This window comes from Ptychodera flava, chromosome 17 (genome assembly GCF_041260155.1).
Source record: "Ptychodera flava strain L36383 chromosome 17, AS_Pfla_20210202, whole genome shotgun sequence".
Classification (NCBI taxonomy): Eukaryota; Metazoa; Hemichordata; class Enteropneusta; family Ptychoderidae; genus Ptychodera; species Ptychodera flava.
Genome location: NC_091944.1, coordinates 8,848,263 through 8,920,351, shown reverse-complemented (window position 1 = coordinate 8,920,351; position 72,089 = coordinate 8,848,263). Strand labels below are relative to the sequence as shown.

Below are 72,089 nucleotides of genomic sequence, written 5' to 3'. Positions count from 1 at the left end.
CAGCCGAAGTCGGCTTTAATATTTGTAATGTTAGGGAAATTTTTTCCTCTTTGGGTCAAAAAATCTTCTCTGAAACTGCTTTTCTATTTCCTCTACAATTGATTTTTAAGTCTTTGATATCCTAGATAGAATTATGTGGGTTTAAATGTTCAACAAAATATGTTTTGTAACTTCAACGAACTTTTTGATATCTTTCTCAACTTTGAGAAAAGAAAATATTATTCAGAAGTATCTCACTGTATAATTATTATCATTATTCTGTATTGTCCAAAAAGGATAATCACCTTAAAGCTCAGAGGATAGAAATAACAAACACACAGACATAAAAACACAGACTATGTCAGCAAACACACGAAAAATACACTTCAGAGATTTAGTCTCTTGGTTGCTAATTGAACAAAGCTTTTGCTGTACCTTAATTTGTAACACTTCAAGCAGCGAAATCTCCTTCCTGAGGGCAATAATTCAAAAGAGGAATAAAAAAAAAAAAAGGATGCTTTACGTCAGCAGTGATTGCTCGTGCTTTGCGCAGTCCTGCATTATCAGTGAGCACTGAAAGAGACAGAGTGGGTCTACCAATTTTTTAGCAGCTGTTTGCAAGATTTTTAACAACTTATTGAGATTTACGGTAGAGAGCAACGAAAAGTAGCAGACATTGCAGTAATTCAGAAGTGGCTCAATAATACTCCGATATAGTAAGAGTAACAGATGTGAATCCACATCAAAGGAACGCAGCCTCTTAAGCACGTGAACCTCTGCTGACATTTCTTTCGAAGAGCTGTTGTATGATGATAAAGTCAAAGTTTATTGTGGAGAATTACGCCAAGATACTCGAAGAAGGTCACCTGTTCAACAGGTTTATATTATTGAAATTTGATTTGCAATTCCTACCGATGTCATGACACATGAAAAGTCAGGATGAGATGCACAATTGTAATTATGTGGATTTTTCCGGTAAAAAAATTCTTTAAAAGAACTCTGCTAATGCAGTTTTTTTAAAATTTCGCATGAAGGGTCCTTTGAGTGGTAAGACTATAGTTTATTCACACAATGTTGAAATGAATAAATAATGAATAAATTTTGGCGATTTTACACCTTACATGAGTACATAATATGGTGACTTAATGAGCATTTGATATAGCAAAGGGTATTTTGTGTCAAACAGTAGTAAAAAGATCACCACAAAGCAAAGATAAAGGTGGTCTCAACCATGCTCGGCTGGCGCACTGTGGTGTATGTAATCTTGAGCATGTTGAGTGTAATCGGCTATGGTGGTAGAGATTGGAATGCTAGCGCCGCCAGTGGCAGAAATGGGACCAGTGAGAATCATACGCATGAGACAAAAAGTAGGCGCTTATGTGCTTTTGACCGTAGACAACAACACCCGAACAGTAAGCTATGGCAAGCCAAGTGTTGCAAAATTCGTGAAAACTATTTTTATGTTCATAAAAACATTTTTGTGTTCATGAATTCCATGTTTATGTTCATGAAATCCATTTTTGTGTTCATGAATTTTATGTTTATGTTCATCAAAACCATTTTTATGTTCATGAAAACTATTTTTGTGTTCATAAAAAATCATTTTTGTGTTTCATGAATTCCATGTCTTTCTTCATCAAAACCATTTTTGTGTTCATGAATTATATGTTTATGTTCATCAAATCCATTTTTATGTTCATGAAAACTATTTTTGTTCATGAATTTTATGTTTATGTTCATCAAAACCATTTTTGTGTTCATGAATTTTATGTTTATATTCATCAAAATCATTTTTGTGTTCATAAAAGCTATTTTTGTGTTCATGAATTCCATGTTTATGTTCATTAAAACCAATGTCGTGTTCATGAATTTTATGTTTATGTTCATCAAAACCATTTTTGTGTTCATAAAAACTATTTTTGTGTCCATGAAATCCAGTTTATGTTCACAAAAAACTAAAATTTGCTCCACTGCCACCTGAAAATATGTCCCCTGCCCAAGTAAAATTAAAATATCCCCGGCCCTGAAAAATGCTTCCGGAATAGCTTTTTCGATGAATAGCTCCGTAGGCAGCACCTGTAATCTCCGCGGTCTGTTGGTGATACGAGACTACCACAGCAAAACGGGACGAACAAACCTGGCAGCCGGGCAATCAGCGACCTGTGCTCGCAGATATATAAAACTATACACCGTGCAAATCGTTTGAAATCACGTGACGGAGTAATTACCAGTCCATAACTAACACGCGGAATAAACGTCGCGTTAGATCTGATGACATAGCTCTGCATGGCAGGGCTGTGTATTACAGGCGTGTTGTGGGAGGTCGTATAACGCCAGTAACACACAGGCCTGCCATGTAGTGTGGTGGGAGGCCGTATTTAAAGGCTGGTAACACACAGCCCTGCCATGCAGTGCTACTGATGACACAGAAACGCACTGTCAGTTGCGAATTTCAGTCCCTGTCGAAAATGCCACCAGAAATAGCAAAGTGCAACAAAGGGAGTTTTTGTTTAATAAGGATAAGGTAGATGATAAATTCCATGGGCAGCTTCAGCTTATTACACTTCCCTTGTATTCATCCAGGAAACCTATGTATTAAGGTAAAGGGCGACGAATTCGGACGCGCACACGCTTTAGAACGTTTCTGCGCAGATTTAACTCTAGCCTGCCGCAAATTGGTTATTTTGTAGCGCATGTATTTAACATCACCTGTCATTGTTGAAATTGCGCTTTAACCTAATTTTTTGACCCAGTGTCTTAGAAATACACGTGACCTATAACCTTGTCATATTTTGACCCCCTAGGAAGCTGGTTTTTATTTAATATGAGCGAAAAATTAACATTTCTCTCCCATTTATATGGCGCAAATTACCCATTCACCTGGAGATATTGTAAAAGTAGCGTGGTGACACCCTTTTATTCAAAGTGTAAACTAAATGGTATTATGTCAGGAGTTATTCGCCAAGTTTGGTCAAATGACCACCAATCAAAGCGACAGGAGAAAGTTCGAAATTTATGTAGTGATATAATTTCGATATCGTCATTTTGTAATCGATACTTATGTTAAAATTTCTTCACAAACATCATGAAAACTATACATTCGATAGATATGGATCTTAAGTCTTGGTATTTATTAAAATTAACTCATTTGCTAAGCGTTTTATAATTGCTTTCTTTAGTTTAAGTGAATTATATCATTTTTATTTATTTCTAACGACGCCATTTTAACGTCCGTTTCCATGGAAACGAGCGTGGTGACTCCCATTTTTTATTTCATTTTTGCACTTGCACAACTCCCAAGAATAGTTGTGCAAATTTTCAAGAAAATGACACCACAACTTAATTTGACGTAATTCGTAGTACTTCACCTTAAAACTGTAAGCCTGGTTCCTACCTGATTTAATGCAATCTCTAATATTATTCATGGCCAGTAGTCAAGAATTTTCACATTTAACATAATTGCAGTTACTCATGTACGAAATACGTCTTTTACATTTAACAATTTTTTTTCATTAATGTCAACACGAAATCTTTACTAGCGCGACTTCGTTGGGAGGGCCGATCGAATATCATCCGGAGTTGGGGAGGGCCTTGCATGAAATACATTCTTTACATTTAATAAACTTTTACTTGACAATTTGGACTTCGACGGAGGGCTGATCAGACATCCTCGGGATTTATCGGTAGTTTGGGCAGACTTTGAATGTATTAAATGTAAAGAAATTTGCAATAAATCTGTAATAAATAAAATACATATATAGTATGTATTATATGTCAACAATGTGATTCGCGCAAGCCCATCTAGACGTAGCCTCGTTCTTTTAATTCTGATTTGCAGATTTTTAATGTAATAAATGTGATACATGTAAAATGTATTAAATATAAAGAACCTATTTCGTTCAAGAATATCTAAACCCAGCCCCGATCTCATAATGCAATTGGTGCAGACCTTTAATGTACATGTAAAAATGTTTTAAATGTAAAAGGATGTATTTCGTGTCAGCCTATCTATATCTATCCCCGGTCTTATAGTGTAGTTCGTGCAAGCTCACCTAGACCCAGTCCAGATATCATGATGCAATTTGTGCAGCCCTTTCATAAAAAGTGCATTAAATGTAAAGAATATATTTCTTGCAAGTCCACCTAGACCCATCCCCGATCTTATAACGTAATTCGTGCAGATCCTTACTGTAATAAAAGCAACGTATGTAAACACAGTAGTAAATGAAAGGAATGTGTTTAGTTGAAGACCATGTACACCCAGCCCCAATCTTATGATGCAATTCGTGCAGACCTTTGAAGGGATAAAGGCGATCAACTTCATAAATTTCGTTTGATACGAAATACTACTTGTATTGTTTGACATGTTGAAAGATACTGAATGAATGGGTGACCATGCATATATTCAACCCCGATTTTAGACACGATAAACTGGATGAAGCCATCGCGAAAATGTTGGTCATGACCATCAATTCATTTTTGCGATGAGTTCATGTAATTCTTATAAAACCCGGGGTCGATATATGCATGGTCACCCGTTCATTCGGTATCTTTCAACATGTCGAACAATATAAGTAGTGTCTTGTATCAAACCAAAATTCATGAAAAATGGTCGACTTCGTCCCTTTAAAGTAGAACGCGCCTCGAGGGCAGAAATTCGGGTTTTCTCAAATCTTTTATCTACCACTTGTGTAGGTTCATTTTAAAGCTTTTGGTAAGAGACAAGTTTATACCGTCTTAATTTTTCGAAATCGAAAATTTTATTTTTCTCCATAGATAACACAGAGATAGCGGCCATTTTGAATTTCATTTATCGGGAAATCTTATGCAATTTGTCTCCTTAGTTCTAAATTTTGCACGGTTACCCAGATTTTTATTCTTGCTTTTGTAAGAGAATGATCGAAATTTTCATTGAGGAAAGTTTGAGCAAACATTTAAGTCTTTCACTTTCGAGGCGCATATTACCTTAATGTAATACACGTAATACACAGAAAAATGTACTGAATGTGTAAAGAATGTTTTCATACAACCCCATCTAGACCCGGCTCCGATATTATAATGCAATTCGTGCAGACCTAAAATGTAAAGAATGTATTCATGAAGCCCACTTAGACCAAGCCCCCGGTCTTATAATGAGCTTCATGCAGAACTTCCATGTGATAAATGTAATACATGTAAAATGTTTATTGAATCTGAGAAAGTATTTCGTGCAAGCACATCTATACGTAGCCCCGATCTTATAATGTAATTCGTGCAGACATTTAGTGTCATAAATTTAAATACATGTAAAATGTATTGAATGTACAGAATGTATTTCCTGCAAACCCATCTAGACCTTACCTCGATCTCATAATGTAATTCGTTCAGACCTTTACTGTTGACAAATTTAACACATGTACATAATGTCAAAGTTATAAGAAATGTATTTTCTGCATGCCTATTTAGACCTAGCCCCAATCTTATACTCGCAGACTTTTAATATACGGAATGGAATACATCTAAAAATGTAATGAATGTTAACAATGTATATTTAAGTACTATTATTGAAGTCAATGGCTATTGTGTCCTTGTAAATTGAGGTTCAATTATTGAAGTCCACGTTGGTTGTTACACCTACATTGTGCATATAGTAGTCCTTATCCAGTGACCTTCAGAAATATTGCTTAATTCTAAAATTACTCAAATTTTGGGGAAAAGACACAGCAATAAAGAAAATTTTAAAGAAAATAATGAGATCTGTCATTTTGAAGTTTTAAACTCTTTTAGTTGTACAAATTTACTAAAGTGTTAGGTGACCAATAGCTGAAAGTTGCAATTATAATATTACAAATTCCCTAAGTCTCCGCCGAGACTCATTTCATTTCTATTTCCAACATTGCCCCTATATATTTTCTGCTTTTACCCCCAATCATTTTTATTTCGTCTATTTCTATGTTAAATAAATATTTTACTTGTAACGAGAAGCATATCTAGCGTCATGTTCCTCATTGTCCCACAATTCCTTCTACAACATTCTCGACGGCCCGCCATGTTTTCTATCTCGTCCGATCCCTGTCTTGTCTAGTGGTAAATATTTATTTGTTTGTGACTGTTTTCTGTAATTTGCCTCGTTTCATTTCCATTCTCGACATAAATAAAATACTTGTTTTAAACTTCGTTTGATTTCTGTTCTCATGTTAAATAAATAGGTTCCTTGTTGCTTTACACTTATAGTACAAAGCAGGCAGTTTTTTAGACGGGACAACGTCGCGTCGGGAATTTGACCAGAAAGACAAGACACACGAGAAACAGGCATACTGCATCACTTTTATACAGCCACACACTCATTCTCGATGTATCCAGAAGTTAACACCGATTTTAGATGTCCTGAATAAAAAAAAGCAATTTTTATTTTAATGCTACACATTATAGAAAAAAGTGACAGCAAAGGACATACGAGTAGCATAGTACAGGGTTGGATGTCTAGATGAAACACTCATTAAAAAGCGTTAACGGACCTTGTCATAAGTGCTATCTTTCCACCTTCCCTTGTCAGATATTTGTCTCGAACAGTTAACATCTATTTGGTAGTCCTTTTATGAATAAACCGTCTCGAGAAAAGGCGGGTGAAAAGTGTTTGCATATAAAATACGGTCGTTGAAAGTCTGGGTCGTGGATACAGCGTAACGAAAGGAAATGTTTTAATCTGGTCGTCAATCAGCAGTTGAAAATTACCGCCCAATCTCCTTGTTGCCTCTTTTTGCTAAGATCTTCGAGGCAGTTATTGTTCCTCATATCTATCAACATATTAAACCAAATAGTTCCATCGACCAGCACGGATTTGTTAAAAACAGATCCACTACAACTAACTTAGTGGATTATACAGATTTCATCTCTGTTTCACTGAACAATAAACAACGTGTAGATTCAATTTACACGGACTTTAGCAAGGCTTTTGACAGTGTCTGTCACACACTTCTCCTGTACAAAGCCGCCAAATTTGGTATATGAGGTATCCTGCATATAGTTGGCTGGCTTCTTATCTTCATCTTAGACGACAGAGGGTAGTGTTTGGTAGTTGCTCGTCAAAATGGTACACTGCTTCGTCAGGTGTGCCCCAGGGTTCACTCTTGGGGCCACTACTTTTTGTTATGTTTATTAAAGATATTTCTCTGTTAGACATTTCTGCAAAGCTCAGCTTGTATGCCGACGATGCCAAGATCTATCGCACCATCACATCCCTCGCTGACTGTGTCATGTTACAGCAAGATCTTGACAAATTTGCTCAATGGTGTAACAACTGGAAGCTGTCACCTAATATCAGTAAATGTAAATTTATCAGTTTTACACTTAAGAAAAGAGTCATTTCCTCTCTTGATTACTCCATCAATGGTACTCCTCTTCAACGGGTCTCTGTTGTCAAGGATTTGGGCATTTACCTTACTTCCAATCTTAATTATTCTTTTCACATCAATAACATTGTTTCTAGAGCCTTCAAATCTCTTGGTTTTATTAAGCGTCTCTGCCAGCCATTCAATGACATTTCAGCAATTATTTCTCTGTATTTTGTTTATGTAAGATCTATTCTAGAGTATGGCTCTGTTGTGTGGTCACCCCACCAGCAGGGCCTGTCAGAAAAAATTGAGCGAGTACAAATTAAGTTTGTGAAATACATTTGTCGCAAACTCAATGTTCACTGCAGTAAATCCAGCTACCCATTGTATTGCAGAATTCTGAACATTCGTAAGTTATACAACAGAAGACTAACCCTTGACATGTGCTTTTTATACAAAATAATCCAGTCACATTATGATTCACCAAATATTTTAAATCAAATCTGCTTTCATGCCCCCAGTAGAAATTTACGCAAGAAACCCCTTTTTAAACCAGACTTGTTTTCTGTTAATTGAAGAAAATTCTCGACAGTGTCCAGATGCAAGTCTGTTTTTAACGATATCTCTTTCAAATGTAATATAGATATTTTTTCCACGCTGTGTAGTTTTAAAACTATTTTATCAAGTCATTTTAACAGTTCTCTTTTTTTATTCGTGTATGTTTTTTTCAATTTAATGTAACGTGTTACCTTTGTGGTTGTCTTGTACGTTTGTCTTGTGATGGTGTGACTTTTTGTTTCGCAGATCTGCGGTTAGTGGGTTTGCCAGTTGATCTGTGTATCAAATAAAATATAAAAAAATAAAAATAAAATGAAAAGGCAAAATAGTTACAACCGACTATTAGTGTAGTCCTTTGATTAAACCATAGTTACTGTAGCTGTAAATGTAAATGTAAATTGAGAAGGGACTGATGCAAGTCGATGAGACGAATGAATAGGCATTAGAACATAATTAGATTATTAGTCATTGTGTGCCTTTGAGTGAATAGAGGGCGCTGTACATAGGCAAAACAAGGATGATTGTTTTTCACCCTACGTCTCTTACTAAAATGACGGTGACGTTTTTTTCTTATTTGGTTAGTCGTTATTTAGCTCAGATATTCAACCACGTACATTCAGCAAAAAACTGAAATGTTTACATTCTATGGTAACTCTGACAAACAACAAGACGATAGCAATAAGTTCACTGTTCAGAACTGTATACAGTGTCCACGTGTATGAATATTGACCATCACGGGTAGGGCACTTCCATCTCATTTGTGCATTTTTAAAACAAGCGTGAAAAACGGGCTGACTCCGTTAGTCTTTATCGTAGCATGACGATTTGAAGGAAAAAACTTCTTTTTTTGCCTTTTTCCAACCATATATCCGAGTTCTTACTCGAGAGAAAAAGCCCAATTCGGTATACCGCGTACGAGCATTGTCAGGGAAAGAATATGAGTGTACAAAAAGTAATTTTGTATGACTTCTTTGTCTATTATTGTGTACAATTTACACGATAATTACTAACTACAACGTGATTCGGATACCAGAACAATGCTAATTTGTTATACCTTTTTGCGTAAATTAGTAAACTTATTTCGAAATCGAGCATCAGATGTACTAAATTGTGTTTAATTTTTTTCGTGTCGCATCACATCGTTGTAGTTAACAGCTCGGCCTTCCCTTGCCAAGGTAAAAACACGTGTCAACGCTGCATCCTTTTCTCACTGACAGACTCATGTAAAGCAGACGCCATGGTCAAATTGCAGACATTTATCAAATTTAATAATAAGAAGAATACTTTTTTCGATGGAAATCGTAAGAAGGGTGCATTTACGAGTTATAATAATAATAATAATATTTAATAATAATAATAATAATAATAATAATAATAATATTTATTTCTTACACGCACTACACATACGTCTCAGTGCGATTTACATATTTTAAAAGAAACAAACAAATACTAAAAACCAGCAATGGCAATAAAAGAAAAACGAAAATAAACAATGTCAAAATCTGTCAGCACCTGTACCATTCTCGTACAATAAACAAAAGACGGTGATAAAAATTTAAAAAGTTAATTAATTATAAAAAATGAAATAAAACAAAAGACGGTGATAAAAAAAATTATGAAAGCGGTAGAATAAATTAAAAAGTCCCAGTTAAAAAGTCCCAGTTAAAAACATACAGAAGATGATCCTAAAAACTCAATCACCAATAGAACTGATTAAAAAGATGAGTTTTTAAAAGACGTTTAAAACAGTCCACAGATCTGGCGTTGCGAATCACTGGCGGCAGCGAATTCCACAGAGCAGGTGCACAAACAGAGAATGCTCTCTGCCAATATGCCTTCAAGTTATTAAAGTTTCCATGAGGTGGCACCAACCGCAAAGAGTCAGCTGATCTGAGATCTCTGACTGGGGTGTAAATTTCAAGTAAATCAATTAAATAAAGTGGTGCGAAGCGATGAATGGTTTTATAGGTGGTTAACAAAATTTTGAATTTGATGCGAGCATCGACCGGCAGCCAGTGCAGATCAATGAGAACAGGTGTGATGTGATCGAATTTCCGAGTCCGGGAGACGAGACGAGCCGCAGCATTTTGAAGTGATTGTAGGCGATCCAGCTGCGTCTTATTGACACCATACAGGAGACTATTACAATAATCAAGCTGAGACGTAATGAATGCATGAACCATCTTTTCCGTTGTAGGTTTGTCCAATAATGGGCGGATCTTGCCAATTCTAGATAGTGCATAGAAACCTTTCCTGCAGACATGGCTAATATGATCAGAAGCAGAACCGTCGTTGTTGAGCTTAACACCTAGTGAGGGGTGAGGGGAGCTGGAGGAATTACAATTGAAATCTCATTTTTTTAAGATACCTGTAAATATCCTAAAAAATTCAAATCCCCAATCTGTAAGTTTATGATCAAACTTTGAAGATTACTTTCAGCTCCCCCTAAATCCTGTTCAAACTGTAAAATCTCCACACCCCTCCTGAATTCCTGCAGCAGTACCCTCAAGTGCTCGTAACGTTGCTTGTATAGTCGGTCGAAGGCCGAAGGCCGGGAGTGTGAGGCCGGACCAAAGACCGAATCTCCGGGTAGTACGGAGGTTTTGCCTTCGGCCTGAGACCGGAATATCCAAGCAACGCTGCGATCACCTGTTCCCCTACATAGTACATACACACTATATACAACTCTTGTTTTGAACTCAAAACAACTTCACAAACTTTCTTAAACCTAAAACTAATTGTACTCAAAAAATCGACTTGTTCTGTTTACAAACTTCTTAACATTTTTTCTATGAAGAATTATAAAACAGCTAATTTCTTGGAATAATAGGTATCCGAAAATCGAAGTTCAACTTCAAGCAATCAGAAACTTATATTTTTTTAATATTCCGAAAAGCTAAGCTATTCTAAAATCAACACAGCTAATTTTGTCATAACTTATCAGTTGAAATATCTGAATGCGAACATCTGTAGGAACCAGCAAAGTGAATTTCAAAAGAACTACATAAGCTGTTTCTAAAAATACAGACAAAATGGGAATTACAGATAGGTAGAGTTGAAAGTTTTCCTGATTTGTATATATTGAAAAAGCAAGAAGTATCACTGATACTATCAGGATCTGTTTTTGGAAGTTCTCATGACGTCCACATAACAGACACTGATCCTAATCATTTCCAAATTTCGTTTGCCAAGTAGGTATTTTGTCTTTTGTTTAAAAAAAATTGCTTTGACTTAGATCTACCGGACCATAAAAAATCTTGCAAGGTAACCTTTGAAAAAATGGGCTAATTAATGTGTTGCCATACCCATTTCCTCCAGTTCCCGAGAAATGGCAATTGGTCCATCCCGTACTGGATTTTTTTTATTTGTGTGTTGGTTTACTTGTTTGTTGCTTTTTGTCTCTATTATTTATTCTATTGTTATTTGTCTGGTTTTTTATTGACTTATTTGATTGTTCAGCCCGTGAAGCCTTGTGCTCTCCCCATTTGAAAAGCCATCCAACCTCGCTTCACCCAAAGACAGACTTCTGTTTCTTCCGCCTGGGGGCCGGTGGATTCATGGGGGGGGGGGTCACCCTGTTTTTGAAATGCCCAATAGGGGGGTCAGTGTGTTTTTGAATTTTGACACAGGCTCATCATTGCCTAAAATGCATCGTGTCAGCCACAAATTTCATCATTCAGTTGAATTTTTCGGCGCGCCCTTCGGGCGCGTAACTTTAATAATCAGACATATTTTTCAGCACACCCGACTTTAACATATCAGGCATACATATATCAGAGATATCTGTATGTTTAATATTTTTCAGCGTGCTCTTTGAGCACATTACTTTAATATATCAGACATTTTTCAGCACGTCCTTCCGGTGCATGACTTTAATATGCAAGACATATATATCAGAGATATCAGGATATTTCATATTTTTCGGTGCGCCCTTTGGGCGCCATACTTTGATAAATCAGAGATATATGTCAGAGATATCTTGATGTTTGCTAAGTGAAAGTGTACCATTATGAAACCTGCAGTTCATATGAAAATCATGACAAATTCCTGATACTTTTCTGTTTTCTCTATGAGAATTCAGTATGAGAAAGCAACATGCACAAATATTTCACAATATATATTTGATACAGTGACTTATTTTAGAGATAGAAAAATGACAAGGTATCTTTCCTTCTCATTAATGCAACTATTTTCCTTTGTGTCTCAGGTTTTCTGTAGAAAGATGCTTTTTTATGACCAAAATAAGAGTTAAAAAAGGCAGTTTTCTCATAATAGCTGTGCTTTTATGGTTTCAATGTTAAAAGAAAAGGTCCTCTTAGACACTGCATACATCAGATTTGGCTAAAATACCTCTCTATGGCTCCTCAGGAGATTTAATTGGATGGCTGGCAAGTCTTAACACCCATCAAAGTTTTTGATTTACTGCTTTTTCCTCTTTGATATTAAATGATTGACATCCATTTCCGTACAACAGTTCAGGACATCTGGTTAAGCATAGAAAGTGTGAAACACATTTACAGCTCATTCAAAATGTACTGTATTTAAACTTTAAGATTGACACTTTGAAATTCCCATCTTTAAAATTGACATGTCAACAGTTTCATTAAAACACAGAATGACTGTTTAAAATATATGTAATATATATATATATATATATATATATATATATATATATATATATATATGTGTGTGTGTGTGTGTGTGTGTGTGTGTGTGTGTGGTGTGTGTGTGTGTGTGTGTGTGTGTGTGTGTGTACACCTTTTTTTTACCGTTGTCGCAGGGGGTCACCCTGTTTTCAAAATTTGGAATAGGGGGGTCAGCCACTTTTTGACGTCGGCAAAAAATAATCCACCGCCCCCCCCCAAGCCGAAGAAACTGACCAGTCCCTTACCCCGGGTTTCATCCTAGCCTCCCTCTTGGCACCCAATTGGATATCTACCTTGCCTTGCGTTCCGTGCTGTGTGTTCCCGGCGTTATACGACGTTATACATTGTTGTTTTTGCAAAACCTTTATTGTACTTTATGATCAAGATCCCGACTGGGATACGATTTCAATAAAGGCTTACTTTACTTTACTTTACGACCTCCCACCACAGGCCGTAAGCTTATACCGCCCGGAGCAGAGCACGGTAGATATCTACCCGCCCTGATGGATTATGTTTTTTCTATGTTGACCGTGATGAAAAAGGGTAAAATTTACCGCGAACTGTGAGTTTTTTGCTGAAAGAATAACTTTAGGGATCGTGTGTATGAAGCCGAGCAAGCACACACGTGATGCTATCTTATCTGAAAGGTCATCTGAGCGGAAGCAAAAGTAGGTCATGAAAGGAGCCCACTTTCAGTGACGTCATCAATATCTGTTCGTTCAAGATGGCGGTCCATCATAGGCAGCCGAGCGTCGCCAGGAAAAAGGTCCAGGTAAATTGTTTTAGTTGCAATTACCGCACAACTCTTGTCATTCATTTGAAATATGAGAAGTTCGCAAACCGACATGGGTAGAACCTTCCATTGACTTGTTCTCATAACCCGTCAGGGGTCAAAAGGCCCAGGAAGGGCGTACGTACGCATCAAAACACACCCAACGTTTTATCGGCTATTGTTGATCGTACATATGCAGAAGCCGTATTCGGCTCTGATTACCCGATCAGCTGTTCCAATTCAAGGTGAAATACTGTATAGATAGTGCTCTTTCTTACCCTAGACAGTCGTTTCTAATTTATTTCTGAGCGGAAAGTTCCCCGGTGGGGATTTATCCGACAGGAACTTTTCCATGTTTTGATTACACGCACCCCGTCACACACACGGTCGTCGATTGCGGGCCTCGATCGTCACTGATACGTGATAGACCTTTACCGCAGACTCTGCAGTAGGCTATGAGTGCATGTACACAAGGCTATCTATTTGAAATACTCGTTCATCAACTATTTCAGATTTGCTTGTTGGCCCCAGGTATTTTTTCATAGAAGTACTCGAGCATTTGTGCTTGTACAAGGTCAAGTTCAACTTGACACTGACAGCAATGCAGCGGTAGTTGAATATGGGCTTGTGCTCAACTACGGTCCTACTAAAAACTGCCCGGCAATGCCCGGCACTGCCCGGCGACAAACAGGGCACTGCCCGGCACGAAATAAGCGCGTCAGCTATCACAAGAAGTCGATATCTACATACCACAGACCACTAACTCTTATTAAAAACCTAAAAAACCATAGTTCAAGCCTCGAAAACGTCGATTTACTGGTTTATAGTTACGGCGTTCGTAACCCTACGCTGGGCCGGCCCTACGCAATCTTGTTTACAGAACCAACTATTTACTGAGAGAAGGGGTAGTAGCCTATCGAAATTTAAACGAAACTTCGCCTTGTACTTTGAAGTCTTGCTGGATGGGGTGTCCGAAAGCAAGTGCTTGCATATTGCATTTGACAGTTCCAGATTCCCGGTTCTTTTTTTCCACTTTTGATGTTATCGATGTACAATTCATTATTCTGAGGGCTAGCTGGCCCAGCGTAAGGTTACAAACGCCGTAACTAAAGACCAGTAAATCGACGTTTTTGAGGCTTGAACTATCGTTTTTTAGGTTTTTATAAGAGTTAGTGGTCTGTGGTATGTAGATATAAACTTCTTGTGATAACTGACGCGCTTATTTCGTGCCGGGCAGTGCCCTGTTTGTCGCCGGGCAGTGCCGGGCAGTGCCGGGCATTGCCGGGCAGTTTTTAGTAGGACCCCTCAACTATGATAATACAGAAACAAAACAAAGTCGGTTAAGTTTCCCTAGCAGCTAGCAGTTACCTCCATATTGATACTGTTAACTGAGACGTAATACTGTTTCCATTTTACCTGTGTGTTCTCCATGTGCATGTGTCTGACCATGGCGTAATTGACAAGTCACATCATGCATATGTGTCTTTCAGTGCTCAAATTGACTGAAAGACAGAGAGAAAGCCAACAGTATGCAATATAATGCACAGAAGTCAAGTTTGAGATACTGATCTATAAACTCCACCTCAAAAACAAACACACCAAAGAAAACCTTGTCACAAGTGAACGTCATCCTCTGACTCACATTCTATCGCTTCTCAGGTGTCTTTTGTAATACGAGATGAAGTTGAAAGATGTCACAGGTCAGGGGTCAATGGAATACAACTAGATCCTTCAACCAGTAGATTATACTCTGCAGGTAGAGACTCTATCATTAGGATATGGAATCTGAACAACGTAAAGGTAAGTTTTAGTCATAGGTAACAGTGCGCCCTCTAACTTTGAAGATTTCAAAACTTTTTCAGTCAGTTTGGGAAATTTCCGATAGTCAACCCTGTACAGATACATGTGATGTCTGAAATTTTCTTGAGTCAGAGAGAAAACTCCTGAGTCTGTGCAGGGATTAGCAAATCATTTTCCTCTTCCACCACCCCAATGGCTAGTAGCTCCAAAAAAGTACTAGCTTGCCATCAGAATTAACTAGCCCCATGGCCAACACAGTTGTACACACTTCAAATTATACTAACTAATGGAAATATTTCACTAATATACCTTGGATTATGTAGCATTGACAATGCATTTTGTGGAAGTACATGCTATAGAAGTTCTTTGCACTCATTGATTTTCAAACTATACTAGTCTACTGAGCTAGTTATAAAAAAAGTGCTAACTTGGACAAAAAAAAATTGCTAGCCCATGAGGTCAGGCTAGTACATTTGTTTACCCCCCCACTGTGTCATATCAAATTGACTTAGTTTGAGGGAGCATAGTTACTGCTCAGACCAGTGGAGTTCCTCTGCTGTAAAGTACATGTACATGTAGACATTGGCATCAGCACATCTGACCACAACTTTCACATCTATCAGTAAACTTTTCAGCTAAAAACACTGACAGAGGAGACCAAAAAGTTTTACATTTGTTACTTCAAAGTCACGTAGCTTGCACAAGTGTTTGTCGGTTGTGTTGTGTAAAACTTTTCTCCTTCTTCTGACAGGACCCATATGTGCAATCTATGGAACATCACACAGACTGGGTCAACGACATCATATTATGTTGCGGAGGGAGGACATGTAAGTTCAATCTCCAGAGCTTTCAGGGAAGTTAAAAGAGAAGGCTATTTATCAGCACTGCCTCGTAACAAATCAACTGAAAACAACTTTCAAAGGAGAGCAATGCATAAAAATCACATGAACTGTCAACTGCTAATTAATGGTGGAACTAGAGATTGAAGATTGCTGCTTTAATTACGGTAGACATGAAACCTACCTGTGCATACAGAAATCAGACACCTCATCCGGTATTTCATCCCGTAAAGATCAACCCGGTTTTCTTTAGAAGGAACCATCCATTGTCAATGAATAAACATATTCAAAGCGTGGTGCTTTGTTTTTTTGTAGGCTGTAGAGTCCCACTGTTTGGTTGACAAATTTTTCTTTGCTCTTTCAGTAATTTCTGCATCTTCAGATACAACAGTCAAGGTATGGAACGCACACAAAGGTTTTTGTATGTCAACATTACGAACGCACAAGGTGAGTGCTCATTTGGACTCATATTCGGTTTCAGATTTATCTTGTGTGATAAAGTACATCTTTAAGAATGAATCCACATGCTTCTTTCAAAGGTCTTTTACACTACACTAAAATTCAACATAATCAGACAATTAGGATTAAAGAGAGCATACAGATGATACACGTTTAAACTGTCCTTTGTATTAATTATAGAACTCAAATTTTGTATGCTTCAACATAGTAACTTATATTCAATTTTTGTTCTTTGTCATTCCTTGAAGGACTATGTCAAAGCTTTGGCGTACGCCAAGGACAGAGAACACGTTGCATCAGCTGGACTTGACAAACAGATCTTCCTCTGGGACGTCAACACACTGACAGCACTCACAGCATCAAATAACACAGTTACAAGTAAGTGTATCTGTTCAACCCTATTTCCTTTAGACAGGTCCACAATCAACATTGATAACAATGGGTTAGGGCTAAACCATGGCTTTGAAAGGGTTAATATGTGCCCAGTTGACAACAATACATGTATAATAGTTTTCAGTGGCAAATCTTTAAAAAGTGCCATATTTAATGGCTACCCCATAAGACATCTATACAGGTAGGTTTACCCACTGTCAGTAGGGCAACTTTAAATGTAACAAATTTTGCATTCAGAACTATTATTTAGTTACAGGGCCTGGGTTATTTTTTGTGAAAACAGTTGTTTTATGTTTTTTGTGAAAACAGTTGAGTAGTTCAGTACAATACACTAATGTGTGAAATCTAAGGCAGGGTCAGATGAGTAAGGTTTTCCACAATGCCATACTTTACCCATATTTGGAGAAATACTACTATAAAGTTCCATGATGTGTCTGACAAAAGGTTGTAGCAATTCAGCCCTGCAGAATGTAGTTTCATTTGTAACCGAGCAAAATCAACATTAGAAAGATTTCCAAACAAAAGTGTAATGAAATATCACCAAAACAGACATCCCTCCCTTTCATTCTGTCAAACCCAATATATCTATCTGTGGTCCATCTTTCCCCGATGTCATCCTTAATGATGCTTATTACATGCCTCGAGGTGACTACAAATCAGTGCATTGATTTGAATAGGAACATCCGGGATGTTAGCGGGCCTGTGAACGATGTACTGACCGGTTTCCATGGTTACCCGGGCCAGTGAAGCCTTTCAATGTTTTCGACGGCAAAGTAGACACTTAACGCTAGATGTAAAATATCCATGCGCGCACTGCTATTGGGACTTTCGTTAGATCTGTTTGATGCTGGTCGATAATGGTAAAATTGTTTGAAAATGACCTGCATGTAACTAATGTTATGTAGCATTGTGAAGAGGCATGTAATAAAATAGTATTGCCTAAATACATGGCTTTATGTGCCCTTGCAGCGGGAGACAATTGACCCCCTGGCGTCGGGCATATTTGCACCTTCCCTCGGACATAATAGCATGTATTCAGGCAATAATATATAATACTATACCATTTGGAAATGGGGTTCATGACTGTCCAAAGGTTGGTGACAATGGCTGAAGGTCAGCATCATTGATTTCTCATTTTCTCTAATTTCCCAGCGTCATCACTAAGTGGACAAAAAGACAGTATATATAGTTTAGCAATGAACCAAGCTGGAACGACGATTGTTTCCGGTTCAACAGAAAAGGTAAGCACACACAGTACTTGTTTGTCACATTATTGCCCTTTGATGGGGCTGTTTGTAATTGAAGAGTTTATGGCGCTTATCAGTCATAAGATAGGTGACGCCACAGGATGTTGTAGGGAAGTTCCCTTCCTGTAAAAATACTACTTAGAGAGCAAAAATACCCCATTTCAGGTAGAACTACCATTACAGTACCCTTCTGGCCCTTAAAATTATCCATCATTCATCAAAAACATTACTTCCTATTTCTCATTGCCTATCATTGTCGCATCAAACGTTTGTATTATTGTCATTGTTTTTGGCATCATAGGTCCTCAGAGTGTGGGATCCACGCACATGTGCAAAACTAATGAAGTTGAAAGGTCACACAGACAATGTAAAAGCATTGCTACTTAACAGAGACGGAACACAGGTGAGAGACAATTTCATGTCACAATCCTTCATGATTTCATTGACATACTCAAGCAGGGTTGTCCACAAGGGGAGTTTTACTTTTAGGGGTGGGCCACCCCTCTTGTTTTGGAGCAATCTATTCCTATGTTAATGACTATTCAGAAGAATATATTTTTACAACTATAGAATATGCAAATTATGCATTGTAATGTAAATTGGTTGCCCCTCTGTTTTTCCAAGCGGTGGAAAACACCGCCTATTATATGGTGTAGAACATCTTCCTTGCTTTGAAGGATAAAGACAATAAAAGACAAGGGAAACACACACATGGCTTAGTACACTCATTGCATTTGTTGACCTCAAATCCCTCCTTTCAATGAATGTTTTGAAGTTTGAAAATCCAATGGCGAAATTATTATTTGAATATACTATACTCCAAATATAATAAATTGCTGAAATAGGTTATCGGGAGTTTAAACCACTGACAGGTCAGTGAACAACAAATGTTTCAAAATAAAATTTAAGCAGTGAATGAGTATCATGTACATACACTGTTTCCATGGTGCAGTAACCATGGCGTATACTGTGAATTTGCATACAGCAATCAAAATGTTATGGACATGTGTAACTATCCCTGACCTTTATACAATAACTTCTGACTTGATACGTTGGCTAGATTTCTAGATTATCACTGCCTTTGACGTTGCTTCACTGCTCACATTTCTCTGTCCATCCACAGTGTTTATCAGGGAGTTCTGATGGCACAATCAGACTCTGGTCAATCGGTCAGCAGCGGTGCATTGCAACATATCGCATACACGACGAGGGAGTCTGGTCACTGCAGGCCAACGATGTGTTCTCTACGTTTTGGTCGGGAGGCAGGGACAGAAGAATCTTTCAAACAGACATGCGTATTCCTGACAGCAGTGTTCTAGTATGTGAGGAGAGTGCGCCGGTATTACAGATGCACTTGGCTGATGACAGCTCTGTGGGTGGCAACTACCAAGTCAAATATAAATAAATGGGTAGGTTGGACATTCTGTCAGGTCACTTTCTATTCTTTAGGACAGACAGACAGATCACTTCAAAATACATTTAACTGTTCATACCCATTTACTGTAAATAGGTCCACAATCACTATTGATAACAATGGGTTTGGGCAAAACCATGCTGATTAAAGGGTTAATGCTTTCACCACTAAATTTTGGTGTATCCCCATAGTTTCCAATGGCATGGCTGGATCTTTATACTCAAAAATGGGGATGGGTTACATATGATATCTCTGTGCACTTTTGTCTGTTAGCACAAACATGAATGAAATTTATCATCTAAACTCTTACTCCAGTGGTAATTCTAAAGCTGTCACATGCAACGAATTGAATAAAATCAGATAGAACATTCTCAAAGCTAGAGGACAGTTAAAATTTAAAAGTCAAACGTGGTTAAAGATTATCCGAAGTATGTACAAGCCAGGTGTGCCACTTTTGTATTTTGGGCAACAGCAAATAAAAAGCAATAGAAATTTGATGAAACCCTATCAACTGCACACACTCTCAGTCAGGCAAATGTCATCAAGTTAGCATGTATATTGAAATCTGATACACTATTATTTTGGAACGTGATGTAAAATGACTATGTCTTGTTCTGATACATTTCAGTCACTGAAGTCAAAAAGTGCCAGGGGGTCTGGTGACTATGACAACGATCGTCCCAAGCCTATCTATGCCCAGCCAGAATTTACAATCAAAGGTAAGAAAGCAACTTGAACTGGTTGTGTCTATGCTTGCTCTTTGAGAATTTTTCTTTTCAATTAGAAAATAGACAAAGGTATCTCTTTTTGCCTCTGGAGTAATGATAAAATGAAGATGTTAATAATTGTTTCCTTATAAAAGAAATAGTTAAGAGGACAGGGAGCTCTGAGCTTTTGTAGGCTATGTTTTTGTTTTTAACAGACATGTCCATTTTAAGGTAATAAATGCCTCAAAATGTAAAGCTTTGCTCTTTCACTCTAACCTTCTTCAAGGAAACTAAGTTGTATACTTTCTAACCAAAGTAAAATTGGGCAAATTTCTGTTATGAGTGAAACAATTCATGTAAAATGTATTGATACTTGAAATTCAAAATGGCCACTCTACTGTGACTACCTCTATATGGGGGAAAATCGAAGTTTTGTATTTAGTGAAAGAAGGCTGTGAAAAAGTTCATTTACTTCACTGGCTTAAATTAATTAGTCAACATAAGCACACTATGCCAAGAAGACTGGTAGCAGAGGAAAATTTTGGTGCCTGAATATGCAAACAAAATACCTGACATCACAAGTAATTCCCTAACAATTGCTATTAAAACACAAAAATGACAGCCCATCATGAAAAGCTTGAATATACAGGCTACTACAGTGTGCTAAACTTTTTACGGGCTTTACAGTAGTAAATTAAAGAGATTGTTGAATTCTGTTAATTTTTTCAACACTAGGTGGCGCCAGTATAGTCCAATATCATGTACTCAATGACAAAAGACATATTTTAACAAAAGACACAGATGACATTGTGGCTCTATGGGATGTGTTGAAGGTAAGTTAGTGACACAAAAGTTCATTGAGTTCAGAAGTTGATGAGGACTTGAAGAAAGGGAGTGCAAGCAAAGACTCTTAAGTGATGGGTCTTTCAAGTTTCAGTGGAGTGTACAAGTTGCACAGCTGGCACAAGTGTCACCAATGCTGAAGACGTCACTGGTTGCATGTCACAAATTTGAGCCAAAACCCAGCTTAAAAGCACAGTCATTGCCCCAGCATAAAGGGACAAAATCCCTATCTATATAAATTATTTTGGTTATTTTATTTCACGTAAGAAGTTATTTATGTAGTTTGTGTGCTTACTGAAAGATGTTGAATTTCAATCATCAGAGCTCTACTCACTCCTTGCTTATACACATAACATGTAAATTTGCTGATGACATAATTTCTGTTATATATCATAAATGATGTCATCAAAGCATTCATTGTTATCATTACAAGCAGGGACAGAGTAGATATCTGGTGACCGACATGAATGAAATTCCTTCAATGAAATTCATTGTCAATTGTTTTACACAAAAGAAGAAGCAGATGAAACAATAAATGTTCAAGCTTCATTATGTCTTTTTCTTTTCTCTTGTAAAGTTAGTAATATCAGTTTTTTTGGACTGTCCAAAATTGACTGAATATTTTTACAAGTCTTTCACTGAAAAATCTAGTAATCACGTATCACATTGCAAAGTTTTAGATTAAAGAAATAAATTAACCACAATGCACTGATGAGTGAAATTAAAATATGGCCAATATATCCTATCCTACCGGTATGTCCTATGGCAATATATCCTATGTTTATGCCAACAAGAAAAAGTAAAGTTTTGATTTTCACACAAAAACCCAGTAAGACTTTATTTACTCTTCATGATGTAAAAAAGTCCACATAACCAGTGGACTGGATAAGTTTTATACAAATATTAGTATCAAAAAAACTTGATGAGCGTATTCTGCCTCAACCAGTTCTCTTTCTTTTGATCAAGAATGTTTAAAATGGCTGTTTATTGTTTTCTTTCCTTTCAGGCTTGCAAAATCAAAGATTTGGGTAAAGTTGACCTTGAAGTTGAAATAAAAAACAGATTCAAGAGAGTTTATGCGCCGAATTGGTTCAGTGTGGATCTGAAAATAGGGGTGAGTTCAACTCATATACAACTGTCTTCCTATAAGAACCATTGATGTATTAAACAGTAAAGTGACAAGCAAAACATTGCATTTAGGGAAAGAAGGAGGGGTCCGTCTTGTGCAAATGAAAACCAACTGTACACCATGGTTACAACATGAAAATCATTTATTTGTGTAACACTCAGTCACTGTTCAGATTTTGTAGAAAATGTGTCTAACTCAGAAACCTGTCAGAAGTTTGAGCCTTCCAAAACCTATTTCACCCATGAGCTCCACTTGTTTTTGGGAGTAGAACAAGAAACTGTAGTTGACATTAAAAAATGTAAATAGTGGAAAAATCATCAAATTTACAGCTACTGGCCCCACAATTATCCTATGGTCCCATCTAGATTATCTTCACATTTGAAGCAGGAGAATTACAAAGATGCAACTTGACAAAACTGTAGTTTGTGAAATGCATAACACAGCAGATGTAATGTGTGATCCAAGGTACATAAATACGCATCGTTGATGATGGGTCATTATGATAAGAATTTCATATTGAAGAAATAGTCATGAATATACCGTGCATATGTTAATACTACCTTGATACATGTATGCTGCAGGGCTGATTCAACCCACTTTTCTACTAGGAAGGTCAAGTGGCTGAAAGTATCCTGTTGATGAACTTTTACAGGCTTGACCTTGAAAACGAACACAAACAGGTTAGCTGCTCAAATATATGGTTAGACTCAATGAACTTGACCTGATATCACATTGTCACTGTACATTAAAGATTTATTTCTACCCTGTGTTTATAGATGTTATGCATACACCTTGAAGAGAGTGACTGCTTTGCTGCGTGGGTCTCCGCCAAAGATGTTGGACTTCAACCCAATGAAGGAACTGATGCTAAAGGTGAGATGGATGTGAAGTTTTTATGTCAGCGAGGAATTGTACAGTTAGTGTAACACGTTGCCAATCGGCCAGATGTGACTGTACACAGGGACTTTGTGATGAAACTTTCAAGACCAGCTCGAACAGTGGCTTATCACATGTCATCCAATCAGAATAACACTTCTGCAGTGTTCTCCATGGCTTGGGAAAACAGAGGGGTGCAAATTTACATAACAATATATAATTTGCATACTCTTTTGTTGTGAAAACATATTCTTTCGTACAGTTATTAACATATGAATAGACTGCTCCAAAAACAGAGGGGTGGTCCACCTCTAAAATCCCCTTGTGGAGAACCCAGCATCTGTCAACGGACAGGGCAAATTAGTTGTTGAATTGATTTGCAACACAAATGTTCAGTATTTGTTTCAGCAAACAAAAATCCAGTACCAGAAAAACCAACAGGAGAGCTAAGTGTAGTACAGGTGCCCTGGTCCTGAAATGAAAATGGTATGCCTCAAAGCACTACAACATACAATACAATATGATTGAGGAAAATCATGTATTTTTGACATTAAGGCTGATCTTTGCTGTGTTTTCTTGATTTCAGTCAACTTTGGTGGTCTGTTGCTTCAGGCGTTGTTGGAACACTGGCCTAGAACACACACACCGATACATCCTGATGAAATGAGCAACCACAGTAAGTTGTATTCCAGGATGAAATCCACTGAAATGTACACTCACTTATTCTGCAAATCTTCATACGAAAACCTAATATTTCAACTGTTCTTGTGTATTTTTCTGTGCTATTGTGAAATGTATGGTGACACTATGTGTACTTTCTTGATTCGGATTTGAAGTGTGAAAATTAAAAAAACCTGCTTTGTCTGTAGTTGTACTGTAAATGAGAAAAAATTTGAAAGTTGAATAGTTTAGAATGAAAAAGATATCTGCAAGTTAGACAATTGAAATTCAAAGATGTTACTTTTTGTCACCTAAGAAACATTATTTCTGTGTAAGGAGCTGTATAAAGAATCATATGATTTTCCTGATCATTCATTTACAGTGAATGGAGACGAAATGAGTCCCAACGACATCAACCTCAGTATGGAGCCTGGCACGCTGAAGACTGGAAATGGCTACTTCAGTGTTCCCGGTCACACACCGGTGATCTTCTGTGAAGTCGGCGGGCGTACGTTGTTCAGGTTGCTTTGTCGTGATGCGGGAGGCGACACCGAGGGCATGCTGCTCAATGAAAATGTGCCACTTTGGGTCGTTGATATCACGGTAGAGGTGAGAGGTCATTGAGATATTATAATGCCATTATCACCCAATCAGAAACTAGAATGACTTTTGTGAGATATTTTCATTGGTTGAGACACAACATATGACACACCATATGGCGTGCATATGTCGTACCTATAACAGTTGAGCTTTATACATCAAATTATTTATGAATGCAATAGTATACACTATGTAATATTTTTCACATTTATAAAATACACGTTGTAACGCCAAAAAGAACAAGAAATTAGAAGTTGATTTGCCTTGTAATTTTGAGAATATGCCATTCTGTGGATTTTCATGAAGTCCAATATGGCCACCAAGGTCATGTGATCTATTGAAGTCCAAGTGTACCATACACGAGTACTCCCTGAGTACATCTGTGTGTGTACGGTACTTCTGCATCTGTGAATCTAAGCATAAAATTTGCTACTGTGTCTTTTCAGAGGAACACGCCTAAGTTCAACAAGATTCCGTTCTTTGTACAACCCCATTCATCGTCTGGAATCAAATCCTTGAAAAAGTGAGTACTTAAGACCTCTGCTCTTCTTTGCCAAGAGACTTTAGTATCTGTAATGTGACAAGGGTACACGAAGATTATGTATGTTGGGATTGTTCTATTATGTTGAAAGGGAGTCAACTTGCTGTTGAGAATGGTTGTCCCTGCGTTTTTATAATGAACAGTCATTACTCACAGCTGCAGTTATGAACTCGCATACATACTGGTATATTCAGCCATATTATTAACTTGCATATATGTATATTCAGCCATATAGATGCTGCACCTTCATATGTCATGCAAAGTAAACTGCCCGTTTGAACACAAGTGTTCTTTAGGATGAAATAACAAGGTAGTTTGTGCACATTTATTTTCACATGGTTGTCACTTCACCATAGTTCTGATCAATGCAATACACATTTGACTGTCATTCATAATGCCATCCTTTTACAAGTAATGAGGTCTTTGCTTTCTACGTGTGAAAACAAACGTTTCATCAAATTTAAGCAAACTCACCTCCCTCATACATTTTTCCTGATTCGCTGTTTGTCTCCATCCTTAGGGACAGGCTATCGGCCAGTGACATGTTGCAAGTCCGTAAAGTACTAGAACACGTGTACGAGAAAGTGATGGGGGCGGACAACGTCTCCCAGACGACGGCATCGTCAACTGATAAAGGAGAGCCGGAGAAAGACGAAGACACAGCGTCAATGGCAGAGGACAAAGTTGAATTGCTATGTCAAGATCAGGTAAGATGATAAAAGGAATGAATGAAAAATCCGACTATATTACGTTGTTTTGTTTTGTAGATGAGTTATGATCGTGAAATATGAATTTGTTTCAGTTACATCATAGAATTATCAATGTACCACATACCATGACTGGGGAACGTGATAAGGACTTACTATTAAGTTTGATATCTGTGTCTGTTTGTGTGTATGTCTGTCTGTCTGTCCACATCAACAATTCAAAAGCAAAAGGCATGTTCAGCCTCATTTGCTCTGTACAGCTGTGTACAAGTACAAATGTCTTGTGTTAAAGATGTGAATGTGATAAAATAATTGAGGATGGTTGTGCCAGTGTCGGTACATTTAATAGCAAATAGAATGGATAGATATTGTTATTGAGAGTTGTAAACCAGTTCTTTTGATGGGTGCAAGTCCTTCCTCACATGTATATCAATGTAATTATATCTGGGGACATGAAAAATGTCAAGCTAAGTGTATTTTTCCAAACTGATTGTCCCTGTTCCCAAATTCATGACAAGACTACTGAAAAGCATTTGAATTTTAGCTTGAATTGTTTGATGTTGAATTCTACACATTTGATACACTGTAAAGTTCTGATACAATTTCGCCAAAGTCTTTAGATCGTTATGGTCATTTAGCATCCACTTTACTGGAAGACGATATCCATGAAACTGTGATTGTGAAAAGGTCGAATATATAAATACAATTTTCTATGCAAAGAATTTTTTGTTTCTAGTAGTTTCGTCTTGACAAAGGTGAATGTTAGACATCCAATGACAACAGACTGGAAAAAACATTGAAAGTAAAACATTCCAACATACAATGTACATACAATGTACATACAATGTACATACTGTAAGTCAAAACTACACAGTAAAATCAATCATGATTATTCAATCATCTTTCCTTGCAGGTTTTGGATCCTAACATGGATTTGAGAACTGTGAAGCATTTTATATGGAAGAGTGGAGGAGATCTTACGCTGCACTACCGACCAAAGCCATCTTAAAGTTTATTTTGTTACTATAAAATTGTTTTAACACAAGGAAGAACTGTCTCAGAAACTTCTATAATCAATGGTTGTGAAGAACTTACATTGGTGTTTTTGCTGAAGTTCTTTTTTATTTTCATGAAGCCAATTGCTGATTGGCTGAATGATTGTTGTTCTGGTAAAAACCAACCAATCAGATCTTCTCTTCTGCAAATGACAGGTGTCAAGTGCTGATAGATATATCATAATGAAGACATGAAATCAAGTAGATTAACACCCACATATCAGTGGAAGAAATGAGTGCTGGTACAGTGGTCTCAGAGGGTTGTCTGTGATTGGTCAGTTACTCCATGTGTCTTTGTTTATCGGCCAATCTGTGGATTTTGACAACAGGTGTGATGACATCATGTCTTCTAAGTTGCTGTGAGCCAGCCACAAAAAGTGAACTTGTTAAATGGTCAGATTTTATCGTTTCTTTTTCAAATACTTTAATGTGATGCTGTGGCAGTTCTCTTCAGCTCTGTCTGGGCATGTGCAGAATATGCTAATTGCCATGGAGGGTAAATTTTTAGTTTTTTATAAACATCGTTTAACACATTCTCAAAGATAGATGCCTTTGACTAGACTCAGTAATGACGACTGGAAAAATCAACAAATGCGTATTACTGCTTTGTGATTTGAAAGGCCAAAATACTCAGTCATGTGTCCTGTTCAGTAACTTCTTTCTGCTTATGAAGACGATTATTTAATCAGTTAAACCCTTCAAGTAATGTTTCCAACAAATTCATTTTCAGTATTTGATTTAAACTCTTTTGTATGATTATTTACAGTTCGAAAGATGGCTACACTGTTTTAATGTTTTGGCCAGTTTGTCAAGCTGCAATCCTTTCTCTTTCTTTCCTTAGACAAAAACAACTAGAATCATTGTTTATCATTGTTAAGTTTTTGAGTCTTGTCCAGTTTTCTCCCTCTGTCTCTTTGTAATAACAAAGGACACTGCCCACGATGACAATAGAGGGCGCAGTCTCAGAAGGTGCTCTTCACTACAAAGTTGCCCACCATTTCACAATGAGTGGTACAGTTTTTGTTGACAGGACAATTGTTGTCAGTGTTGATCAGTTCTTTTTGTTCATTTTGACAAATGGCAGTTAGTTCTTACTCCCTGCAATGAGATCATTTGTTGAAATTCTCGTCACAGCCTCTAGTCATAGCCTCAATTCTGATTTGTGACAAGTACATGGAAATCTTGACTTGAATTCTTTGTAAACAGTAGCTAAAAGAAATTGAGGCCTACAAAAATGAAAATTGAGGGAAAATATTAATATTGAAATAGATCGTGTTGGCAGGGTGATGGCCTTTCCTACTCAGACAATGATTCGTGTGCTAGCATTTATATAAATTATGCTAGCAATCTAAAACATTAAGCCTTGTAGTTTTGTTTACAGAACCTGTAGACTGAATTATGTGAATTGTGTATTTAAGTCGTGTTGATATTACCGGGCACAGTCTCACATCATTAATCAGTGACCAGTAGAGTGCTGACTGGAAAGCAAAATATATTTTGAGAGGAAATGGTGTTTTGTTACATTTGTTAAAATATTGCTGTTCCCTTTTATTGTGAAATCATATCCTTTTTTCGTGTCTTTGTACAGTTTTTTAAGAAAAGATGAAACAGTTAATTTAAAAATATTGTAAGTTGGTTGCAAGATACGCATGCGACCTTCCAATCAATAGGGGATAAAATAAGGTTGCAGTTGAAAATGTTCATGAGTTCATAATGGCCGATTGTATTTATTGTTATGTAAATAGGGTCAAAGGTCATATGCAGAATTAAGTCTCTCCTTTTGTTCTTCTGTTAGTTATCACCACACACCATTATGTGCACATCACATTTCTTTCCTGTCAGCCAAATGACAAGTGATAAAAAGCTTGTATGCTTCATATGTACAACTTAGCCAGTTCTGTTGTGTACAAACGTTTGGCTGTCTTTTCTCAGATAGTCCCTTCACTTCAAATACAGACTTGGCAGGCTTTCTTTCCATAACCAATTATTGATATGTGTAGGTCTGATCAAATAGTTTTGGTTTCTTGACAGGGTCATAAGGATGTAAACAATGTTTGCTGGCTTCAGATTTTGCTTCTCATTTTGATGCGGCTCATAATTGTACAATGCTGTAACGTATCGCAACACTGCCCTCTCACAATGAACACTCTGTTAGGGCCTGTCACACCTTGACCATTTAGCCAGCGTATGCCAACATATCAAACATATCTCTAATGATGTATTTTTCAATTTTAGGCGTATCCACAGTGTATGCATAACGTACTTATAGGTTAAAAATACGTTTTGGATATGTTAGGCTACTATCTTGCCGCATTTCGACTTATGAGTAACTTACAAGTAACGTGTATGGGAACGTGTGCCAACGAGCGCATAACCTACCTACAACTTACAGCCCACATGTGCAGGATCTATTAACCATACGCTGGCATATGTCGAAAAGTTTTGTTCATGCACGTGCACAAAAATTTTTGACGACTTCGCTGTACTACAATGTATTCCAGCGTGCTTCAGCATGCTCTTAACTTATACAAAACTTAGCCATAACGTTTTCAACGTACACCCAGAGTATTCGCCAAATTTTTCATACGTTAGCATACGCTGGCTTAATCGTCAAGGTGTGACAGGGCCATTATGTACTGTTCAATATGACTTTGTTTTGAAATAGGATTCCTCATTCTATATGCTGTTGTTCAGAGTCCCAGACGAGTGAGTTTAGACAAGCAAAACATGAATAACCTTCAGGTGTTCAGGCGAGAGACTTTGTAAATCTCCAACAAGAGATTGAAGGCAGACTTTGGATGACTGTTTATGTAAGCATGTGAACAATAACCAACTTATTAAGATGAAAAAAAGCCTGCCGACCACATAAACCGAACACAGAAAATCTTTGGCCAGAACACTCAAGACTCATTCTGCTAACAAATCTTCATCTTCTTGTAAACCACTAATATACCTTATGTTATGGCAGATAATCTGAGCTGTAAATTCTGAAGAGTTTATGCAGAGAGAGCATCACTTTTAACCTGTTCCAACCCAAGGTCCTGTAGACAGGTCCACACTCGCCATCTATAACAATGGGTTTGGGTCAAACCATGATTGTAAAAGGGTTAAACAGGGAGTGCAAGGAAAACATGGTTGCAATGGTATACACACCACATTATATACTTATGCTGTTTTACAGTGGAAGTCTGTGATGCATACAATGTATATACCAACAGCTGCAATTTATTAAGGATGGGATACTCAATTTCAAATAAAGTGTCACTGACTGACCTTTGCCCTCTCCATGGTGTTATCAATACCATGGCAACAGGCAACAACTTGCACTGTGTTTCAACATTACAATTTTCAACTCTATGTTTTCATCGAGGACAAATCAGCTGGTTTTGTTTTTTCTCCGTTTCAATTTGTTGATATACCCATTATTTACCCATTTATTGTAACAAAAATTAGCCAAGTTTTATATGTTTCATGAGAAAAGAAACGGAATTGTTAAAATTATTACTGTCACCACAACCCAAGATTGATTGGTACAATGTATAATTGTATAATGAAAATCACAAATAAATATTGTCAATATGATTGTACTATTCTCAAATCGTGCTTTTTAAGTCACTTATTCGGTTGTACATGTGATATGGTTTAGTCAGCCAAGTTCTCAGCCACTGTTTCTAGCCACAATATTAGTTGCCTTGTTCTTCAATCTAAAGCATTGATCACTGAATATAACTAGAATGCGCCCCAGGGACAGATATTTGGACTCTCAAACTTTTACAATTCTTTTCTGATCTACCACTTGTGGGGACTCATTTTGAAGCCCTTTGAATAAGAAAAACTTTCACCGTCTTAGTGTTTTGAAAATGGAAAATTTTATTTTTCCCCGTACAGTTAACACAGGGATGGTGGCCATTTTGAATATCAAATATCGGTAAATCTCGGGTAATTTGTTTCTCTAGTACCAAAATTTGCATGGTGACCCCCTATTTTTATTCTTGATTTTGAAAGTGAACAGTTGAAAGATTCCTTGAGGAAATTTTGAGCAAAAGTTTAAGTCTTTCACTTTCGAGGCACATACTACCTTAACTCATATCATTGATGATTTGCCATCTCAGCTGAATGCATTCTCAAGATAATCATTCACTGATGACAATTATTTAGAAAGCAACATCGTGGCTAGACTAGCCCACTAGTTACTCAGCTTTTGTTTTGGCATACCCGATAGCTGTCGACTAGCCATGCTGGCTTAGCAATCTTGCCATCCACAGATGAATGACGTATTAATGGTTGATACGCAAAGTATAGTAATTATGAAATATGAATATTATTAATAAAACCAGTTTGGTAAATTCGTGAAACATATCTGCGCAACTTGACTCCAGACAGAATGATAAATCAGTTTTTAACCTCCACATTGTGGTGACAATATGAGACGGGAAGATTATCGCACTACTTGACAAAATTATTTCTTGTTGTGCACACATGGATGCTTCACACGATTTACCTAAACAACATGACCTCGTGGGGGCGCTCTGATACTTGCAAATGACTGTACACTTGAAGAGAACGATATGCCCATGTTTGTGTCTATGCAAAACTCAATCACAAGAGTTAGCTAATAGTCAGTTTTGAGATCAGCAGGAAAACTGATGAAATTCAGCGTCACTCTTGAAGCTAGCATTCAAAATCAATTTTCAAAATGAATTAACGGTAAAGTTAAAAAATTGGTTACCGAGAAAAAATTCCACTGCTTTTGCATACGGAAAAAATGTAAATTGTTGCAGGACTGACAAAGGAAAAGAAATTGCCGTCACTGTTGCTGTTTATAAAATTACTGCCATACCCATCCTCCATTCCCCAGAACTCAAACGGTTCTCCCCTAAATCCATTGTGATGCACCAGGTTTGACGCAGCAGCATGCATATAGCCATGCCAAAATGATGTCAGCGTATGCACGCATTTCAAAAAACCTTATAAAGGTACATTGTAGCGTGCTCCTCGAAAGTGAGAGTTAGAATTTTGCTTACACTTTCCTCAATGAAACTTTCAACAACGGTATTCTCTTACCAAATCAAGAATGAAAATAGGGGTCATGGTGTGAAGTTTCAAGAAACATATTACCTAACATTTACCGACATTTTCGATTTTCGAAAGACTGAGATAGAGAAAAATTTCTTACTCCAAGAGCTTTAAAGTAACCCCTACAAATGGTAGATCAAAAAAGACTGGTAAAAGTTTAGAGTCCGACCATCTGTCTCTGAGGCACATTCTATCTTAATTAATTTGAGGTGGCGAAAATTTTCAGATCCTCATACCAATCCTCTAAACTTCCATATAATGTGCATTAGTTCCGTCATTTGACTCGTGCAATACGGACACTGAAATCCAACAACGATTAGATTTTGATACTCTCACACCACTGAGCAACATCTCAGAATATTATTTCAGAAATTCTGATAATTTGTACATATCATGATAGTTTTGATGAATATCACAAGAAGAATAAGAGCATTGTTGACCATACTTCGTCAAATCGCTGTTTTTAAAGTAAACATCGAAGTTAAGGCGAAAGGAAATAGTCAAGTGATGTGAAGTGTAGGATTTACATAGAGTACACGTGGCTATTGATGGTATACGGTACTGCAAAAACACTTCTAAACAAAATCCCATTAGAGCTCTGATTTCCAGGTTGAACACGTCTGCTTTTCTCTGGACAGGTACATAACTTCTGTACATAGTCATTCAAATGAGAAAACGTCCTCAACACTTTTTCAAAACCCTACAATGCTTTGAAGGATAATTTTAGGACCCACTGATCGTCGTTCACGTAAACCTTTAAGCCAAAGCCAAAGCATAAGCCAAAGCGTTGGCTATATCATTCCTGTATAAAATCGCGTTGGTGTACGCCGTTCTCCTCGGTTTTTACTGTAATATACTCAATATTATCAAGAGCAGACGTGTAAAAGTTTTGAATCTATAACTTTTTATTCATAATAGGAAAGAAAGTTGTACGCAAAATGTATATCCTACTCAAGTGAGAAATGTGTTCAGTTGAAAAATGCACATTGGGCACAAATGTTAGAATTTTCAATTTTTCACATTATTTGCTAGTCTGATGTAGACGTATTTTAAAGCCAGTAGAATAAATCGAAACTTTATTATTCCTTATAGGGTTCACATAGCATGGTCAGACGTTCCCGTATTACGTGTAACTAAATTTCTATCGTAAAGATTTTTGAACGTTTAGAACGTAAATCAATGTGTCTAAAGGGTTTCACACCATTAATTTCAAATTCTTCATATAAAATTTCTCCGAGCTCTTTAAAACCAAATGATTTACAAAATATTTCAGCTTCAACGCTGGTCGTTCTTGCAAATAAAATTCTCATTTCTTTCGATCTAGCAATGTCAATTGCCCAATTTACAAAATAAGTTAGTATTCCCGTCCTGCGATAACCTTCCTTCGTGACGCTAGTATCTAGGGACAAAAACTGTTGGCCTTGAGATTGCAATTTCCTAACCTCTGGTAAGCTGTAGAACATGTCCACTAATTTTCTGGACAGCAGTCGCGCAGGACTAAATTCTTCACACAGGGTTGGGTCGTGAAGATATTCAAATTGGTCCGAATTAGAAATTAATGGAACCTGTGCCGACGCCAACTAAGTCGTTTGATCTGGTTTCAATGGCACAAAGAACTATGCCACTGTCCATGACATGTTGCAACATTGCAATATTTCTCTGATGAAATACTCCTTCAGGGATTCGAAGATAACGAATCATCGGGTTATGTTTAGGGAATTCTTCAGTTATTAGTGTAGCCGCCTCCATCACACGTTGCTCAGATAGGAATTCGTATCTCACTCCATAATTGTCAGATCTGAAAGTATCAAAGGTACATGACGTTGATGACCTTCATTCTCTATGATCATAATTCAATGTGTGATGAAGGTCCTACAATAACGGCCATCACCACTGTTTGAAGTTTCCATGTTTGTCACAGAGAGATTTTACAATTGTTATATGCTTAGCTAACATTGATATTCAACAACACAGCCATAAATTTAAGACAACGTTTGACCGTAACTGCTTTAAAAAAAGAATGTCTTCAAATGTCGGACGAGACCAAACTTTCTGAACACGACCCAAAAACAAGCGCGTACCTGTAAGTACACAGTATGCGTGCTTGGTTATTGTGCGTTCAAAAGAGGGTAACAGAAGGTTATCTTTGCAGTCACGTCGCTGTAGCTAATCACAACCCCATGAAGTACAAAAGAGCCTGTCACTCCTACACAGTCCCCAACCTCTCTGTCTACCTTTATAAGCAACCTTTTGAAGATCACTGCTGTTTGTTTTCCAGTGAACCCTCTTTCCCATCACTTCGTTTGCACCATGATTTGGAAGGACAAGTCCGCAAAGGGGATTTTCGAATTTTTACCTGGGTAATTACCTTTGTGTCACGCAAGATAATTATGATTTACAAGCTCTTACAGAAGATCTGTACTTTTTTTGAATTCAGACATGAAGATATTGCAATTCTCTACATGTGCGACATCACCACAGAGAAACATGTTACAGTATTGTCCAAGGAAGAAAACTCACTTTCCATTTCTGTTTTCCTGAGTGTGAGTTGACAGTCTACATAAAACACTTGGACATCTGCTCCTCATGGCGCTTCGAACAAGTTGTCCAGTGATATTCCGTAAGTGCACATATGCCATGGTCAAAAATCTGTCAATGTTAGAACAAAAATCACAGTGATATTAGACCACGTGTAAAAAGTTCACAGTTTAATAATTACCCGAATTCGACTAACTTTGAGTATTTACGATGACTGATTAGATGCGAAAACTATGAATGATTTAGTACTTATTCATTAAATGATATTAAAATTATATCACAACAAATTTTTAATATGGCAACTTCAACTCTGATGTTGACGAAAGTTATAAATGTGGACAACCTTGATATGGGAGGAAATGCTTTTGTACAATAGCGCGTTCTGGGATATTGTTATGTTATTTGTTATTTGCTGCAAGCGTTATTGCAAAATGTGTCTTGGGCTGCTGAGTAAATTCCAAGATTGGTTAAAGCTAAAGCTAAATGCAGTAATATTTTTCACATTGATGAGCTGATGATAAGTATGACGCATTCAGAAAACTTTCACTACATCTGAACCACAGTATGGTCAACACAGCCCCAGGTCGAGTAAAACTCAGTGTTGTCACCTTTAAGGTATGATATCATTACAATTTGTTCAATACACGAATGAGTTCATGATCGGTATGTCATTTTCAAGGATCTATTACTTATGCAAATCATTTCACAATCAGTATGCTAAGCCCCCCTAAAAAAACCGTTTAACATTATCAAAGTTTGATGACTAATGTACCGATGAAAGTTAATTTGTTCAGTCTTTATATGTGGCCTAATATGCAATAAGCTTATAATCGGTTAGCTTATGCTACTTCCATCAAACATGTGACGTAACCATTTCTACGAATGACCAATGTACCTTGAAAGTTCGTCCAATTTGATTGCATTCAGTTTTGATCTGTGGTCAATTACCGTTTCTGACCCTAATCCGTTTTTCATGCTGAAATTTCGAGTATTCTTTTTGTCAACACATATTGTATGTGTGGTGATCATTGTTTATTGTTTACAAATGAATTCTAGTCCGGACTTGAATAAAATTTTCAACAATAACAATGGAGATTATACTCATATAGGTTGTGTTGATATGCTAAATACCTGGCATTAAACAACTTGGGAATTCAATGCAGAAAGTGTAGGGAAACCACAAAAGAAAAGTTCTGAAATAATAGCCAAAAGATGAAGCTTATGGAGCTTTAAAAGTATCATTTGACTTTCTCTTTTACCGTTTAAGGAAATTTTACATCTATTGTTCAGGTTTAATACGATAGTTTCCATGGAATATGGCTCTCCTCAAAGTCAGCATTTATAAAGGTGAACCTCCCAAGAAAAGTGATCCCCCGGTTCCCCTGTCCTACCTAGCCGCTCGCAATGCCCGAAGGCTTTCTCGTTGAATATTAAATTGATCAGGGATGCATGGATCGCAAATTGTATACAACATGAATATATGTTCATATTTGATGCATGGACGTCATTCAGAGGCTTATCGAGTACTTTTACTTGAATACTCGAAATATCAGCATGACAAATGGATTAGAGTCAGACACTGAATTCCTAGCCTTGTACCGGTGCTTTATGTGATGTAAATTTTGTGTGTGTTAATTTATCTCATCTGAGCGTCTCAAGATTTATATTAATTTCTCTCGTAAGGAGAAATTAATATCATTCTCGAGACGGTCAGATGTTTCCATTCCCTGCTTTCGACCATTAGGTAATTTCATTCTTACGAGATTCGTGGGGGTCGTATAATACTAGGACCACATACTAGCTGCAACAATACAGTAAGCTTAATAGCCTTATGGGCCTGGTAGACTGAAGCCTAGGGCCCACCTATGGGTTCACTGAGGCGCAATAGCGTACAATTGTCCGGACCATACAGATTTGTACACAGGGCAATCATTGATAAGCTAAACAGATACACAGTAAAAAGGGAACGGAATTTTGTACAAGATGTACTAGTACTCTGGATATTTCCAATTACAAAGAACAAGCAAGATTTTTCTCTTGATAGGGCGGGGGTCAAACGCAAACTGATGCAAAAACTCGTACCGTCTGTTCAAGAAAGACAAAGGGTCAGTCTGAGTGAATATAGGTCAAGGATCTCGGCAGAGTAAAAAACTAGTGTCACTTTTTATAAAAGAAAGGTCCGTGGTCAAAGTCTTTACTTTGTGAGGTGAAAAAAGGAGGGGAGTCTAAACAGCGTTACCAATTTTTTTACCCTTGTCATGGGAGCGCCCAGGGAGCCCTGTTTAAAGCTTACTAATTTCTGAAATGATCGAAGCAAGTATACGAACAATGAGCATGCAGCCATTTTTTATTTAGCAGGAAAACCAGAAAACTGAGGGTCGGCAGTTTCATAGCCCTCAACTTTACCCGGAGATTTCGTGTGGTGCCCGTTTCCCCACCACACATGATTGTCAGGGATAAGTTTTTCTACGAAAGTACAGCAAGGTACTGCCAAGCATTTCTAAGCTTATAATCTATGCCTAAAGCAGTACACTCACCTCAAACAGAACGACGACGTTGTTACCAGTCACAGAGATTGCCGTGTTGTCAAATCAAAATACCCGTAGAGATATAATGTTTTACCAGCGAAAATGCTGTCAGAGCCGTCCAGTTTCGCCGGTTGCCGACTTCTGAGAAAAAACACTGTCAGTTTGATTATGCAATAGAGGACGGATAATGTAATAAAATGGTTTTGGTAAATTTTCATAATTTACTGGCCCGGCGTATTAAAGGATGACATCCGTATTCAGTTTTCCAACTCAAAAGGTCAATTGTGCGCCCTCTACGGAGCCTTCACAACAGAACTTCACACCAGTTTTTATCCAAACACCTTATACCTCTTCTCCGGTTTTCCATTGTGCCTCATTAATTTGCTCGTTTTTTAAAAAAAGGAAACTTTGCCATTACTTTGCGTAGTAGAGGTGCTTTGTTCCTAGTTAACAATTTATACTTCGACATCAAAAGCACAGGGGACTCAGGCAGTATACTCAACAAGTAAACAAATAAATAGACAACGAAATAAACAGACTATAACTTACAGAAAGACAAGAAAAAGGATAATGAAATGAAAGAGACAAAAGGACATTAAACAAAGACCTGAACAGAAATATAGAAACAAAACAATTAGGTCCTAATATCTCTAATTTGATTAGAGCGGGCGGGACTGTTCTGAAGTAGCTATGGGATAATTACAATTGTTGATAAGAGGTCTAAAAATTGCTCTACTGTACATGTTTATTTATGTTATTTACGATAAGTTTGTTGTTTTTTTGTTTTGTTTATTTTTCTGGGGTTATGTTTCTTTTTGTCTCTTTTTTGCAAGCTATTAAAACGTAAAAAAGACCGTGTTCTGCGAAAGGCACTTTGTGCTTTTGAATTGCTGTAGTATCGATTAATAGCAGGTAAACAAGATAGAGGTGCACAAAAGAAGATAGGATGGAATTTTCTGGAATAAAAATGCAAAAGTATACGGCTAATTGGGCTTTAATATAAGTGTGTGATGAATAGAAATATACAAGTTATTTGGTTTTTGTACCTCTCTCTCTTTCAATTAATATTAAAACCATGAATATTATAAACATAAAATATATATTTTGGTATCAGGCAGTATCACAGTGCAGTGGCCAGCTATCCCCCCGAAGCTTCATACTTGGACAAGGCTGCAACATTGTTTCAAGTTGTCTTTGCTTCTGCCTGGTGTAGGCCTGGGTACGTATACCTTATTGAGGTAATTTTCATCACCCCTGTACAACCTTACATCCTGGCAATTTCGGTTATACACGACACTAGGTATGGTGATATTTAAAATGCATGGGAAAACAAATTAGGGGAAAGTGCATAGTTTAGCTTGAAAGTGAGCTTCCGTGACAACTGCATGCAGAATTCTGTGAATATCATTAAAATCCTATCGAGCGAGAGGGAAAATGAAAGATAATCATGGGCCCAGTAACTCAAACTTTTGATAGTTTTTTCAGGTTGTGTAAGCCACAGTTTCTAGGTCTACTTCCCACAGCGTTGATAATCAAATTCAGGTCTGGACTTGATTTCAATTGTAAACAACACGAACAACACATGTCACATTTCTAACAACCAATGTTGACAAACCAAACACTGGGTATTTGTAAAATGCTGCAGGACGTAGACTAGGAAAGCGTACTTGATACATGGAACAAAATACTGAAAAATATATGGTCACAGTTACATTTATTGAAGATTTTATAACACATAGGCCACAAATATTGAAATATCAAAATTTGCTCCTGCAATTGTGTGGGCTGGCTGTCATGAAATTTGTATCATCTTTTAGGCAGGGTCATCCATTTTTTGAGTTGGGTTGGAAGTTTTTGATGGAGGTGTAGGAAGGCTTCGCAGGTCATACCGAACACTACTCTTCTATTTAAATTTTTCAAATGGAATTTATTGTGTCAGAGTGAAAGTTTGAGCTTGTAGATTGATCTAGATGACTGTAAATCACCGTGGACGTCGTTCACGTAAACCTGTAAGATATAAGCCAAAGCGTTGGCTATATCCTGTATAAAATCGCGTTTGGTGTACGCCGTTTGCCTCGGTTTTTACTCTAATATGCTCGATATCATCAAAAGCAGACATTTCAAAGTTTGTTTGAATCTATAACATTTTATTCAGAATAGGAAAGAAAGTTGTACACAAAATGTATTTCCTACTCAAGTGAGAAATGTGTTCAGTTGAAAAATGCACATTGGGCACAAATGTTAGAATTTTCAATTTTTCACATTATTTGCTAGTCTGATGTAGACGTATTTTGAAGCCAGTAGAATAAATCGAAACTTTATTATTCCTTATAGGGTTCACATAGCATGGTCAGACGTTCCCATAATTACGTGTAATTAAATTTCTATCGTGAAGATTTTTGAACGTTTAGAACATAAATCAATGTGTCTAAAGGGTTTCACACCATCAATTTCAAATTCTTCATACAAAATTTCTCCGAGCTCTTGAAAACCAAATGATTTACAAAATATTTCAGCTTCAAGGCTGGTCGTTCTTGCAAATAAAATTCTCATTTCTTTCGATCTAGCAATGTCAATTGCCCAATTTACAAAATAAGTTAGTATTCCCGTCCTGCGATAACCTTCCTTCGTGACGCTAGTATCTAGGGACAAAAACTGTTGGCCTTGAGATTGCAATTTCCTAACCTCTGGTAAGCTGAAGAACATGTCCACTAATTTTCTGGACAGCAGTCGCGCAGGACTAAATTCTTCACACATTGTTGGGTCGTGAAGACGTTCAAAATGGTCTGAATTAGATATTAATGAACCTGTAGCGACGCCAACTAAGTCGTTTGATCTGGTTTCTATGGCACACACGGCTACCATGCCACTGTCCATGACATGTTGCAACATTGCAATATTTCTCTGATGAAATACTTCTTCAGGGATTCGAAGATAACGAATCATCGGGTTATGTTTAGGGAATTCTTCAGTTATTAGTGTAGCCGCCTCCATCACACGTTGCTCAGATAGGAATTCGTATTTCACTCCATAATTGTCAGATCTGAAAGTATATGTATAAAAGGTACTTGATGTTAACAACCTTCATTCTCTATAATCATAATACAATGTGTAATGAAGTTCCTGCAATAATGGCCATCACCACTGTTTTTCACAGAGTGATTTTATAATCGCTATAGCTAACTTTGATATCTAACAACACAGCCATAAAGACAACGTTTGATGTTATTGCGTAAGAAAGGGTGTCTTCAAAAATCAGACGAGACCAAACTTTCCGAACACGACCCAAAACAAGCGCGTACCTGTAAGTACACAGTATGCGTGCTTGGTTATTGTGCGTTCAAAAGAGGGTAACAGAAGGCTATATCTTTGCAGTCGCTGTAGCTAATCGCAACCCCATGAAGTGCAAAAGAGCCTGTCACTCCTACACAGTCCCCCCGCCCCTCCGTCTACCTTTACAAGCAACCTTTTGAAGATCACTGCTGTTTGTTTTCCAGTGAACCTTCTTTCCCATCACTTCGTTTGCACCTTGACTCTCGAGAAAAACGGGATTTTTCTCGAGGGTCTATGGTTTGCACCATGATTTGGAAGGACAAGTCTGCAAAGGGGACTTTCGAATTTTTTTCACCTGGGTAATTACCTTTGTGTCACGCAAGATAATTATGATTTACAAGCTCTTACAGAAGATCTGTACTGTTTCGAATTCAGACATGAAGATATTGCAATTCTCTACATGTGCGACATCACCACAGAGAAACATGTTACAGTATTGTCCAAGGAAGAAAACTCACTTTCCATTTCTGTTTTCCTGAGTGTGAGTTGACTGTCTACATAAAACACTTGGACATCTGCTCCTCATGGCGCTTCGAACAAGTTGTCCAGTGATATTCCGTAAGTGCACATATGCCATGGTCAAAAATCTGTCAATGTTAGAACAAAAATTCACAGTAAAATTTAGATAGACCAAATGTAGAAAGTTCATAGTATAATAATAACCCGATGAGTATTTACAATGACTGATTAGATGCGAAAATAATAAATTATATAATATTTATTCATTTAATGGTATGAGAATTTTAGCGCAACAAATAATAATGTGGCAACTGCAACTCTGAAATTAAATGTGAGCAATCTTGATATGAGAAGAAATGCGTTTATACTATCTTGTAAATTAAAGCCAATTCTAGGATATTGTTGTCATTTGTTATTTGACTCTAGCACAGCATGCTGCAAGCGTAAGACCGAGACCAGTTAATTTTCCGATTTCTCAGCGCCGAAAACATGCATCTGCAAAATCAACAGTTCCCCTTATTTAATGTACTCCACGGACTTTTGAGTCTTATGACACGAACATAATTCGATATCTATCTCGATCTGGGCATCACATTCAGTACAACTGACGGAAAATATAGACGGATAATTTGCTTGCACTGACGAACACATTGAAATCAGCGAGGCAGGGTTTGGATTTCAAGCTATCTAATGTCCCAATTCCGACAATCGACACTCTGAATGTAGGTCAAAGATCTCGGGAGATCAAAAAATAGGTCAAAATGTCCCAGGGAATGTCACTCAATTATCGAAAGGTCCGTGGTCAAAGTCTTCATGAGGTGAGAAAAGGAGGAAGGATGGGGTGGGGGTTTTTAAACAGCGGTACCTATTCATATACCTTACCATAAGAGTGCAATGGACCAGGAGCTGTAAGCTTACTATTTCTGAAATGATCGAAGCGATTACATGTACAGTTGAATTGAATAGATGCTTCGACACAATGAGTATGCAGCCATTTTTATTCACCAGGATATTGCGTTCAACAGTGCCATCGCCCTCAACTTTCCCTGCTATTTTACTTGGTGCGCGTTTCCCCACCACACATAATTGACGGGGGAAAGTTGTGTTCTATGAAACTACAGCAAGGTACTGCGAAGCATTTCCTATCTATGACTTCAACAGTACACTCACCTCAAACGGAAAGTCGTAGATGCCATATACACGTTGTCAATTCCCGTGGAGATGTATCAGGCCTAGGTAAGAAATATTAGCAAAGCGTACGGTCCATATCGTCAGGATGGAATTCTAGATAGCTAAGCTACGAAGTCCCACCTATGAGATGTAAAACACAGATAGTTGATGACAATATCTAGGTTGTCAAGACGCAATTTTGACGATTTTTCCCGTCATACATGCCGTTTCAACATGGCGGCCTAGAATAACGTCGATGCGAAGGCAGCAGTCGTGGTAAGTTTTTACCGTTATTTTTATGTTTTGAAGTGAGAAATCGTGAAAAAATGTATCGCCTTCCGGGTCAAATATCATGGAAAATGCCCTCGTGAAGTATTTTTGTCGAACGTTTGGTATTTTTAGAGAAGATAGATGTTAATTGCGGACTGCTGTGGGGTCTACCAGCAGATCTGTGCGATTTTGCAAATACTAATAGGAAATAGAGCAAACTTTGCATGAGTACCATTTAATAAGCTAGACCCTGCACATACGGTAATCTCAAAGATCAGATGGTAGAAGTCGCATGTTGTATACGAACAAGTCAACGAGTTGAGATCTTAAATTGCACTGCACTGCACCATACCGTGTACCATACTTGTACTGATACGCACGTGGTTTTCTATGGATATCGCACAGATCTGCTTAGCAGACCCACAGCAGTCCGCAATTAACATCTATCTTATCTAAAAATACCAAACGTTCGACAAAAATACTTCACGAGGGCATTTTCCATGATATTTGACCCGGAAGGCGATACATTTTTTCACGATTTCTCACTTCAAAACTAAAATAACGGTAAAAACTTACCACGACTGCTGCCTTCGCATCGACGTTATCTTAGGCCGCCATGTTGAAACGGCATGTATGACGGGAAAAATCGTCAAAATTGCGTCTTGACAACCTAGATTTTGTCATCAACTATCTGTGTTTTACATCTCATAGGTGGGACTTCGTAGCTTAGCTATCTAGAATTCCATCCTGACGATATGGACCGTACGCTTTGCTAATATTTCTTACCTAGGCCTGTCGAGATGTATGTTTACCGCTTCTAGCAGGCGAAAATGCTGTCACAGCCATCCAGTTTCGCTGGTTGCCAGCTTTTGAAAAAAACAGTCAGTTTGATTTTGCAAAAGAAGACGGATGATGTAATAAAATGGTTTAGGTAATTTTTCTTAATTTACTGGCCGGGCGTAAGATACCACCCGTAGTCAGTTTTCCTACTAAAGAGGTCAGTTGAGCGCCCTCTACGGAACCTTCACACCAGAACCTCACTCCTGTTTTCACCCAACCACCTGCACTTTATGCCTCTCAGTGCCTCTTTTCTCGTGTGCCTCATTTGTTTGCTCGTGTTTTTTACAGGAAACCGTAGTAACATCACTTGGCGTAGTAGGTGCTTTGTTCCTAGTTAACAATTTATACTCCCACATCAAAAGCATTGCCCTTACACAGGGGACTCCGGCTGAATGCTAAACAAGTAAACAAATAAACAAGCAAATAGTCAAACAAACTGACAGAAATCTGAACACAAAAGAAAGGATAATGACATGCAAAAGACAAAAGGATAATAAAAAAGATGTAAACAGACGTATAAAGAAACAGAACAATCAGGTCATAATATCTCTAATTTGATTCCAGAGGGCAGGACTGTTCTGAAGTAGCTATGGGGATTACATTAGTTGATAGGTTTCGATATTGCTCTACTTTTATGTTTATCATAAAGTATTTACGATCAGTCTGTTCATTGTTTTGGTTTGTTTATTATTCAGGTTTCTGTTTGTTGTGTTTTTGTTTCTCTCCTGCGAGGTATTAAAGGGACATAGGCTGTAACTTGTGGCAAGCTTTTCAGTATTCTGCTTCTGTATTTCAACTACCATGTATATGTCTGACCCTAATCCGTTTGTCATGCTGAAATTTCGAGGATTCTTTTCGTCAACACAGCTTGTATGTGTGTAGTGATCATTGTTTATTGTTTACAAATGAATTCTAGTCCGGACTTGAATACAATTTTCAACAGTAACAATGTAGATTTTACTCATATATGTTGTGTTGATATGCTAAATACTTGGCATTAAATGACAGTTTAGGAATTCAATAGGGAAACCACAAAACAAAAGTTCTAAAAAAATAGCCAAAAGATACAGCTTATGGAGCTTTAAAATGCAAAAAAAAAAAGAACCCGTGTTCTGTGAAAGATTCACTTTATGCTTTTGAATTGCTATAGTATTGATTAATAGCAGGTAAACAAAAAAGAGGTGCACAAAAGAAGATAGGATGGAATTTTCTGGAATAAAAATGCAAAAGGATACGGCTAATGGGGCTTTAATATTATATGTTTGTTATGAACAGAAAATGTCATTATCAGTTTTTGTTTTTAACTCTCTTTCAATTGATCATACCATTAATATTACAAACATAAAATGCATTCTAGTATCAGGTGCTATCACAGTGCTTTGGCCAGATATCCCCTCATTAATAAGAAGATTCATACTTGGACATGGCTGAAACATTCCAGTTCTCTTTGCTTCTGCCTGGCTGTAGGCCATTGGTACTTTATAGAGGTCATTTCATGACCCCTGTATGACCTAATTACATTCCAGCAATGTTCGGTTATGTATGACACCAGATATCATGATATTTAAAATCCATGGGAAAACAAATTTAGGGGAAGTGTAGAGTTTTGCTTGAAAGTGAGCTCCAGTGATAACGGAATGCAGGATTCTGTGAATATCATTAGAAGCTATTGACCGGAGAATCCAAAGAAGTACTCTGAATCTTTTAAATTACCCCAGCCCCGTAACAAACTCAAAACACATTCAAATGCCCTCTTCTGACTTGCATTAATTTGGACCCAACAATCCCCCGCCCATATAAAACTGACCTGATTTTGAAATATATTTTTCGTGTACATGTCTGTGTGGGTGTTTCTCTTCCAGGGAAGGAGGGCGCTGTTTTGACATGTTCTCCGACGGGAAAACTTCATCCTTTAAAACAGGAACAGTGACCACATAAAAAGGTTTGGTAACAGAATGACATCCCTCACCTGTCATGAACACAATTTACATAGTTGTATGAAAGGGATTCTAGCTGTACCTTTTGGCCAATATTTCAGTGCGTTTTGTTCTGTGTATCAACTACAGCTTCTTTTTCTACTCCTCACAGCATGCTAGAATAACAAACATTCTGTGGCAAAATAGTCTGTAATCATTATTGTTGATGACAAATGAATTTTAGTGCAGACTTGAATTCACTTTGAACTTGAACAGTAAAAATGCTGACTATACACATATGCCTGTGTTGATAATGTGAGAACTGGACTTTTCATCACACTTCAAGGAGCAGAACAAGAAACTTCAGTGGATACACAAAACCACCCAAAAATTATTCCAAAGTTACAGACATAAATGGATTACCCAACACATGCTTCATATCAATCAGAGACAGTTTTGTTTCAAGCTCCCCCTTTCAGTCCCGACATCCCTTCAAATACCTCCCTGCAAACATTCCCTTGATATCTTCAAATCCCCCAGTCAATTGTCCTGCCCCCTTCCAGAGGGGTTTGTGAATGCACCCTGAGCATGATAGTTGCACATATGTGTTTCTACAATACTGGCAAAGTCAATTTCTATCTATGGCATACAACTGGAGGTCAGTCTAGCCGAGCTCCTTGCTTTTGAGGTAATCCTGTTTGGATTAAATTTAGAATGCACCTATTTTCTATTTAAATTTCAAATGGAATTTACAGTGTCAAAGTGAAGGTTTTGACAAATAGATTGATTAGATGAACCCAGAAACTCTTCTGAATGTAAATTTCTTCATGGAACTCTTTTGAAAAGGTATTCTCTCTCAGACTCAATTTTTTTGTAAAAGGGAAACTGGCTGTGACCATAGAGTTTGCAGCACAAGATGACAATTGGCATCATGGCTGAGTAATACACACAAAGGTCATCCATGATTGTAAAAATTGCTCATTTAATTCTGCAAATCTTTTCAACAATTCATATTAGCCTCGTTATAAAAGTATGACATAGATTCCAATTGTAAAATGTACAATAGCTGTTGGTGTTAAAAGTACTTGTAATTTTCTTCTTCTCTAAAATTATCACTTATTCAATAGCTCTATAAAATATAATTATTTCATGTTGTTGCTATGACAACAACAGAACCTATATTAATATTAATGTCAGCAACTATACACATCTATAACATTCATTTTTGCGATCCTATCTCTACATCCGAAAAAAAAATGGGGGCTTTTAATGTTATACATGTGATCTTTCTAACAAGGCATGAGAGAGTCACGTAACATTTCAGTATTGACTGTACATTGCACAAATATCACAGAAAATGAAAGTTTGCTGTGACAACATCTATCACGGATTTCAACAGTGATGATATCAAGTACATCCAAAAAACTGACAACATATGCAAATCCCACTGCCAAAGTACATTTCACAATATATGCAAATACCAGTGGCAAAACACTGCACGTTTCACAATTTATGCAAATACATCTGCTGTAATAACACCAGCCAACAATGCACAACTGTTTTCCTTTAGTGTGAATAATTGTTTATGTACAATCTAATTTCTCATTGCCTTGCTGAACAAGGCTATAAACTGTATTATTGAAGACGTATCCTTGGTTTGGTATCACTTTACCATTTCTTTTAAACGCTGATGCATGTTTTATGAACACCAATTGTTGTGATATCCACAGAAGAAGCCACACTATACATGTATTTAATAATAAAAATGGTGATACATGTGTACATGTACATACTTAATCCGGTACAGAATGCGAAAGTTAAATGTAACTTTTACCAAGAGTGAAATTGCACATCAACTTTTAAAATTGCATGATGTGTATCATAGTCACTGGTTTGAGGGGAAAAAGGTGAAATTTACAAACAGTATCAAAATGTAGCTTTTGTACATTGAAAAATATGTATTGTAGTTTTGTCATGTTTTGTGCTTGCTGTGTCTTTGGAGTAAAAATGTCACTACTCAAAGACCAGTAGCTGTAACTTTTGGTGATTTTTTTCACAATGTTTGATCTGAATGATAATTGCAAATTCTTCTTCTCTCAAAAACATGTTGAAAATACCCACTAGTAGGATTGCCCACACAGTGTCTATACATGTAAAATGCACTCCTATTGTTTACATTTCAATTCTAGTCCAGACCAGAATTCACTTGTTAACTATAATGACGCAGTTTACACATGTACAGGCTGAGTTGACAAACTGAATAATGTGTGTATTACCATGCCTTCGGGGGTAGATAAGAAATTACATGTATAGTTGACATCAACAACAAAAAAGTGAAAAAATTAAAATTTAGCATCACTGGCCCTTTTATACAGTTGTAAGCTTGTTTTAGGTGCCAGTAAATGGATAAATGGGTTTGGAGGCTTGCAGCATTTCTCTAGTCCATCAATATGATTGTACCTGGGGTACTGATACACCGAGGGGCACACATGTCACGTAACACGACTGAGCAACTCCAGTAGAATTTACATGTACCTGATTACTGCCCCTGAACAAAAACACTGTATTATATCATTCTGGCTACATAACTATTACGGTTTTCTTCTATTCTTCCATCACAACATAGCCCTACATTTTTAATATCTATTCTGCAAAGGTGTTCACATAAATGCAATAATCTCTGAAGACAAAACTTTATGGTTTGACACAGGTAGAAAAGAGGCAAGCAGTACATTGTACTAGTAGCATCTCTTGTCATAATGAAGTACTGTTTTAAGACCAATGTCAGAGACAGCTTTGCCATTTCAAAGTTCACAAGTTCAAAGATATGATCAACATTTAAATGAATTTTAATTCAAATCTCAGTCTACACTTATGACATTGCAAAATTTCAAATTCATTTTTATTTGTAAATGCAAACAACGCTTCATTCTTGCAGTATGAAATTAATCATTCGAATCTGATCTCCATGTGATACAACAATTCCTAAATAACTAGTTTCAAAGAAATTGACTCATTTTACAAAGATTTGATTATAATTCAAACCAAGACTAACAATCATCAAGCTCGTTTTTGCAACAAGGTCATCCTAAAGTTTTTCACTTGAAACAAAACTTGCATAAACATATGTTTATTCATGAGAGTTACATTAATGCCACAAGCATGAACAATACAGACCAGACTATGGCAAGGAATCTTTTTTTTTCATTTTGTCATAATCTTCATCCAAGGAATACAATACCTCATGTATTGGACTCGCTTCTAAGAGTTATTAATATATCTTTATTTTGTAGTTTTATTCAGTTTGTTATCCTAAGATTAGGCTCTTGTAATATTTTGTCAGTAAATTTTTATATTAAATTCTATAAAATTATAACAAAAGATTAATATACTTTTCTCAAAGCCTTTTCAAGGCACACACAGGGCACTACAAAAACTTAAGCAAATTGTACTGTAAAGAGATAGTGAAAACTACCAACACATGTACTGGTACTGTGGTAGCTCTCTTGATGTAGTCGTCAAGAAAGTATTCTTTTACCAAGCCAGCTGAGAAGTTATTGAAGGCACTGCATTTTCATTAATTATAGAACAAGAAATTCAAATCATCAAAAATAGATAAGTCATCCAAGGACAGTTTTTTAGTGACATTTGAATTCCAATAATACTTTGATTCCTGGTCTGTAGCTTGAGTGAACTCATTTTGAAGTCAGCAGAGCAAATGGAGTTTCGAGTGTCTGGATTTTTGTGAAAACTGAAAATTTAATTTTCCCCATACAGTTATCAAGGTAAAGCGACCATTTTGAATTTTCATGCTTAGGGGCCGTCGATAATAAAAGCTGACGCACAAGAAACGTAATTCCTTCGTTTCACTTGAAACCCCCTCCCTCCCCCTCAAAACGAAAGTTCTTATGCGAAATCACTTTCGCATTATGATGCCGTTTCTGACAAACCCACACGCACCTCTCCGATCCGCACGCCCATGAAAAAATACCGGAAGGGCACATTAATTAATAATAAACCTCCACTTTACGCGTTTCACTTTTTAAGACAGAACATTTTAATGTATTTCGCACGTAGGAAAATATTTCACATACATGTTTCAAGTTGAAAAAGGATACAAGTTCTTATTTCACATTCATGTCTTTTCGTTGTCTTTTCTGTCTCCGTATTTTGTGGTCATTCTGTTCTCGATGAACGCGAAGGTACTTTTGTGTTCTCGCTGCAAAGTCGCACTTCGAAAACAATAGAAAATCCTTATGCGATTTTGACGCGCACAAAACGAAAATGAGCTTTTACCCCCTCCCCCCCCCTAAACGAAGGAATTACGTTTGTCGTGCGTCAGCTTTTATGATCAACGGCCCCTTAGGTAAATTTTAGGTGATTTATTTCTCTTACAGAGTTTTGAAATTGAAAATGGTCGCTTATACCGTGTGTTACATCCTAGAGGAATATCAAGATTTTTTTATTTTTGAAAAATAAAGATCATGCAAACTTCATTTATTCAAAAGTCTCCGAATTGAATCCACGTACATGCGGTATTGCACGAATCTGAGTCCAAAAATCTGTCCCCAAGTCATATCCTATTTGAAGCACAGTTCATACCGGTATATGCAGAAATTTTCTTTGTATGAAGGAAAATGAACAATGCCTTGAGTAATTGTACAACTACCTGGGTACATATTACAATTGATGGGTCACGATGAAGAATGAGATGATAGCGTGTTCTATGCTGTTGGTGTTCTTGCACAGGCAATGACTTCTGTGCTGGCACTGAGTTTTGTCATACTATCTTAACCCTTTCACATCCATTTTCCTCTCTGGAGGTCCAACTTTGCCATAGAAAACAATGGAATTGATTCAAACCATGGTGATAAAGGTGTTAATCTTGGCCATTGGTACCAAATTCAAAATGTTACGTATCACCCTAGTCAAGGCTGATCTTTTTTGTAGAGTGATATATTTCTGCTTGTATCAAAATAGCTTATCCAACGCCTGGATAGCTACTGGTATATGTAAATAGCATCATCATATTACATGTAGATATAGTAAGGTAAGTAGGTGAATTATACTGAATTTTTACAGCTGTATTAGAAAACAAAACACACAGGTTTCAACAGTCCAAGTGAAACACCACTTCAATTACATGGAATTCACAACACTTTGAGGAGCAGTTTCACAGTAAATGTTTGACTATCAGTGTTCATAACTGACGTACATGTAACAAGAATTAACGACATCATACAATGCTTTATTTTTCATGAATTTAAAAGTCTATACAATGTCAGGAAACGTCTTGAATTTTCAAAATTTGTACTGAATCTAAATGAAAATATAACACTGTGTATTAAAATTCAACAACATCCTGCTTTTTTCCCTTGCGGAGGTAATCTTTCTGATTCTTTTGAAGACTTTCCCGCATTCCCGGCATTTGATGGGTTTTCCAGGTCAACGACATCCGGTGACCTCTTCCTGGCTGCATTGGGCTCGATGGGATTTCCTTCCGGGTCAAGGGGTAAGAGTGTCTTGAAGATGTAAGTAAATACATTGTCTACATTTTCGCCGGTGACAGAGCTGGTCTCGTAGAAAGGAATGCGGAGGTCAGTCCTCGTTCCGTCCTGAAATCGCGATGGATTCGCATCGTAGGCGAATTTCTCCCCTTCTTCGTTGGTGACTTCGCGAGTGTTCGGGGTCACCAGATCAAGTTTTGTTCCGACAGCAATCACCAGGCAGTCCTCTTCGGCTCCTTGTTGTAAAAGTGGGAGGTGTCGAGCGTACAGGCTGTCAAACGACTCCCTCTCGGAGATATCGTACGCCATGATGGCCGCCCGAGCATTGCGACAGTAAAATGAACTCAAACCTGAAAATTTTTCTTCCCCAGCAGTATCCTGCGACAAGAAATGTTGGATTATTTAAAGGTTTTCGTGAACAATGTTACAGAATGAATCATGTTTATAATTTCCAACAGGTGCCCTGATCAATAGAAAATACAAAACAAATATACAAGGTTAACACAGCAAGGCAAAGAGTGTGGTGTGTATTTTCTTGAACTTGACCTAAAATAGATCATATCACTGACCAAAAACTTTTTCAGTAGTAAAACTGCATGTGAAATTATTCACAGTTTCCATTTTTACTTTGGGTCACAGTTAGCTGACAAAACAATGAGGAAAAAAATTTTACGATTGACCTTCGTGTACCCTATTTTTTCAGAGTTAATGTACATTACTGGAAACATGTTTTTGGTTGACTAATGTTTATAGAATAAGACATCAATGTTTCACACACAAAATACTCAGGCAATAGTATAGGAATACTTTATAATCACCATTTTAACGACAAAATACAAATTTCTATGAAAACGTAAAGGCAATATGACAAGGCTCCTTGAATTCAAGAATATTTGGTAGGTACTATGTTTTTCAAAATGTGACTTGATTGTTCACTACTGATGTGATGTTGTAATTTTTTTTGAAAAGAATGGCAGAATAAACTATTTGATAGAGCAATTTTTTTTTGTTTTAAAGAAATTCTTGCAAATACTTACCCAGATGGCAATGTTGTAAGGTCCCCATTGCTTTAAGAAGAATGCAGCACCAATGGTTTGCTGAAATGGCGAAAAAACAAACAAGAAATTTATGTTACTAAAATCAGACCAATATGCAATGTAGTGTATGCAGTCATCTCAGTGAGTTGAGGTTGCAAAGGTTGATGAAGGTAATTTTACATCAGCATAATTCTGAGAGTTTTGATAAGACTCCCTCGATAAATACATGGCATCTTGGCGCAATTTGATTTTAAAGAAGGTTAAAAAAGCTTCAGACAGATCATTTAAGAAAGTTTTCACACAGAGGAGGAATACATAGAATAGGAGCGGAGAAGAGAAGAGTAGAGGAATATGTAGAATAAAAACACAGAATTTGTAAAAACTAATTGCCACATGAAATAGAAAAAAATATCATTTGGTAGGTTTGTCTGACCATGATTAATTCAGATTACAACCAAGAAGTGTTTGCATTGTTTATTCACTTGTTTTGTTTTAGTTGCTTTTGTTTTTCAGTCTTCATAAAGCATAAAATTCATACAAAGGCTGCTATTCAACAACATAAAGGAGTCAGTATTTTAGCTTTTATAACGTTATTCCCAGGTCTGTTTAAGCTCTCAAAATAGCTTACTTCAATATTTGTACTGGTATAATTATATTCCTGTAAATAGAAAATGTTTGTATGCAGGCAGTCGGTCTAGTAATTCAGCAATTCAACAATGGTGGTAAACATTACGTGCTGTAATACTGGTACACTATAACCAGACCAGTTATGGGCAAACAATTGCCCTGAGTTGCATGAATTCCTGCTCTTTATGATGTGCAGTTAACATGAAAAATGATCTAGAACTTGTGAAATATGCATTGACAAAATGTACATGTACTGTACTATAATATACATAACTGGAATCGTGTGACTTTGTGTTTTCAAATTTTGCTGAACATAGCATTATTTCTACAATGTGGATCTTGACAGGCAATATTTGTGGATGCAGATAATGTTACACGTGAACTAAAAATACCAAAAAGACTGGTATAGGCTATTTGCCACGATTTACCACTCATCAAAGTAAAACTAAAGAATGAATATTTTTTCCAAAGGTATACGCTGGATAGCATAGACACACATAATGCAATGAAAGCGAACAAAAAGACCTTAAAAGCAAACCAGACTTTATCAACACTAATATAAAGTCTGACAGGCCATAATGCACATTACCAGTATTCTAAGAGTGTAACTATAATGACAAATTTTCGACAGGAAAAGACATGCTAAAGTGTATTTTCATACACAGAAATGTTTCTATTAACATGAGATTATTTTTCTTAATGTTCTTAATTATTCTTGTGAATACCGGGTAATTATATTATCTATATTATTAATATAGAATCTTGTTAATGGCATACAGTTAGTTCAAGAAATATCATCAATAAAACATTATTTTGCAAAAATAATTACAAAATATGTTGACTTCATGTCTATACATGTAATTGTGAATGTAATAAACTCAAAACATGAATGGTGGATAAGGTGTTTTATTTGACCATTTCACCCAAATGGTTTGACCGTACCACTTATTATCAATGGTGATTGGGGACCTGTTAATTTTGAAAGAGTCACTTTTGAAAAAGAAACAGCTGTTGAGTTCCTAAGCTCATACATTCACAAGGCACATATCTTGGAATATTTTGAAAAATAAACTGTGGATAACATGCCCTTTGACCAAATAGATTTTTCACAGACTTTCTATCTACTAATTCACCCACAGTATCCGTAACTCCCCCATAATGCTCCACTTCAAAGTGTACAAGTCTCTGATGGTAAAATGTACACAAATGTATTGGAGTATATTCTGGTCATGATGAACTTCAAAATTATTATTTCTGACTTCAAGTCCATAGAAAATCAAAACAACAGAGAATGCGTGGGTTTCAGAAATTTCATTAATAATCAAATTCTCAATCATTCTATTTTTATGTCTAGTTACAGATCATTTGAATAACTCCTGGTACTACCTATTTATCAGTAATTAAAGAACTAGCAATGCGACGGATTACTTAATTCATAGGCAGTCCCTAGACTTAGTCATTATCTACATTCTGTTTATCTGAAAGTAATTGTCTTCTGGGGTTATAATCAACGTTTTATCTGATAGAGAGATTGCAAAACTGCACCCGTTACTGTTATTTTGAAATACAACATCACAATATACTCTTTCAAAGGACTATTTCTGCTATAATGAGAAAAATATTGTTGCCGCTTGCGATTGCAGGGTTGTTTCTAAATATGTACAGCACTGCATGCACGACACTGGCTACAGCTCCCAGACCTTCAAACAAAATGTTGTGTGTTGAGTGTTCCTGTTGCTTATGGTACAATCCCTTGACGCGTAAGTTCGCGGCTTCTAATCATAACACTGGTTGGAACAGAGGCCACTTTGGTTCAAAGTTTGTTAATAAATTCCAAAAGTCATGTCATTAATTTCAGACAAATATGTACTTATTTTTGCATATTGATGACAGCAATGGGAATCAATCCTGTGGTTGGAATATTTGACTTGAAAAACCAAAATAGGCTTTACAAGGAATAGTTTGTTGTTTTGGTTACGATAGCTAAATATACTTGTATTTGGCTATGGATCTTTCTATTAAACACTGGACCTTAGTAACTGGAAAATTTCAGCCATTCTCCAAAAATGGTCACTAGACTGAAATTCTCTGACATAGACAGGCTTGACTTATAAGAACAAGACATTCTGTTTCTTTGTCAGTCATTGTTTATGTACCGTATTGTGTTGTTCACTTTGGATGCACCAAACTCTTTGTCGTCTGGGCTCCGCTCTAACAGCTGTTTCTAAAATTGACAACAATATGGTTGTAATTATGGAAAATATTACATCATCATGCTAATAGAGTTTTGCTACTTTAAATAGCCATCAGAGCATCCAAGCATGTAAACAAAAGAGTATGATATCTGAAGCCCTGCATAAGGTTGAATTGAAAGTCAGGACAGGACTACACCTATCGCATGATTTACCTGACCAAACTCATGTATGTACATACAGTATATTACTCCCGTCGGTCTATCAGTAAAACACCTACAGGGTTTCAAAAGCCATGTGTTACTTATCAGATTAAATATATGTACTGTGCTGCAGTTTCCATTGAAAACAGGGCGATGGCAAATTTCAGTAATCTTCTTATCACCTACATGTGAGATATGCACAGGCCCTGAGGCTGAAAATGCTGGCCTTTAACTGGACAGCAGTTTACAGTACAATAGTTAATCAGTCTCGATATTGAAATACAAAATCGAGATTTTAAGACTAAGGAAATCCTTCAGTATTATTCTCATAAGTTAAAATGGACTTTTAATGTAATGCATGTTTCACAGCCGAAATATTATTTTTCCAATTTTGCCCAAGCTTATCCCCAGGGGAACTTTCAACAACCTTCTTTCATGATCATGCAACGACATTAGGGGCAATATATTCATTAGGCGAAGTTTAGAGATTTAGAGAAGCAAATTGGGTAAAAATACACAACTTAGAGTCAAATTTAATGGCAATTCTTAAAGCAACATTAACATCGTCTAGTCATCAGTGTTGCAGGGGTGAAGGCAATATTTATGATACCTGATATTTTATTTTATGTTTTTGTTATTTATTTACAGCAACTTCCCTGATTACATTTTAAATTTTACACATTTTACAATATATGCTTATGCAAAGCTTTGCGTACAATTTGCACTATTATTTGTTGAGAAATGAATTCTAGTACGTGTGGACTAACATTTGATTGTAAACAAGGAGTTTGGATATTACACATACAGTGCAGGCTGTGCTGACAAGTTGAACGCTCCCTTTGGACACGAGTTCAGAAGTAGCAAAAGAAACTGTTTATCTTAACAGACAATAAAATTTTGGAAAGCACATTTACATTATCTACTGCTTAAATTGCTAATGTAGCTTTAACTGGCAACAACATATGTTTACACATGTGGGAGATGTCGCACGTTGTGGGTTCCAATCTGATCAAGAAACTACTAAATTTTTTACTATACTTACACTCAGAGTGTCCTGAAATTTACCGGACAAGTAACGCTGAATGAGGGTCGACTTGCCAACACTCATGTCACCGATGATGACGACCTTGAGGTCACTGAAATGATAAACAAAGGTCATAAGATAAGATAGAGAAATTCAAGAGACACACATACATAATGGACCAAAGTTCAAAGTTCCAACTACTGTTACCTGTATCTATTATTTCCAAACTTTTGTATGAAGCGTTGACGATTATTTTTGTCAAAACACATGTAAAAGGTTTAATTACAACTTTGTGAGCAGAACTGGTCAAGAGAATACTATCATGTAGCTACATGTGAAAACACCAAAAGAAGCACAGCTTTGAATGAAAATTCAAAACTCCACATACTTCCAGATGATCGGGTCAAGCCCCTGATTGACAAAACTGAGTTTCACTGAAATGACAAACAAGTTAAAGATATAAAAAGTTAATAAATACACCAATAAGAGTGTGTTTTTTCTGTCTACCTTAGAAATAAAACATCTTGACAGAGCAACCAGAGTAATTATCACAGACATGCATTTAGGAATGCTGATAGCATTTGTAGGTGAAAAAAAAATTGCAAAGTTATCTTTTGCTGATCTAATTTTGAACAAATTTGTGTGTTCTAATCCTGCTTTGGGTCAGAGCCTTAAATTATGGCATCTACCGGCACATAATCTTTATACTTTTCAAGTAAACGTTGTGACAATGAAAAGACCAAAATTCACAATTTCATTAACTTGTAATCTGAATATGTCCTTGTGAAAAAAACTGAAATGAACTCTGCTTTCTTACAGTTATCAGGGAACATTGATGTCATTTGAAATCAGCCAGTAGGGGGAGGGTATAGACAGGAGAGGGGACTCGTCCCCCTGTCTATGAATCTAAGTCCAGCAATGTCTTGTCCCCACTGTGACACTTGAAAGTATTGATAATGATACATGTAGAGACTTGAAAGTGTCCAACATACCGGTATGTTATTGATATTAAAGGCCAAAAAAAATAAATTGTGCTGTTCCGATAACATGGTTTCAAAAATAGGGTAGGTAGGTTGGCAGGGATTTATTTTTCCAAGATATTTTTAAGTATGCATTTTTCAGGGGGTTCAGGGCGATCAAACACTGGCCACAACATTTCCAGAACAAGTCATCGTTGATGACACAGTCCCCACTTGTTAATGGGTACTTTGATTACAGGTCCTCAGAGAGGATAGAGTCCTCTTCATTAGGTCTGTGATAAATACTTTTGAATAAATTTGCTTGATACATGTCTGAGTTGTAGTTCAAGACATGAAAAAATCGTAATAAAATTGCCACACGGTGGCCATATTGGATCGTATCCCAAACAAATCAATGTGCATATGTATGACATAGGTGAATGTCCTTGTACCAACTTGGATTAAACCGGTTGAGATATGCCTGAGTTATGGCTTTGTACATGTAAAAAATCATAACAAAATGGCCGCACAGCAGCCATATTGGATTGTATCACAAAACAAATTAAGATGCATATATATGACATTGGTCAATGTCCTTGTACCAACTTTGAATAAATTCGCTTGATACATGTCTGAGTTATGGTTCTGGACATGAAAAAAATCATAACAAAATGGCCGCACAGCAGCCATATTGGATTGTATCACAAAACAAATTAAGGTGCATATATATGACATTGGTCAATGTCCTTGTACCAACTTTGAATAATTCGCTTGATACATGTCTGAGTTATGGTTCTGGACATGAAAAACGTAATAAAATGGCCACACAGCGGCCATATTGGATCGTATCACAAAACAAATCAATGTGCATAGCTATGACATTGGTCAATGTCCTTGTACCAACTTTGAATAAAATCTATAGAAACAAGCCTGAGTAATGGCTCTGTACATGAAAAAATCGTAATAAAATGGCCGCCTGGTGGCCATATTGGATTTTATCACAAACATTTGATGTGCATATGTATGACATACGTCAATGTCCTTGTACCAAGTTTGAATAAAATCGGTTGTGATATGCCTGAGTTATGGCTCTGTACATGAAAAAATCGTAACAAAATGGCCGCACGGTGGCCATATTGGATCATATCACAAAAAAATTGACATGCATATCTATGACATTGGTCAATGTCCTTGTACCAACTTTGAATAAAATCAGTTGAAACATGCCTGAGTTATGGCTCTGTACATGAAAAAATCGTAATAAAATGGCCGCCTGGCAGCCATATTGGATCGTACCACAAAACAAATCAACGTGCATCTGTATGACATATGAAGTAATCCTTGTACCAAGTTTGAATGAAATCGCTCCAGGCATCTCTGAGATATCTGCGTGAACGGACGGACGGACGGACGGACGCACTGACGCACGCACGCACGCACGCACGCACGGACATGACCAAACCTATAAGTCCCCCCGGACGGTGTCCGTGGGGACTAAAAAGGTATCATACATATATAAGAAATAAAAACATAAAAGACATCCTCATTCAAGCAAAAATCAAATGCCAGGTAATAAATGCGTGATTGTTCGGGTTTCTTCTTTCATTTTTTTACTTCCGTGTTTACATAGCTTTAAAAAGTTTAGAGTTGGTATGTAAATATTAGGGTACATCCGGTTATCGGAACAGCACAATGTTTTTTTTTCTCGGCCTAAGGTAAGTATTCCAGATTGGGGTGTAGCTACTACACTGCTTTCAAAGTTTGAGTTTTATATCATTTAAGGTGTGTATTAAGCTATCAAGAAGTATCATAACAGTAAAGCTGTCTCTCTACTGGAGTTCTGATAAATTTTACATGAGTACATAATTCATTCATAAGGATTGTGAGTTGTGAGAGAGCTGTGTGTTAAAAAAGTTGTATAAGTTCAACCTGTACCACTGTTTATTACTAGTTTTATTATCTTCTCTCCCTCTCTGTCTGTCTCTGTCTGTCTCCCTCTGTCTGTCTCTGTCTGTCTCCCTCTCTCATTCTTCCTCGTCAACTGCACAGTCAGCAGTTCAATTTCACCCCTTATCTTGAAAACCATATCAATGACTCAGAGAGAAGTACTTGATGATTGTGATAGCCATAAATCAGTTGTCATGACAACAAATCAGAAGGAATTGAATCATCCACAGAAGTGCATTGCAAGGTTGAGAGAATGAAAATGGGTGAGGGAATACATGTATGTAGGGCAACATAAACTACATGTATTATTGCTGACCGTTTATCACCATGAGACAACTTGCATGTATACTGTTTGTTACTAGCTGCATACACGCAGTGTCAGACACTGCTGCCATGAGTTCAGGGAAATTTTTCAGTGTTTTCATGCGTAATAATTTGGCAGTTGACTATTTAGTCTGTTAAGTTATTTTCATCATTATTGCATGCGTTATGCGTAAATTCTGAAAATCTGCAGACAAATGTTTATTTTTTATTTTTATAAATCACTTATCAGTGACGTCATTTGGAACACCAATATTGCCATGGTTGACAGTAAATGGAATCTGCTACCATGTAACATGTCTTCATTCTTATTATTGAATTTCTCTTTGCCAAATATCTTCCATTGTTTGTACCAGTACTGGGACTGAGAGGCTCTCAGTGACCAGGTGTGACATTTAGTCACCATGACTGGGTCACAGGTAATACTTCCTGTGTCAAAGTTCACTCAAGAAGCTGCTGGACTCACCTACTAATATCACTGTACTAGACTGATGTGTACACTGCATAGTACATTGTAAATAATGCAGCAGATGTTTTGATCGTTACCCGAATGTACCACTCTACATTATCCTGCTTTTGGGCATTTTAACCAGCCACTGTTTTCACATTTTTAGCACTAAATAAGTTTGTTTTAAACTGAAATTGATTTACTGATATCATGAAGACTTTGTGTCAAACACAGAAGACGGATATGTGTATATTTGGCAACCTGCATGTGGCCCTGCAATTGGATGTTCATGGTGCAAAGATGGTACAACAGAAAACCCAAAAATGTCCATATGTTGCAAGAATGAGGATATGAAAGTTTGAAAGTTGCATGAGATGTGTTGTGGAGGATGTCTTGGTATATATTGTTGATAAAGTACGACCTGGTGACTGTACTGCAGTTTGCCATGAAGATGGGCCATGTTGATGCAAAACCTGACATGCATTAAGACAAAAATAATTTTTGAGCGCTTTGGTGCTGTTAAATTGAAGTTTTGTGTGATGCTATAAGAAAACCCACTGTACCACATCACAGTAGGTACAGTTGATTTTTTTAGAATAAGACGAAATGCAACAGTATCACATGAGATTAAAGTTACTGGTAGTGGTAAACTTGAGTTTATAGTTAAGGTGACTGAAGGATTAGTACATTCATTTATTCAGATATCGCAAGTGAAAAATTATTTTAAAAGGGCTAATTTTTTACCCTATTTGTAAATAGGAAAGTTTCGAGTGTATTTATTAGAACACAGCATTGGGTGACAATCTCAGTGAAATGTTTCACCATGGAGGTAGTGGTTTCACATATCTAGAACTTATGTTTTCGCTTTTTCCTATCAGTCTGATAGCTGACTTCTGCTTTTAATTATGCCAGTTAAACTAAAGTTGCACTGCTTTACATCATAAATTTCATCACTGCATTTGAGTACCAGGTAGATCATTAGAATTTACCTTAGAAATAAGTCAAACATATTTTTATGGCGGAAAATTCTTATCTAAGATTGCCTGTTTACACCTGGCGGATTAATATCGCATTTAGGAACTGCAATTTGTTCACTTTCCAGGAGACAAAAATGGTCAAAAACAGACACTGAGACAGGTGAAAACAACTGATGGAGCAGTGAGGTGAGGGTACACAAAGTCAGACCATGGAGGGAAAGTATGGGGCTACTACCTCCGTGGTCAGACCGATTGCTACCGTGAATGAACTTCTTGACTCGGCTATCATCGTGAACTCTGATGATGACCTAAACGTCCATGGCTGTGCGGTAGAATAAATTGGACTTTGGACTTTCTCACCTTCTAACCCGCCCGTTAACCCCCCTTGTCAGTCACGGTGCAAGAACTGGCAAATGTGTATGTACCAATAACAGTTTGAAACCTTAACGGGAGAAGGGAATATCTGAAAATCTGGCCACATTTTTTTCACAAGTTAAAAATGCAGGTGAAAAGATTAAGCCAGGCAAGACCGAAGCCATGAAGTTTGGTTGTCACACAGAAATTTTGCTTGAATTGTCAGGGAGACCATTCATACCATCACTCCCCGTCAGAGCCCCTAAGAAAATCCCATTTAGATCGCAAACAAAGGTGTTTCCACTAATCTTCAGCCTTTTAAAGTTGTGGTAGATTCATTTTGAACGTGAAGTTTCTTATGCTGCTCTACGAAACCAGGTGTACGTCACAACATGGCAGTGCACCAGTGTCAATGTTTGATCATGATATTACAACGTGCAATACTTACGCTTTCTTCTTTGGCGTTGTCGCCATTTCTTCAGTTACCATAAATTCAACAACATCCCATTGAAGTATGGTTCGCGGTAGTATGTATCAACTTTTATAATCTCTAGCTGATGATTCAACGTCAGGTTTTGTTTCCCTGACAGGGGTCGTATATTGGACGCACTGCCTCGTTTCCAACGCCCACTTCCGGGTTTCAAATCTTCGCCTTTAGAGGGCGATATGCGGTGCAACATTATTTGAGATTAGCGATTCAAAAAAAAAAAAAAAAAAAGATTAGCGACTAATTTGGGCAAATTACTTGAGAAAATCTAGGTAGGGAGACCCTAAATGGGCCTGCTTATGAAAGTTTTTAATCAAGAATTTTGACAATAAACTGAATAATCATTTTCACTATCGTATGCGCCTCGAAAGTGAAAGACTTAAACTTCTGCTCAAACTTTACTCAAGAAATCTTTCAACCATAATCTTTCTCAAAATAAACAAAAAAATCGGGCGTCACACTGCAAATTCTGTTACTAAGGAAACAAATTACCTCTAAATATACCAATATTTGAAATTCAAAATGGCCGCCATCCCTGTGTTAACTCTATGGAGAAAAACAAAATTTTCAATTTTCGAAAAAGTAAGACGGTCAAAATTTTCTTACACCAAGAGCTTCAAAATGAGCCCCAACAAGTGGCAGATCAGAAAAGAATTGTAAAATTTTGAGAGTCGGAATGTCTGTCCCCGAGGCGCATTCAAAGTGAACAACAATAAAATCCGGGTGTGTGAGAGGCTATGCTGAGTAGCTGGAAGTCACTACCTAGAACTCAAGAGAGTAATTTTACCAACATCAAAACAAAGTCTTCTTAGTAAAATTCTGTGGCTTAATGATAACATAAAGATTGAACGAAATGTCATCATCAATAAAAAATGTTTAATGAAAGCGTAAGATCTTAAGGCTTAAAAATTATCTGGGATGATAATAGAAATGACAGACTTGAACAATGGGGAAAAATCGCAAAAATTACAGGAGATTCAAATAAAGCAAGAGGAAAATTACAAGACGGAATATAAAATTCTCTTCAATTCAATTCCAGATTCGCGGAAACAATAATGGATTCAAAAATTCAAAATGAAGAACGCTCATAATGATATTCTCGACTTAGAGAACTATGGCCTTACAAAGAGTGATGTCAAAACCAAGTCACTTTATTGGAACTTATTTGACAATATATGGTCAGGTATTTCCTAATGGTTGGGTCCTAATCACAGGAAGCATGGTCAAAACGTTTAATTTAAGTGAGGGGAAAATGCCATATCTGTGGCCAAGAAGAAATCCTGGAACACATCTTTACATACTATTTAGCTTGTCAACATAACATTCTACATGTGTACGTGTAAAATACACTGTTATTCTTTACGATTGAATTCTAGTCCTGACCAGAATTCTCTTGCTAACAATGACAATATAAGGTCCCAAAATCCATGCAAAAAGACCCAATCGCAATATAAACTATCTTTTTTGCTCATCCTTCCGAACCATCCAACTTGCAATAGATAAAAATCTATCTACAAGCCTCGTAGCGTGTATTGCGTCATCATGTAAGCGCACTTCTACAATACTTTTACTGGAGAGACGGCGAGTATTGAAGTCGTAAAAGAGTGAGAAATCGACTGTTTGCACAATGTTTGCCCGGAAGAGACACAAACTTGAAATATTTTGTATCGATTATATCCATGGGTGACAATGAAAGGCCAATGGGCGTTCCATAGCCTACAAAAAACGCCAGTGCGGGACGCCACCGTTTTTCGCATCACGCGCACCTACAAAGCATCCTATGAAAGCGTTTATTCCAAAGGGAGGAGCATTCTAAAAACCGACGGAACAAGAAAACGTGAAAGATCTTTTGAAAAATATGAAAATTTTAAAGACTTCAGTTTTATTAAAACAAAGGAAACCCACGTGAAAGTGTGAACTGCATGTAACTTGGGCCAGAGAGAAAAAGCTATGGTTTCTCGGATCATTTTATGGCAAACTACAATGTCAGCGAGCGATGTTTTATATATTTTCTATGAACCAGCATAATCTCCCATTAGTGACATTGTTGCTAATGGCTTTGAGTCTAGATTTTACAAATTGTCCACAATTATAGAGGCATTACATATCGACAAGCAGTTTTGAACGAACACATTTTGAGCCTCTCGACATGTTCACAGAACAAAACAAAAAACCTGTAAAAGTATGCACAGCGAAAATGCCCTAAAAGTAGGGTCAAACATTTGTGCATTTTCATTTACTTTACCCCTATGATGTTTTGGCCTCTTTACCATTGCCCCAACACATTTTCCACAATGGCAATGGCAATGTAGCAGTATATATTTGCCGAATTTGAAAAATAAATTCCAAATTGGCTAAGTAGCAGCGGCGATTGCGAGGACCCATTGGATTTGTTCTCCCTGGCCTTATCAGTACAAATTCTCACCCGCGTCTGGATTCAGAAGGGATACTCCGAACCTTTGAAAACTGGTATGGGATCCTATGACGTCGAGCATGCGCAGTCATCATCGTCAGACTTACGACTACCTCTATTACGTCAATACGACCCTTTCACAAACATACAGAAAAGGACGTTATTACCATGGTTATTTGCCAGATAAGCTGTCCAACAAGTTTCATCAAGCGCTTTTTAAAGCTGTAATCAAATCAAGCTCTCTCTTCGACCGTTACCTGGTCGCTGGGTAGGAAGTGTAAATTAGCTTGTCAAACAAATTTTACCTGCCGTCAGAACAAACGCAAAGTGCACGTGTATGCCACTGGTTGCCAGGAAATAAATTCCCCCACTGCTTGGTAATATTGAGTCAGCTTTCAGGATGGTTTTAAAGAGCGCGCAAGTGTGAATTTGATAAATGCTTGACGCAACCAATTTGAAAATTGCAGCTGCTTTTGCCGGGACCCTGACCGTTCAAACGGAAAATCTATTCACTTCCACACCATTGACAAATCCATTAACTTGAATTTTACCTGTGCCCGACGTCAAAATCTGCGTGACCCAACCGACCAAATTCTTCGCGTTCCTTGATTGAACGACCCGCTGTCTTCCTATAAGTTGTCCCGTTTCGCTAAATTTCGTGATAAATTTCGCGTTGATTTGAGAATGAACGTGCCACGTACCCGTGTCAGGTACGGGTTCAGATTACATGGAGAGGTTCAAACAACACCTTTCTTAGGTGTAGTGCGTACCGGCGATTAATTTTGAAAGGATGAATATCTTTCTTAATTACTCAAATTTAATTGATTGGAAAATATGAAATAATTCTATTAGCTTAGCGGTGGTAGTGTAGTGTAGTGTAGTGAAGTGTAGTGTAGTGTGGCATAGTGTAGTGTAGTGTAGTTTAGTGTAGGGTAGTGTAGTGTAGTGTTGTGTAGTGAAGTGTAGTGTAGTGTAGTGTTTCATTCATTCATTCATTCATTCAGTTTATTTCGCTAGAAATATAAATTTACATTCACTCAAAAACACATGAAAAATGAAGATAGAGAAATCGGTACAATTGCTAAGTTTATGTTCTATAATTTAGCAGATATTCCTAGCGGTGACTACAATATAGTTCTTATGAACTTGTCCAATTGTGACCCCTAATATTCATACTATAAAGATTACATAAGGTTACATAATCTGCGTATATGGACAGAAAACTATGTAGCAATAATTGCAAGCTATATTTCAAATCAAGTACAGATCAAAACTGTATAACGAGAAACAAAACGAAGTGAAGAAATGAAGTGTACAAATAAAGAAAACAAGGTGTAGTGTAGTGTAGTGTAGTGCAGTGTAGTGTAGTGTAGTGTAGTGTAGTGTAGTGTAGTGTAGTGTAGTGTAGTGCAGTGCAGTGCAGTGCAGTGCAGTGCAGTGTAGTGTAGTGTAGTGTGGTGTAGTGTGGTGAAGTGTAGTGTAGTTTAGTGTATTATATCATACCAGTATATTGATGGTGCAAATACAGCGATCTGATTGGTCGAGACGCGAAAAGAACTGTGGTATATTGGCGATATACCACGGCTGGCATGCGCACTAGCTCTCAGCTTGAGGAAAAGTCCTTTAATGACGTTCCCCGCCAAAATTTATGATATAATAGCAATAAATCACACCCAGCGACGGTATACCACTCGATTTTGACCATTTCACTCCATATATGCACTCGCTATCGCTCGTGCATATATGTCGTGAACTGGTCAAAATCTCGTGGTATACCATCGCTGGGTGTGCTTTATTGCTTAAATAACATCTAATTATAGTGTAGTGTAGTTTAGTGTAGTTTAGTGTAGTGTAGTGTAGTGTAGTGTAGTGTAGTGTAGTGTAGTGTAGTGTGGTGTGGTGGAGTGCGGTGCGGTGCAGTTTCGTGTAGTGTAGTGTAGTGTAGTGTAGTGTAGTGTAGTGTAGTGTAGTGTAGTGTAGTGTAGTGTAGTGTAGTGTAGTGTAGTGTAGTGTAGTGTAGTGTAGTGTAGTGTAGTGTAGTGTAGTGTAGTGTAGTGTAGTGCAGCGTATGGATGGAACGAAGGGTGGATGGATAAATGGATGGATTTAGAGATCGATGGGATGGATGGATGGAGGGAGGAATTGAGTGAGGGATGAATGGATGGATTGATTGATTGATGGAGGGATGATGACCTTTTTTGACGTTGACAGCCCGGGGATTTTTAATCTATTGGCTCAATGTGTCTCCATTCCATCTTTTTTCCATGGCAACTTCATACCTGAAATGATAGTTGTACTTGACATTCAGCAAATGAATAGCAGATGATTTCCACGTACTTCCGAGCCTCACCGTGAAGGTTTGTTGCCTTCCTGCATAAAGAGATCATTATGGACAATCGGAGAAGTATGATCCCTGAAAAGTATAACAAAATAGCTCATATTTTAAATAGTTCGTTAACATAAACAAGAACTACGAGCATCCATCCATACATTTGGCATCCATGCAGAGAGCTAGAGTGGCGCGTTTGACGAAGTGAGCCACACTCAAAGCTTCTATGCTCAGAAAAATATTCCAAGTGTGAGCACGTTGCCTTACACAGTACACATCGAAGCTTATAATACAAACATTGACAAGTGTCTCGAGTTTAATCAAATGACCGTCGCAAATAACCCTTATCAGCCTTTTGACGTTATTCGAGACCATAATTCTCTGTAGGGTTACAATTCTAAGATACTCAAATTAGCTAAATTTTACACCTTTGGATCGGTGTGTAAGAAGTACTAATTGCCACTGGGATTAAATCTGGGAGGTAAGATTAGAGTCATTAGAAGCCATTTTCAATAATCAAATGCGGCTTTCTTCACTCCTCGTCGACTCCTTCAGATGCACACAAAACGTACAGTGCACTGCACACTAGAACTCGATATGGCTGGTGAGAAGATTTCATGAGTAACACTTATGTGCGCCGTCGCTTGATTTGATACTTCAAAGGAGTTCTCTCAGCGGTCGAAATCACGTTCTCCCTCGGAACAAAGACTATTCCACTCTTTGAATTCTGAAAACAGGGTTGTTTTATCGATCATTGGCCATCGATATTACGTCAAGCGACGCATAGCACGATGCTATAAAAGCGATAATGCCCACAATTTCGCCTTGAAAGCAAAGAGGGACGACTTGAAAGCCGCATTTGATGAAAGTGCGAACACTTAGCGATCACAAAAAGGAAAGGAAACTGCGATTTGATGCATAAGATCAGCCTATAGGGTTACCACTCAGAGGAAGCGGTCCGTTTCACAGCGTTGTCGGCAAAGGAAGCAGATAAGACAATTATTGTGTGCGAGCTCTGTCGAAGCGATAGAGAGCAGGACAGTGTACCGAGTTCATCAAGCATAGCCAGGCACTTGGCGGAAACAATATCATGTAACTTATCTTCAATCGATGTACAGCGGATCACGCATTGAGAATATCACTCGGCAAATCGAACCGATACTTCAAATATCAGATAAGAGCCATCACCTGTGTTCATATTCATTATTTAATTCAAGCATTCTCATCTCTGACAAGAAGAAGCTTCAACCGACTAGCTATCCTTCAACTTTTATCTCTCTCTCTCTCTCTCTCTCTCTCTCTCTCTCTCTCTCTCTCTCTCTCTCTCTCTCTCTCTCTCTCTCTCTCTCTCTCTACTCGACTGATGTCGTTATACGTCATGGGTTCACTGAAAAATATTCAATCGTACAAGAAATTTGGCTCTTATGAATTTTCTAAAAGTTTTATCATTTTTGTCATTTAGACTACCCGGCCAGTCTCTGGATGAATTGACTCACAACTCGGTCTATCTATTGATTTACGGTGAAACTGCACTGTCAATTATCTTGAAATTTTTCTCTCAACATTTCAGCTCTCTGTCTGCTTTGGTTTTTTATCTCTCTGTTTCGCCAAGCTCTGAAGACAATCACACCACACTGCTCACTGCCAGGCAGCAGAACACGTTTGAAGCACTAATCTACATAGACAGTAGTTTGGAAATTAGATTTTCCAAAGCCCTGTCCTACGATGCGGCGAATGTAAATCCAGTATAACAATTAACTCTGACATGCTTCTTTCCGTTGAGAGGCAGGAGAAACTAACGGGAGAGATAACTGACCTGTATGTTGTTTAATGCCACCATTGAAGCTATGTCCTCCTTTGGAAAACGCGAAACCAGCTGTTACAGACGTAAGGCTACGCAATGACATTTCAATTGTCAGAAACAATTTTCTTCTCAACTTCCTAATTTACAGAAGCCAAACCGACGAAGGAACGTTGATTGTGTTTTGATTCGTCGATTCACGTTAAATAACAAGTTCACGTCCCATTCGATCCAACAGAGATAAAAGGCATAATTTTGATCTGGAATGGATTTTTTGGATTTTGAATCGTTGCATGTTCGACCGTTTACAAGGTAATTTATTTCCGTACTTTTCGTAGGCCATGTTTTGTGCGTGAACAAAACCGATCACTTGATACATGAATAGTACAATAGAAAAACTTTAATCACTTTTAATCACGCCATTCAGGCGGGAAAACATTGTTAGAATGCCTGTGTATTATCTGTCCTCTGTTCCTCATACAGACAACTGGCGCTCTGTACCTAAACTGACAATGCTAAACTTTTTTCCAGGACGAAATTAAAGCGCGTATCAAATTTCCTTCAACACCACGTTGAATGGAACCCGCCTTCGCTGGAATTATAATCCAATCTCGTCGTTTAATCACGAACACTGGAGAAGGTCCGAGTGTTGTCCTATTTCGAGAGTTGCCATAGAAACGAAAATGTTGATGCATGGGATTGTTGAAATTGGTCCAATAAGTGTTTTGTGTAACGAAGCATGAGATAGCTGATTAAGCAGCCGATGACTGCTTATCGTATTTCGATGGATTTCCTTGCCTCTGTCAGGTGTGGCCGGCATTTTGTTTAGCTAGCGGTGATAGCAAATCAAAGATTTGCATAATAGTCCGGCAGGCATAAATTGTACCGTCATTCAACACGTAAGGATATCAGCCTTTCGCCCGAGGTATAAAACTAGCAAACACCTTGCTGAGGGCTGTTCGGTTATTTTCAATTTTCACTATGATCATTAATTATGGGATAGGACACAAAGAAATGGACGAAAGAGAGATAGGCCGACAGATAGATAGATGGACATACACACACATATATATACATATATAACAAGATAGATTGAACTATAGACAGATAGATAGACAAACATACAAACACAGATGACAGACAGATAGAAAGGTAGACACATGCATATACGGATAGATAGATAGATAGATAGATAGATAGATAGATAGATAGATAGATAGATAGACAGATAAACAGATAGATAGATAAATAAATAAATGGGTCGATAAATAGATAGACGGAGAAGATTGAGAGAGACAAGAGAGATAAAGGCAAACCGCCGGAAAGAAAATAGTCAGACAGAGACAGACTGACAGGCAAACAGATGAGCTAACAAGACACGAGAGAGAGAGAGAGAGAGAGAGAGAGAGAGAGAGACAGAGAGACAGAGAGACAGAGAGACAGAGAGAGAGAGAGAGAGAGAGAGAGTTATTCTAAAACACGACGCATGCGCATTGGATTGGAAACCGGTTTGAAGGAACTACATCCAATCGCTTAAATCATGATAATGCCATGCAAAGCGCGTCAAGTCGCGTAGCTAGGTCTTCACCTTGATGAGTAAACTCAGAATATATTTGACTGGCTTCATCACTTCAAATTGTACGCTATCGTGTCCCTGTCGATCAAAGTTTTCTCGCCCTCTATGAATAATCGTGTCTTTCTCATTAGGTTGAAACGCGTCTACAAATTGCAGGGGACACAGCCTCGACTCTAACTTCGAGGAAAACTCATTTACCACAACGGTTTCTATGAACGTGATAAATCGACAGGTTTCTCCTTGTATGGTCGTTCTCGGGTTTGCCTATATTCAGCGCACTCTACCCTTTACCTATACGATTTTTTGCACCTACATGGAGAGGAATGACAACGACGAAATATGAGGAACGTCGTAGAACCCACGTTCGTTATCGCGCTGACTTTAGTGATATTCAGTGGGAACATCGTGAATCTTTTGGTGATCAGAAGATGCCGAGACATCCCACCTGTGCCACGGTACTTCATGTCATCTCTGGCCGTCGCTGACCTTGGAATCGGGTTCATATCGATCTTCGCTGTTTATCCATCGCTCACTGGCGTTTGGCCGTACGGGGATATCGTCTGCTTCATCATCGGTGTGCATTCTCACACCTTCTGTTCAATCTCCATCGTTTCCTTGCTCTTCGTCAGCATCGAACGTTACTCTTCCATCAACTGGCCTCTCCGCTATCACCGCTACATTACGGACAGGAGGGCTATCGTCCTGATAATTACAAAGTGGGTCGTCCTGGAAACGTACGGATTTCTACTCGCGGTTATACAGGACTGGAATTTTTACCACTTCAATCGGGGCGCCCTGACTTGCGTTCCCGGGTACGGTGAGCCGGCGTATCGCAATTTTACCATAGTTGGTTTGGTGACTTTTATCATCATTCCAACAATCATAATCGCGTACATTTACATACATATTATGCAAATCGTGCGCCGACATAAGAACCAGATCATGGATCTGAACACGCCCAAGAACAGCGAGCAAGTTGAAGTCCGAAAGACAAATAATCAAAATTTCAAGGCGGCGAAAATGCTATTCGCTGTTTCTGGGGCGTTCGATATTGCTTGGTACCCGTACGGCATCTCGACCCTTTACCACGCATTGTCGGGTAAACCGCTGCCTGAGTACGTGCATTTCATCACTATATGGTTGGTCTACTCAAACAGTTTCTGGAACGTCCTTATCTACACAGTCATGAACAAGAAATTCCGGAACGCCGCTATGCAGTTGCTCCGGCAATGTGTTCGGTGCGGTACCGGCGTATCTCAGAATGACTGGGGGGAGCAAACAGACCGCGGGTCGGTATGTTGACGTTATGACTCCAAATGTCCTTATCTCAAGTAATAGACGGTTCTGTGGAATATATGAACGCGTTATGGAGGTGACTGTTTTGAACAAAGGTACAATTTACGCCCAAGGCATAGATTTGCCAAGAAACTAAACATTTTTGCTAGCCTTAAGTTCTAATTATATCCCATCATCTTCCCTTGGGTTGAATGTAAAACTGGAAAGGAACTACGATATGTCCATGGATTAGTTTCATTTTAGAAATCTCAATCTCATGCAATAGTTCCTCCTGGTTAATATGTATTAAAGGCAGAAATATGTCAAGGTTCAATTGCGAACATCAGTTTGTGAAGCTAAGGATGACAAATTTGCCCGCGAGGATTTAGTTTCAAATCAAGGATTTCGTGAACAAGAAATGAAACTCCAACCAAAGGTCATTAATTTCTGCGGTGCTTAGTTCCATTGGTAAAAGGTTATTTTCACGGGATGACAAAAGGCCACGATGACGCGATATGATATCAAAAGTAATATTTTCGAAAAACCACCGTACTATATGCCTACACAGCAGACTCAGAGAAGACGGGGCTACTTGGTGTCCAAGTAAAGGAAATATGTATCAATTTATTTTATATTACCATAGGTTTCTTATCTAATTAATTAATTAATTAAAACATTACACTGGATATTAAATAGCTATTGATTATGTGATCGTTTTATCAATCTGAGATGGTATATATATGCAACAGCCCAAATTATGCACTGTTTAGCTGAATTCCTTCATATCTATGAATAATCTGTTAATTTGCGAGCGACTGTGTAAGAATTTCTCTCCGGGAATGTGGCAATTCCAGTTTGTAAGTCGAATTCAAACCAGTCACATATGATAAATAGATATCTTCTGATAAATAACGGAGGATAAGCTGAGTTAAAATGCGGCTTGCCGAAGATTAAAAACATGTGGATTTGCGATTTTAAGCAAATGCGTTTCAGGAATGCGATTAATTTTACGGATCATGAAAATGAATTAATAGTATAAATTTCAGTTATTATCATTGCTGTACTCATGTGACATGCCTCGATATGGTAGCGATATAAAATAGTCTTATATTCATGCTAAAGCTAGACTGACCCTTGCCGCTTGACTTTTCTCGTCCATATGCACCGGGCATATGCAGCAGTTACTGGTTGGCCAAGCCGCCGCACTCACCCATGTATTACTTCAAGTTACTCTGTTTTGATATTTATATGCTCACAGACTGGGAGTAAGACTATGCTAAAACGTGCTCGATGTTGAAATAAAAGCAGGAATTAATATCCTTTACTTATTTTTTTAATTTCATAAAATAATTAATAACATTTGTAAATCACCTGTGTTTCTTGAAGACAATTAAACGTTGCGTACTGAATGATCGATATCACTAGAGGAATTTCCGCGAGATCTCGCTCTCGTGAGAACATGATTTATCATAAGTTATCCTTCTGTAATTTGATTTCAGTGTGTGGGGACTGGATTCGACTGGAGAATTTTCTGCGTTCCTGACTCTGTAAAAGTTAATACTTTCAAAAACCTTTCATTTCAGCTCGCGAAACACCCCCTGAACTGACAAGACGGTGTTTTGATGGTAAACAAGGCGTTCTGGTACACTATAGATAATTGTGAATAAATTGATACCTTCAACGTCATCAAAATATGAGCAACAATATTCTTAGACAATGACGTAGTTAGGAATGGAGTAACAACTCTCGTCTCCACGATATTGACAGACCGGTTTACGTGCGTATAGCCGCGTTTGAGATCAGATCTCTGATTGAAAAAAGACGCTTGGGATTAATCTAGTATATTAAGGGGTGAAAAACTACTCAGTCGCACAGAACCAACTAGACATTTGTCGATTACCACTGAAAGAATGATACTTATCTCGGCAATTAAAAAACAATTTA

The 72,089-nt window shown here is 37.5% G+C and overlaps 2 protein-coding genes and 2 long non-coding RNA genes across 4 annotated transcripts; 1 reads left to right on the top strand and 3 right to left on the bottom strand.

Moving 5' to 3' along the window:
- The first annotated feature begins 13,120 nt into the window (after window positions 1–13,120).
- On the top strand, window positions 13,121–26,651 carry LOC139115329 (WD repeat-containing protein 48-like). The gene is given in 18 exon segments (XM_070677355.1): window positions 13,121–13,268; window positions 14,928–15,068; window positions 15,820–15,895; window positions 16,272–16,354; window positions 16,615–16,744; window positions 17,912–18,000; window positions 18,308–18,409; window positions 19,130–19,371; window positions 19,373–19,415; window positions 20,049–20,139; window positions 20,863–20,960; window positions 21,977–22,084; window positions 22,876–22,972; window positions 23,562–23,651; window positions 24,018–24,244; window positions 24,682–24,758; window positions 25,297–25,483; window positions 26,397–26,651. Coding segments are annotated over 18 exon segments (2,025 nt in total). The 5' UTR covers window positions 13,121–13,220; the 3' UTR covers window positions 26,493–26,651.
- A 5,095-nt stretch (window positions 26,652–31,746) lies between these two features.
- On the bottom strand, window positions 31,747–36,959 carry LOC139116458 (uncharacterized). Its single transcript, XR_011548303.1, has 3 exons — window positions 36,690–36,959; window positions 34,135–34,263; window positions 31,747–33,412 (listed from the first exon to the last, which is right to left on the bottom strand). It is a non-coding gene; the product is annotated as an uncharacterized lncRNA (long non-coding RNA).
- Window positions 36,960–38,806: 1,847 nt separating this feature from the next.
- LOC139115328 (uncharacterized) lies at window positions 38,807–42,459 on the bottom strand. The gene is made up of 3 exons (XR_011548099.1): window positions 41,643–42,459; window positions 40,472–40,600; window positions 38,807–39,723 (listed from the first exon to the last, which is right to left on the bottom strand). It is a non-coding gene; the product is annotated as an uncharacterized lncRNA (long non-coding RNA).
- Window positions 42,460–45,630: 3,171 nt separating this feature from the next.
- LOC139115327 (ras-related protein Rab-20-like) lies at window positions 45,631–60,905 on the bottom strand. The gene is made up of 5 exons (XM_070677354.1): window positions 60,713–60,905; window positions 55,277–55,370; window positions 51,213–51,272; window positions 49,028–50,553; window positions 45,631–48,480 (listed from the first exon to the last, which is right to left on the bottom strand). Exons 1-4 carry the CDS (start codon window positions 60,751–60,753, stop codon window positions 50,020–50,022), a joined length of 729 nt encoding a protein of 242 aa, XP_070533455.1. The 5' UTR covers window positions 60,754–60,905; the 3' UTR covers window positions 45,631–48,480; window positions 49,028–50,019.
- Window positions 60,906–72,089: the final 11,184 nt, after the last annotated feature.

What these genes read in the sequence shown, in the direction of transcription:
- LOC139115327 (XM_070677354.1), bottom strand. Translation starts at nt 60,753, where the DNA reads ATGGTAACTGAAGAAATGGCGACAACGCCAAAGAAGAAAGC. An exon ending in AATTTCAGGACACTCTGAGT is followed by an intron (nt 51,273 to 55,276) that starts GTAAGTATAGTA and finishes TCGCCATTTCAG; the next exon opens with CAAACCATTGGTGCTGCATT. An exon ending in CTTACAACATTGCCATCTGG is followed by an intron (nt 50,554 to 51,212) that starts GTAAGTATTTGC and finishes TTCTTGTCGCAG; the next exon opens with GATACTGCTGGGGAAGAAAA.